The sequence below is a fragment of the Esox lucius genome, chromosome 1 (assembly GCF_011004845.1).
Source record: "Esox lucius isolate fEsoLuc1 chromosome 1, fEsoLuc1.pri, whole genome shotgun sequence".
In the NCBI taxonomy this organism is placed as follows: domain Eukaryota; kingdom Metazoa; phylum Chordata; class Actinopteri; order Esociformes; family Esocidae; genus Esox; species Esox lucius.
The window spans coordinates 39,282,859-39,354,947 of record NC_047569.1 but is presented as its reverse complement, the minus strand read 5'-3'; the positions used below and the strand labels follow the sequence as shown (position 1 = coordinate 39,354,947).

At 45.6% G+C, this 72,089-nt stretch overlaps 2 protein-coding genes across 7 annotated transcripts; both read right to left on the bottom strand.

Moving 5' to 3' along the window:
• Window positions 1–44,545: 44,545 nt before the first annotated feature.
• On the bottom strand, window positions 44,546–49,592 carry si:ch211-151h10.2 (uncharacterized protein LOC567699 homolog). Its single transcript, XM_029120629.1, has 8 exons — window positions 49,568–49,592; window positions 49,116–49,186; window positions 48,892–49,018; window positions 48,017–48,186; window positions 46,416–46,599; window positions 46,039–46,122; window positions 45,857–45,958; window positions 44,546–44,659 (listed from the first exon to the last, which is right to left on the bottom strand). Exons 3-8 carry the CDS (start codon window positions 49,009–49,011, stop codon window positions 44,546–44,548), a joined length of 774 nt encoding a protein of 257 aa, XP_028976462.1. The 5' UTR covers window positions 49,012–49,018; window positions 49,116–49,186; window positions 49,568–49,592.
• A 3,728-nt stretch (window positions 49,593–53,320) lies between these two features.
• On the bottom strand, window positions 53,321–70,411 carry prdm10 (PR domain containing 10). 6 transcript variants are annotated; one of them, XM_034294161.1, is made up of 24 exons: window positions 69,961–70,411; window positions 68,464–68,647; window positions 67,977–68,138; window positions 67,816–67,875; window positions 67,507–67,611; window positions 65,170–65,350; window positions 64,711–64,952; window positions 64,145–64,345; window positions 63,701–63,773; window positions 63,310–63,427; window positions 62,784–62,904; window positions 62,368–62,661; window positions 61,236–61,383; window positions 60,749–60,942; window positions 60,490–60,645; window positions 60,106–60,285; window positions 59,675–59,785; window positions 59,283–59,483; window positions 58,901–59,032; window positions 58,414–58,563; window positions 57,866–57,991; window positions 57,105–57,264; window positions 55,940–56,037; window positions 53,321–55,366 (listed from the first exon to the last, which is right to left on the bottom strand). In XM_034294161.1, the coding sequence occupies exons 2-24, from the start codon at window positions 68,533–68,535 to the stop codon at window positions 55,190–55,192; spliced, it is 3,462 nt and encodes a 1,153-aa protein (XP_034150052.1). In that variant the 5' UTR covers window positions 68,536–68,647; window positions 69,961–70,411; the 3' UTR covers window positions 53,321–55,189. The 6 variants fall into 6 exon arrangements, with proteins under 6 accessions (XP_034150052.1, XP_034150049.1, XP_034150056.1 ...); XM_034294158.1 differs by having other exon boundaries at window positions 68,464–68,621; XM_034294165.1 differs by lacking the exon at window positions 69,961–70,411 and adding an exon at window positions 69,869–69,944 and having other exon boundaries at window positions 68,464–68,621.
• Window positions 70,412–72,089: the final 1,678 nt, after the last annotated feature.

The window sequence follows — 72,089 nt, the reverse complement described above, 5'->3', positions numbered from 1 at the left end:
TCTCTCACCCATCTCGCCCTTCAGCAAGACTCTCATAGCCATCAATTGATCAGGTCTGAACCCATAATACAGGCTGAAAGGTGATCCAGGCTATAGTAAACCCATAATAAAAGCCGAAAGGTGATCCAGGCTATTCGGTGGGTCTTCCTGCACTCTGACAGGTGATCTCTGAGACCAGAAGGGACTCAGGTGTGTACTAAACACACAGATGGGCAGCCAGGGGACGAGAGAGGGGGGTGGGGCGTAGATACCCTCGGGGTGGGTCACAAGACCCTGACCTCTGACCCCAAACTCTGAAAGAAGGGAATGCAGGGGAGGGAGGAAGGGACATGTCTGAGCAGGAGAGAGAGGAGAGAGGGAGGAGAATGAAGAGCAAAAGGAGGAGGGAGGAGGGCAAAATGTGAAATACAAGCTGACACATATCCACTGAAATATAAATACAACATTAACATGAATGTATCTGAACGTATCTGTTCAAAAAACAAAGCTATTATCTCTCTTTGAGGAATTAAAGGGGAAATGCAACCCCAGAAACACAAATGAAGGAATTCCAACATAGAAATGTCAGAATTGGCTTAACGACCATGTTACCTTCTAAGTGGCCCGTCAGCGTTCTGTTGAATCCGTATCGTAACGTGTCATACCCACAGTATTCTGGCCCCTGGACGAGGGCGATAGCACACTAGCACACTTTAAAGCATTCAGCCGCACTCCAAATCGCCGGGCACAAGATGTTGCTTGAAGAACTCTGATGTCACGGGGCATCCAATCAACTGGCCCGGATGTCACTGTAAGCATCACGCTCTCTCACTGTCGTGGCCTCTCTGTCTCTGTCCTTCTGTCTCCCCCCCTCTCTCTCTCTCTCTTTCTCTCTCCCTTTGTCAGTCCATCTCTCACTTCAGTGTTTTTTTACTCTGAATTCTCTTTTCATCTCCCCAAGCAAACCGATTGGCTCTCCCTAAATACACCAGACAAATGACAACGCACCCAACTCACACCACACAAATTACAACACACACAACACACGTGCACACACACACACTCACACACACACAATGAAAAAGACCAGCGAGGGACAGGAAAATAAAGAGAGAGAGAGAAAAGGATGGAGAAAGACAAAGGGAGGGGGGTTGTTCTCCGTTGTTTCTGTCTTTCATCTATAATCTCCATTAAAAAAATCCATGTGACCTTTGACCCCATCCACATCTGTTTCCCATGCATGTGGCCTCCAGATGTGGACATACCTGACCGCATGGACAAGAACTACACTGCAACACACACTACAACACACACACACTAACACACACCACTAACACAAACTACAACACACACCACTGCACACAAACCTACACTTAGGACCAGAAATAATTGGACACTGGCACAGTTTCTATAATTTTGGCTTTGTACGCCACCACAATGGATTTGAAATGAAACAACCGAGATGCAATTGAAGTGCAGACTTTCAGCTTTAATTCAAGGGCTTGAACAAAAATGTTGTATGAAACATTTAGAATTGTTTTTACACCGTCATGAGTTAACATGAATAAAATGTTCATTTTTAATACTTTGTCGAGAATCCTGGAACGCATGGACATCACCCAACGCTGTGTTTCCTCCATAGTGATGCTTTGCCAGGCCTTTACTGCTGCTGTCTTCTATTGTTGTTTGTTCGTGGGTCTTTCTGTCTTAAGTTTTGTCATCAGCTAGTGAAATGCATGCTTGATCGGGTTGGGATCAGGTGATTGACCCAGCCATTGCCGAATATTACACTTTTTTGCCTTAAATGCTTTCGCATTATGTTTTGGGTCATCGTCCATCTGGTAAGTGAAGCCCCGTCCAATCAACTTCGCAGAATTTGGGTGAGTCTGAGCAATATATCCCTATACAATTCAGAATTCACCTGTCCAAAGAATGCTGTTACAGAACTGGGCAAAGTCTAATCTGGCCTTTCTATTCATAAAGCTTATGAATGGTTTGCACCTTGTGATGACCCCTCTGTATTTGCTCTTTATAGTAGACTTGGATCATGATATGCATACCTCCTGGAGGGTGTTCTTCACTTGGCTGGATGTTGTGAAGGGCTTTTCTGTACCATGGAAAGGGTCCTATCATCATCCACCACTGTTGTCTTCTGTGGACAGCCAGGCCTTTTTGTGTTGCAAAGCTCACAAGTGTGTTCTTTTTTCTCAGAATGTACAAACTGTTGATTGGGCCACTCCTAATGTTCCTGCTATCTCTCTGATGGATTTCTTTTGCAGCCTAAGGATGGCCTGTTTCACTCGCACTGAGAGCTCCTTTGACCGCATGTTGTGGGTTCACAGCAACAGCTTCCATTGTGAATACCACACCTGGAATCAACTCCAGACCTTTCACCTGCTAAATTGATAAAGAAATAACTAAGGAATAGCCCACACCTGTCCATGATACAGCTTTTGAGTCAATTGTACAATTACTTTTCAAACCCTTCCTCCAATTTGGATGAGAATACCCCCAAATTAAAGCTGAGAGACTGCACTTAAGTCGGCATTCTCATATTTAACTTTAACTTGAGTATATTTAGGTAAACAGCCAAAATAACAAAACTTGTGTCAGTGTCCAATAATTTCCAGACTGTACATTACCACACATGAACACACACACACACAGGGTTTACTAAGCAAAAATTTTTTTACTAATCCTAAACCTTAACCTAACCTTAACCTCAATATCCTAACCTGTATGCCAAAATGTCTCCATATCTCCAAACCCTTAACTTAGCCCAAAATACCTACATTTAACCCTATGCCCTGACCCTAACTGCTAAAGGCAACAAGACACCCATGCTTCATTTATGCATAACAACAGCTTTTCGAGGGGCCTACCACTTGTGGTTAAGGAAAACCTGTTATTTACGGAAGCAGCGTAAGTGCAAATGGAGCTAGCCACTCACATTCTTCACCATTTACTGCAACTGTTGCCCTTGTAGCTGTTGTCTTGTGAACATTAACCTTCAAACAATAAAATGTGGTAATGTTGACCCTAACTTTATGCAAATGTTCAGTATTGTCCCAAAAAACACCATAAATAAATAAAAAAAGTAATTTCAAGCAATTTGTTTACAATATACTAACAGCACATGTCACTATTCTCTATAACACCTCAGCATTTGATTGATACATACATTAATAACTACATTTTCCCCAGCCTGTTCTGCTAGTCTTACCTCCTGAATTTTGAGGTTTGCAGGCACACCAGTTCTGCGTCTGGTCTTTACAAATTGATAACCATCTAGAAATGTTTGTCTACAATTGGGATTTTGTATAAGAATTCAAATTAACTCTAAAATAATTTTGGATGTTAAAAGAAAGTCAGTTTAAAAGACAATGAAACATGTTCTCTACTCACCAAGAACGAAGGGACTCTTTAATTATGCTTACTGAGCAAATACAAACTGACTGTATGGAGAAGTTTGTGTTTTTAATTGCTAAATATGTTTCCATCAAATATTAAAGTGCATTCAGAAAGTCATCATTCTCCTTCCCATTCTCCACATTATGTTATGTTACAGCATCATTCTAAAATGGATTGAGTTGATTTGTTTACTCAAGTTATCATCAAGTTATATACAATACCCCATATGACCAAGCAAATACCACATTTACAGAAGGTCTCAGCCTTTGCTATGACACTCGAAATTTAGCTTGGGTGCATCCTATTTCCATTGATCATCCTTGAGAAGATTCAATAGATTTTACATGACTTGGAAAGGCTCATATCTGTCAATATAATGTCCAACAATGAACAATGTATGTCAGAGTAAAAACCAAGCCATGAGGAGAAAGGAATTGTCCTCAGAGCTCCAAGACAGGATTTGGTCGTGGCACAAATCTGGGGAAGGTACCAAACATCTGCAGCATTAGAGGTCCCCAGGAACACAGTGGCCTCAATTTTTTGTAAAAGGAAGAAGTTTGGAAACACAAAATCTTTTCCCAGAGCAATCAGGGGAGGATGTACTTGGTCAGGGAGGTGACCAAGAACCCAATGGTCACTCTGACAGAGCTCCTGTGTGGAAATGGGAGAACCTTCCTGAAGGACAACAATCTCTCCAGCACTCAATCATTCAGGCCATTATGGAATATTAATTCCGAAGACCGAAGCCATTCATAACCCTAAACCACTAACCCCTGACCACTAACCGCCTATCCCAAACCCTAAACCAATAACCCCTGACCACTAACCGCCTATCCCAAACCCTAACCCACTAACCCCTGACCACTAACCGCCTATCCCAAACCCTAAACCAATAACCCCTGACCACTAACCGCCTATCCCAAACCCTAACCCACTAACCCCTGACCACTAACCGCCTATCCCCAACCCTAAACCACTAACTCCTGACCACTAACCGCCTATCCCCAACCCTAACCCACTAACCCTGTAACCACTAACCCTAACCCCCTTAAAAATAACCCTGACAGTGGAAAACATGTTGTCTAAATAGAAAACAGGTCCAGTTATTATTATTAGTCTAACAGGACAGGAGCAATCAATCCTACATTACAAAATCTAAATTGCAATACAATCATAACATACATTATGGGGTCACAACTGAATTGTCATTTTCATATTTGGGTCCCGAAGCAAAACCAGTTGAGAACCACTGCTCTAGGTGACAACATGGTGTCAATTGCGCTTTAAAAAGTGAAATTGTGCATAGGGTTTTGCAAATAAGTTGAGAGAAAGAAAAAAACAAACAGGGGAGTACTGCTTATGTGTTGCAATAAATCCTTCCTTATGGAACTAATAATATTGTACAGAACCAGTTTTAGTGTGTGAGCAGTTGTGAAAAAATTTCATGTTGTTTTACAAGATTTATTTAACTGAGTTTTGTGTCTTTTTTGTGAGTTGTGTTTGTGGTTTTGCACAAATGTGGTCAACAATTGCATTGTGTATGAAAGCAATGACAAATGTTTTGCAGAAAAAATACTGCTGTGCTCATTATGTTATACTGAAGGTCAACACCCAGTGATCAGGACAAAAAATTTATCTCTGGATTTTGTATTTTACACATATTTTACACAGAGTGAATGGTATGTGTTAAGGCTGTATTTGGTTAGATTTAGAGAGTTTAAAGACCACAATGTTAATATTATGAACTAAGATAAAGGGATTAATCACTGAATCTCATGGTGTAATCTCATGTCTCGAAGGCCTGAGGGGAACTACTCTCTGAGGGGACAACCTTTGAGGGGAACCCACTGCTGAGCTGCTGGCTAGCTAGTAGCTAGCTGCCTAATGCTAGAGCAGAGCTGGTTATTTAAATCAGCTGTCAAGTTCAGGGGAAACACTGAGCCCCTTCAGCCTCTACACTCCCTGGGTAACTTAGCTCTGAGTTCCAGAACACAGTCTTTCCCTGTCACTCAGTTCCAGAACACAGTCTTTCCCTGTCACTCAGTTCCAGAACACTTGTTTCCTGTCCGATTAAGCGGGCTACCAGAAGGCTAACAGGCGTAGCCTCTCTGTGAAAGGCACATTTAGCACTACTCCGTACTGGTAATTATTAGCGCTGAAACAATCCTGTGTTTAAAACCTACTTACAGCTCTGTCACGGTCGGTCTCTCCTCTCTTCCCTCTACCTCTCCTGCTACTCCTCTCTCCTCTCTTCCCTCTACCTCTCCTGCTACTCCCCTCTCTTCCCTCTACCTCTCCTGCTACTCCTCTCTCCTCTCTTCCCTCTACCTCTCCTGCTACTCCCCTCTCCCCTCTACCTCTCCTGCTACTCCTCTCTCCTCTCTTCCCTCTACCTCTCCTGCTACTCCTCTCTCCTCTTGCTCTACGGTGACACCAATTTACCTCAGACTCTCCGATTCTAAGCAGAGCTAGGGAGCTAAAAGAGGTAGGGAGAGATAGGGAGGACTTAAGGAGGGAAGGAGAGAGAGAGTGGGGTGGAGAGAGGTGTAGGCAGGAGGATAGAGGGAGAGAAGAGAGAGAGACTTCTCGTCAGCGAGAGGAAAATGCTGAGAACAAGTTGGTGTGAGAAAGGGGTCCATTGTACAGGGCTGGCCTGTAGACAAACCTCCCATTCAGTGGTGGCCAGCCCTGTACAATGGCTAAACTAACATCATTGACATTTGGAGTTACCCAAGCTTTAGAGCGGGAGGGGAGGCTGGCGAGAGGAGCGGCGTTCTGGCTGGTTCAAACTGTTGATCAGAAATACAGGACAGAGGCCAGACCCAGAACCACAAGACCACAGTACCACAGAGCCGAAGGACCACACAACAACAAGGACACAGGACCAATGAACCGCAAGACCCCAGAACCAAAAGACCACACGACCACAAAATCACAGAACTACAGAACCCAAGAATCACAACACCACAGAACCACAAGACCACAGAACCCATAGGTACACACACATTTAAACCCATAGGAACACGATTCCAGATGGGTCCAGGTAAAACACATTGCTGTACAGGGAACAGGGTGTCTTCTGGGAAGCAGCCCTAACCTGTTTCGCCTGTGGAATAAACATGGCTTCACCACCTAGATTGAGCCTGCTTTTTTTCAGTTTCACCTACTCAGGCTCCTCTTCATCCTCCTCCAGTTTCTGCTCCCCCTCTATTGCCTCCTCCTCCTCCTCCAGGTTCTGATCCTCCTATTAAAATAAAATATCTGAAGTGATTAACAGATAACGTGTCTCAGACGAAGTGAAGCCTTGCTGAACTCCCTTCAGGACCCACCCTGCTGGGTACTGCCCCCTGGCCTACCCAGACAGACAGCTAGCAGGACCAACCCTGCTGGGTACTGCCCCCTGGCCTACCCAGACAGACAGCTAGCAGGACCAACCCTGCTGGGTACTGCCCCCTGGCCTACCCAGACAGACAGCTAGCAGGACCAACCCTGCTGGGTACTGCCCCCTGGCCTACCCAGACAGACAGCTAGCAGGACCAACCCTGCTGGGTACTGCCCCCTGGCCTACCCAGACAGACAGCTAGCAGGACCAACCCTGCTGGGTACTGCCCCCTGGCCTACCCAGACAGACAGCTAGCAGGACCAACCCTGCTGGGTACTGCCCCCTGGCCTACCCAGACAGACAGCTAGCAGGACTAATCCTTCTGGGCAGCACCAGCTGGCTTGCACCGTTGCCAGCTTACAGATCCATGGGGACCCTGGGTCCCACTGCCTCATTCCACCCTGAGCCGGGAGCCAAGACACGTTGGTGCTGGCCTGGCACTGGGCTGGCACTGGGTTGGCACTGGGTTGGCCTGTCTGCCCTGTTGTAGCCCTGGCACCGCCCCTCTCACATAGGAGTAAAATCAAGCTGTCCTGTATGCACTGATCTGAAGTCAGTATAGCATTGTTAAATGTACATCCTTGCCCTTTTTTGCCCTTTGTTTGCAGATTGGGACTCATCAAACCAAAGGACACATTTCCACTGGTCTTATGTCCATTTCTCATGTTTCTTGGCCCAAGCAAGTCTTTTCTTATTGGTGTCCTTCAGTAGTGGTTCCTCTGAACACTTGATCTTAAGATGTGTCTGTTACTTGAAATCGTTGAAGCGTTTTTTGGGCTGCAATCTGACATGCAGTTAATTGCTGATTTCTGAATATATTCTCCTTTGCACAGGTCATTCTGGGTCTTTCTTTCCTGTGGTGGTTCTGATGACGACCAGTTTCATCGTCGCTGTTAATGTATTTTGGAAGAAACTTCTTTCCCCAATTGACATTGTCTTGAAGTAATGTTTCTCTTGGTTGATTTGAGCTGCGCTTTCCGTAATATGGATTACGACATAATGATCAGTGTTGCCAGATGCAGCGGTTTCCCGCCCAACTGGCCTATTTTTAATGACAGTGTGTGGGCAAAAATGGGTTTGGGCAGGGTGAATTACAGATAGGGTTGTATAGTAAAAATAGCATAGGGTAAAATAGGGCAGGTTTTTTGTGGAGTTTTATACCAAAATTGATATCTGGGAACCCTGATTATGATGGTCTTCTGTATACCAACCATGTCACAACAAACTGATTGTCTCAAACGCATTGGGAGAGAAAGAAATTCCACAAACAAAGTTTTAAAAAGGCACACCTGTAAATCAAAATGCATTTCAGGTGACAAGAATCTGATTGATAGAATGCCAAGAGTGTGCAAAGCTCTCATCAAGGCGAAGGGTGGCTACTTAGAAAAATCTATACAATTTATTTTGATCTGTTTAACACTTTTTTGGTTACTATCTAATTCCATGTGTGTTATTTAATAGTTCTGATTTCTTCACTATCATTCTACAATGTGGAAAATAGTAAAAATAGACAAATACCCTTGATTGAGTGGGTATGTCGAAACATTTGACTGGTACTGTATGGGTTTTCTCGATGTATACACAGTGGTCCAGGCGGTAATATATCAGTAGACAGGCTAGGTGGATGTCTACAGGCAATAGACATAGATGACACTGTGCACATTTTAACGTGTATTGTTTTAATCCAGTTATACAGAAAATGGTGCTACTCTTACAGGAATTCTTAAAACTGAACAGAAGGTATACACAGGAAATGTCTGACTGTACTGGATTCGTTTGTCTACTTAGCTAGCTAGCGGCTGGTTAAACTAGCTAGCCACATTGATGTTGTTTTTTTTTTATATTGTTTTCACTGATCCTGGTGTTAATGTACAGTCGCTAGCTACTGTCAGTGCACAGCCAATAGGGCACCTGTCAAGTTGGTGTGCTTTCATGTAAAACAGTGGACTGTCATTGTTGTTCCTGTTGGGTTACAGAAGTCGTCCCGTTAGGGCATACAATATCCATCAACAATGCAATGGCGGCCTCCACTATTGCCTGCTAATATTGTTACTTGCTAGCCAGATGTCATACTGGAATGAGGGAGAGCTTGAATGGATACATTCCCTACAGACCTGCGCCCTGCACTGCATAGAATAAATAACTATACATGCGGATGTGCGTTCAGTCTGCTGAATGTCTTTAGTGGTTGACCTAGCGTGTATACTGAAGCTAGGCATATGCAGCAACATAAACGCCTACAAATAGTTGTATGTACAGTTGTTTACACATTTATATAGGCGGTTGTATACCCGTTAGTTATTTTATCTCTCTCTTTAAAGTTGTCTTTCATCTGCTATAAACTTACACACACACACACACACAGACATACAGACACAGACACACAAAAATACAGAAACATACACACAAATACACTTCTACACTCACATATATATATACAGACCTTCCCATACACACAGACAGAGACAAACACAAAACTACACAGAAGGAGAAAGAGACATACACACAAAAACACAGAGACATACACACACACACACACACTCAAACATAGTCTGTAAATCCCAGAGTGCTTAGTATCTTAAGTGTTAAAACAGCTGCTAAAATCAACAAACTATGAACTTGATATACACACAGGAAGACTGCCCTCTGCTATGATAAATGACACACACACGCTCATATACAGTGCAGACAGGAAACATCCACTGCATTGGTGTGTGACTGTTGTTTTAGCAAAGACACGTCTGGAGAGACATCTCAACAGCAAGGGAGTGTGTTGTTGGGCTGAGAACACTGAAAACACTGAGAACACTGACTCACTGGTATACTGAGAACAATGATTCACTGGTATACTGAGAACAATGATTCACTGACTCACTGGTATACTGAGAACAATGATTCACTGGTATACTGAGAACAATGATTCACTGGTATACTGAGAACAATGATTCACTGACTCACTGGTATACTGAGAACACTGACTCACTGGTATACTGAGAACACTAACTTGCTGGTACACTGAGAACACTGATTCAATGGTATACTGGGAACACTGATTCACTGGTATAATGAGAACAGTGACTCACTGGTATACTGAGAACACTGACTCACTGGTATACTGAGAACACTGACTCACTGGTATACTGAGAACACTGACTCGCTGGTATACTGAGAACACTGACTCGCTGGTATACTGAGAACACTGACTCGCTGGTATACTGAGAACACTGATTTGGTGGTATACTGAGAACACTGACTCACTGGTATACTGAGAACACTGACTCGCTGGTATACTGAGAACACTGATTTGCTGGTATACTGAGAACACTGACTCACTGGTATACTGAGAACACTGACTCGCTGGTATACTGAGAACACTGACTCGCTGGTATACTGAGAACACTGATTTGCTGGTATACTGAGAACACTGACTCACTGGTATACTGAGAACACTGACTCGCTGGTATACTGAGAACACTGATTTGCTGGTAGACTGAGAACACTGACTCACTGGTATACTGAGAACACTGACTCACTGGTATACTGAGAACAATGATTCACTGGTATACTGAGAATACTTGGGCCTATACATATTTGAATTCACTGCCTTGGGGTTGTACATATTCATTTGAATTCACTGCCTTGGGGTTGTACATATTCATTTGAATTCACTGCCTTTGGGTTGTACATATTCATTTGAATTCACTGCCTTTGGGTTGTACATATTCATTTGAATTCACTGCCTTTGGGTTGTACATATTCATTTGAATTCACTGCCTTTGGGTTGTACATATTCATTTGAATTCACTGCCTTTGGGTTGTACATATTCATGTGAATTCACTGCCTTGGGGTTGTACATATTCATTTTAATTCTGGATATCCTGCCTTCCTTCACATTGTTTACAGGCCAGCCATGTTTTGACTGAAAATTAATACCATCAGACTATTTCCAGGAACCTTTGAGGGAAACATTTGAGTTAAGACAAAATGGGTTCTGGAGAATCTTTTGTAAACCCGGTGCTTAGTTTCTGTGACCTGGACCATGAATGATTTACTGGTTTCCTGGGCATGGAGGAGAGAGGATGTAGGAGACGGGATTTGGGCCGGGTTCCTCAAACAGTCATCATGTCTGTTGAAAGAGGGGCATATTACAGAGGGAGCAGAAGGCCTTTGGCTCCAGCTAATCAACTCCTCCCAGTGTTCCCAATATATTTTGTTTGTTTTTCCATTCGTTCACTGGTTCATTCATTTGTTCGTGCGTTCAATGCTTTTCTTCATTTACTCATGATCTCATAATATCTTGTGTCTCACATAGTCTAACATAGTCTTCTGTCATGCGACAGAAAGACATTTCACATCCAAGAAACCCTTTTTAAGGTGGGTGCGGCCTTAGCAGTGCAGAAAACAAGATTAGCTCACTGCAGCTAATGAGTGTGTTTGTAGGACACTTAACAGACATGCCTGAACCTGACAGGAGTGGACCTTAAACACAGAGCAGCCATCTGGTCCATATGGGTCAGAACATTACCTTAAACACAGAGCTGCCATCTGGTACATACGGGTCAGAACATTACCTTAAACACAGAGCAGCCATCTGGTCCATATGGGTCAGAACATTACCTTAAACACAGAGCTGCCATCTGGTACATACGGGTCAGAACATTAACTTAAACACAGAGCTGCCATCTGGTACATACGGGTCAGAACATTACCTTAAAGACAGAGGTGCCATCTGGTACATATGGGTCAGAACATTACCTTAAACACAGAGCAGCCATCTGGTACATATGGGTCAGAACATTAACTTAAACATAGAGCAGCCACCTGGTCCATATGGGTCAGAACATTACCTCAGAGGTTTGGCTCCTTTTCCATTCTCTCTGTCTTTCTGGCTCCCTGACCTTCTCTCTCACATTCTCACAGCCCTAGCATTTAACCCCTGACCCTTGACCCTACTAGAGAAGATCTTTTGGCCCCTCACATTAAAGGCTGGCCTTGAATGCAGTTTGTGACTGCTTTAAGTCAGCTTATGACCTCTTTATGTCAGCTTATGTCCTCTTCCTCTCGTTCTCTACAAATGATAATAATTCTTAATAATTTGGGATGAATTTTCATGAGCTGCACCACTCACCGGCCAGGCTGCAGGTGAGAGGGTGAGACAGAGATGGATTACGACTGGGTGGAGACAGTCCAGATTGTCTCTTTGACGTGTAGTAATACACTTATCGACACGCTCATCCTGAACCCTCATCCTGTAGACACACACACGCGGTCATCCTGAATGCTCATCCTGTAGACACACAAACGCTCATCCTGAACGCTCATCCTGAACGCTCATCCTGAACGCTCATCCTGAACCCTCATCCTGTAGACACACACACGCGGCCATCCTGAACCCTCATCCTGTAGACACACACACGCGGTCATCCTGAATGCTCATCCTGTAGACACACACACGCGGTCATCCTGAATGCTCATCCTGTAGACACACACACGCGGTCATCCTGAATGCTCATCCTGTAGACACACAAACGCTCATCCTGAACGCTCATCCTGAACGCTCATCCTGAACCCTCATCCTGTAGACACACAAACGCTCATCCTGAACGCTCATCCTGAACGCTCATCCTGAACGCTCATCCTGTAGACACACACACACACGCTCATCCTGAATGCTCATCCTGAACGCTCATCCTGAACACTCATCCTGGACGCTCATCCTGTTGACACCCCACACACACACACGCGCTCATCCTGAATGCTCATCCTATAGACACACAAACGCTCATCCTGAACCCTCATCCTGAATGCTCATCCTGAACCCTCATCCTGTAGACACACACACGCGCTCATCCTGAATGCTCATCCTGTCGACAGACAAACGCCCATCCTGAACCCTCATCCTGAACGCTCATCCTGTAGACACACATGCTCATCCTGAACGGGGTGCTTTGGGGAAGACCTGCCCCCACTCCCTGGAGAAGGAAGAGGAAGGAGAGTTCTTTGACTGGTCTCTCTTAACTTGACAGGTGATCTATCTTTTATATTTTTAAAGCACACATTTAGTGATACTCTGATTAGATATAGACAAATGTATTTTCCTTTCTAATGAATAGCTCTAATCTGCAAAAGGTGAGACTATTATGTAGATTTACATTTACCGGGGTGACAGAAAAGCCCTAATATTGGGGTGTGCCCCTGCCCCCTACCCTGATACCCAGACACTCCCTGTGGGTACAGACAGTGTCTGGTTTTAATGGGAAGGCACAGAGACCCACACGTTGCTGGCTCCAATTGATGTCCACGTGTGGGATTTTTATTTGACCCACATTGTTGTAGCAAAATAATTCTGCAGCAAACCGAGTTGAATGTTCATGACAACCGTTTTTACGCTCGGTGTGCAGTTAGTCTGTTAGATTTTTACGCTCGGTGTGCAGTTAGTCTGTTAGATTTTTACGCTCGGTGTGCAGTTAGTCTGTTAGATTTTTACGCTCGGTGTGCAGTTAGTCTGTTAGATTTTCACGCTCGGTGTGCAGTTAGTCTGTTAGATAAACAGTGGGCTGGAATACTGATATTATTTAAAAATGTTTTCCATGTCTGGAGATATTAAGCTAATGTGTCTCGAGTACAATGAACAATCCCCTAAAATCATGAGGTAAAAAACATAGATAAAGATGGAGAGAGACAGTGAAAGACAGATGGAATGAGAAAAGAGTGAGAGAGAGAGAGACAGAGGGAGAAAGAGAGAGACAGAGGGAGAGAGAGAGACAGAGGAGATACAGAACCGTTATGACCTCAGTTCTTGGCAGGAGTTCTAATTAAAACCAAACTTGTTTCCTTCAGTGAACAAACATGACAGGCTCTGAGCGGAGGACACAACCCCCCCCTCCCAAACTGCATTAAGTGACTGCAGGTGCCTGAGGAATGTCTGAGGAAGGGGCAGTGAGGAGTGGACCGTCCGCTCATGCAATAGGGCATGTGTGTGTGTGTGTGTGTGTGTTTGTGTAAGCGAGTGCAGAGAAGCACATCGAGTAGTTTGTCTTAGCACCCTTCCATATACAAACAAACACCCTCACACACTCACACACACACACACACACCATGCACATGTGACTGTGCACACATGTAATCCCTTAACAGAACCTGGAGCAAAAGCTAATTATTGTATAGTTATTCTGGAGAGGGAGGCTGGGCGCTACGTGGTCAGGGAGCGGGGGGCTGGGGGGGGGGGCAGGTGGCTGGGGGGGGCTGGGGGGGGCAGGTGGCTGGGGAGGGGGGGGGGCTGGGTGGGGGGGGTTACTGTATATATTTCTGCTCCCTCCCCACTCCCCTCATGTCCTCCCCTCTTCTCCCATCCCTTCTCCCTGTCGAATCTCCTTCCTGCTCCTCTGCTTTCGTGTGTTCTCCTCTCTCCTCTCTCCTCTCTCCTCTCATCTGTTCTCTTTTCTCTGCGATGTAGACCTCACCCTGGAAAACACTCACAGACACACATTGACACGCGGAATCAGTCCGCTGAGGTAGAATAGAGTTTTCCTGGGAACGACTCACTGAACAATACTTCCATAATTCATATGTGTCGATGATAATAACTGTCAAACAGCCGACCGGAGCCTTTCAACCATTAACTGACTACAGACCATCTGCAGCTGTGTGAGCTACATGCCTCTGGTCCCGGCTCAGAGCTCCGAGGCCATTTTCCTCCGGTCGGCTGGTTGGTCCTCTAGGTGAGGATACACAGGACTACCTCTGTCTGCCTGCCTGTCTGTCTGTCGTTCTGGCTGTCACTCTGTCACTCTGTCACTCTGTCTGTCTGTCTGTCGTTCTGTCTGTCTGTCACTCTGTCTACCTGCTTGCCTGTCTGTCTGTCTGTCACTCTGTCTACCTGCCTGTCTGTCTGTCTGTCACTCTGTCATTCATATTAAAATAGTTCATATGTTTACCAGTCCTAATTATTAAATTACTTGCTAAAAATGTTGATGCTTCTTCATGAAAATGTTGGCTGGAATTTTTGTGTGGACAAGAATCATGGAGTCTCCTGAGCTTATTAAAGTTTCTGCAGTATGGATACACTGTCAGTGGGGAATTACTTTGTAATGTATTTGCAGGTAGTAATTTCTTTGAGCAAAACAATGTGCAATTATGTGCAAAATCAGGAAAGCAAATGTCTGTTTCACCACTGCAATTTGAATCCCTTAGTTCACCATAGAAACCCTTTCAATAGAGAGTGATTCATTCACAACCAACCCATTAATAAATCACAGACACAACAGTGAAATGTGTCATGACCTGATTTCTGCCACCTGAGGCTCTGTATTAGATCCACTAAATATCCTGTAGTCGGATTACACCCTCACACACATACACCTCTTCCTTGCTTTTTGTCTGCAGGGAAAATCACACCTTTTTTCAGAAGTATTTTTTCGTTGCACATAATGGTGTTTGTCGTTGGCTTGTCATGTCGGTTTAAAAATGATCCTTCCTCTTTCGTACTCAGCTTGCGCGTGTGCGCCAATCTGTCAACGCCATGTCGTGAGAGGTCGTCCGGTTTAAAATGAAAGACACACTGATTCTGGCTCTCAATGTTGGTCTCATGATTTATTTTACCAGAACTAAGGACCCCAAAACCAGGCTGTACCAGAATTAATGGACCAACACTAGACTTTACCAGAACTAAATTCCCAAAACCTGACTGTACCAGAAAAGAAGTCCCTAAACCAGACTTAAAAGAAATAGGGCAAATAACTAGATCAAAACTGTTCTTTCATTGCACTTTAAACTCTACTTCAATCTGTAGAAATGAGTAGGTGGAGGAGGGGTATATGATGAGGAGCTGGTGGAGGTCGGGGAGTGTATAAGAAAGGGGAGGAGGTGGACTGTGTAAGGAGGAGGAAATGGAGGAGTGTATAAGTAGGGGGAGGTGGAGAGTGTATAAGGAGGAGGAGGTGGTGGTGAGTGTATAAGGAGGAGGAGGGGAGTGTATAAATAGCAGGAGGAGGTCAGGGAGTATATAAGAAGGGGGAGGAGTTGGAGTGTGTAAGGAGGAGGAGGTGGAGGAATGTATAAGCAGGGGGAGGTGGAGAGTGCATAAAGAGCGGGAGGTGGAGAGTGTATAAGAAGGGGGAGCTGGGGATTGTATAAGGAGGAGGAGGGGGAGTACATAAGGAGGAGGTGGGGAGGGTATAAAGAGCGGGAGGTGGAGAGTGTATAAGAAGGAGGATGGGGAGTGTATAAGGAGCAGGAGGTGGGGGGTGTATAAGAAATAGGAGGTGTTGGGGAGTGTATAACGAGGAGGTGGAGAGTGTATAAGGAGCAGGAAGTGTTGGGGAGTGTATAAGGAGCGGGAGGAGGTGGAGAGTGTATAAAAAGTATTTCCGGGGGCTGAAAGGGCCAATCCAAGCTGAGTCATTAGAGACAGGCCCTTCTGCTCTGAGCCCAGCTCTCCTCATTCAGACAACAGCTCAACCAGCTCAACCAACGCATTAACACAGTTACCTTCACATCGCAGTTGTTCCTATTGGTACACACACACACACACACACACACACGCGTATTAGCACACAGCGTTCCTTGTTGACAAGCATCTTCCCCTGCCTTAGAATGGCTTAAAGGGGCTGAGTGAAGCAGCAGCTGGGTGCTATTTGAGTCCAAGTGTCCTTGGTGAAAGCCTTGATGCTCAGGCTTTGAGGAGGTTTTTAAAGCCCAAAGGCATGTGGCACTATCAATGACGGCATAGCCACAGCATAGCCACGGCATAGCCACGCACCTGGAAATGTTTCAGCTTCTCCTGCGTACGAGGCAAGTCAACTGCAACTCCAAAAAGACACCAGAAATATGTGTCCTTTCCAATGTTGGCACTGACTGGCACCGACTGGTACTGACTTAGTCACTCTGAAGTGAATACCCCCTCCACCTCAGCTCCCTCCTCTGTGGAAACCTACTGTCTATTTAATGGCAACCTGCGATCTGGAAGCAACCTCACATGGGTCACTCCGAAATGACTTCCTCTGGCCGTCATTCATTTCAGCTCTTCACCATCAGCGCCTGGAATCTTTCGCAAAAGACTTTAGAACATGACTCGTTGATCACCTTTCACTGCTTAAAAGAAATATAGACACAAAGCTGCTGTCTGATCCATGTTCTTGCTCAACCCTGTTTGTGTATAGATGTGTATTGATGTGTATTGATGTGTATTGATGTGTATGTTGTAGCGACGGTTTATATACTTTAACTGCTTGTGTGGCTTTGTGGTGTCCTGTCTTGTAACTGAATGCCCTTGGCCCTGTCGTCACTGTAAATGAACAAGTTCAAACAGGTGCAGTTAATACAGGTAATGAGTAGAGAACAGGAGGGCTTCTTAAAGAAAAACTAACAGGTCTGTGAGAGCCGGAATTCTTACTGGTTGGTAGGTGATCAAATACTTATGTCACGCAATAAAAGGCAAATTAATTATTTAAAAATCATCCAATGTGCTTTTCTGGATTTTTGTTTTAGATTCCGTCTCTCACAGTTGAAGTGTACCTATGATAAAAATGACAGACCTCTACATGCTTTGTAAGTAGGAAAACCTGCAAAATCGGCAGTGTATCAAATACTTGTTCTCCCCACTGTAGTTCTCAATTAACATGCTTAAATTAAGGGGAAATAAAAACCAACACAGGAACAAATGCAGTGTCCTCCAGGTGACTCCCCTCAAGCAGCATGGGGCCTGGTGAGGTCTAGCGAAGCTTAGCATGCCTGCACAGTGCGTGGAAAGCCCTCGTCCCTAAGCAGGCCCCAGCAGACCCGATGAGCCCCATACACAACTGAAACACCACCGAAGGCCCAGCGCTATGGGTTCAGAACGCTTGTCAGAGCTAAGTACAGTTTGACCTGATGAGATTATTCCCATGTCGAGACAGAAGATTTGGCCCAGCCCCCAGTGGACACTGGCCGTCCCCCCGGCTGTACCCCGCTAGGCCGCAATGAGGCCCCCTGGTGGTGGGGTAATTAAAGCACCACAGCTGCCCCCGGCTCCACGAATCCCCAGGCCACCGGCCCCCAGCCTCAGACAGGACCAGCTTCGCTCCCAAATCCCCCGAGAATGGCCCTGGAGCCACGGGAGAGCCTAATCCTGTTTGAAACCATCGGGAGCCGCTCCGGTCGCGGCCGGAAGGTGGAGGGAAGGAGGGGACGGAGGACAATAGCCCAGCAGAGAGCGAGGGAGAAGAGGGAGAGGGGTAGGGAGAGGGGGACAGGGGGAGGGAGGGGGGGGGTGAAGCTCAGGGTTCCAGTATTCACCATTTCTCTAGGCCTGTTTCTCTCACTCCCCTTGTCGCTGTTTTTGTGGGAAAATCTACAGAAACCACCCTGTTCACAGAGTCCATATTATGGCACCACACCTATCTACAAAAAATTATTTATACCTCTTTTCTATTTTCTTTCTTTACTTATTGTATTTTTGCAGAGTTGTATTTAGTTTCTGGCAGTGGGGCAGTTTCTGATTACAGTAATCCATGAAGCATTGATAATAACTCAAACGAAAGTCAAGAATTGATAATCAATTAAAAAAAAATATTTGTGGCGACAAGTAATGTTTGGGGGTTTTAAAATCTTAATACATGTCTGAGTTATCATTATACATCCATTTAAGTGAATCGACAATTTTATTTATGATGTCAGGCATGTAATTACCTAAGACTAATGCTTGAATTCCCTTTCCCATCCTGTGTATGAAACGAGGACAGACGTTACACAACTCATGTAATGTAAGTAAATAATGTCACAGTAAACCAAGGATTTTGAGGAATTTAAACCGGTAAGGTTCTTGTTAAATGGTAAGGTTCTGGTTAAATGGTAAGGTTCTGGTTAAATGGTAAGGTTCTGGTTCTGGTTAAATGGTAAGGTTCTGGTTAAATGGTAAGGTTCTGGTTCTGGTTAAATGGTAAGGTTCTGGTTAAATGGTAAGGTTCTGGTTCTGGTTAAATGGTAAGGTTCTGGTTAAATGATTAGGTTCTGGTTCTGGTTAAATGGTAAGGTTCTGGTTAAATTGTAAGATTCTGAAGTATTGCTAGCTAGGAGCGCATACTCCTGTCCCAAATGACACACTAATCTGTAGATTGCACACTATATCTAAGGAATAGTTTGTAGTGCACTACTAATAAGGCAATAAGGTGTCATTTGAGAAAATAGTGTGAGTTCCTCTGGCCGGGGTACAACAGACACAGAGGGCCTAGTGGCTGTGGGTTTTTGGAACAGGTGTCCAGTTAAGACTTGTTCCACATGGGTCATATAACCCTGCTCAGTGAAAACAAAGCACCGGCCCGGTAAACAATGTACGACCCGAGAAAACGGAACACGGCCCATGAAAAGCACTCGTTGGCTCTCTTGGCGTACGTGTTCCTTGACACAGATGCGTTATCGTCAGCTCCAAGACAAGCAGGCGTCTTCAGTCTGTCGAGCGTGTGGATATACAAACATCAGAGCGAAACAACATTTGAAATCTATTTTTGGAATTGGATTAAAAGACCCAAGGCTGCTCCACAACGACCTCGGTGCTGGAGGCCCGGAAGTACCAAACCCAATGACGCCAATAATCTAAAGCAATCATTATGCCCAACTGCTGAAAATGTCATTGAGCAGGAGTCTGTACGGACATGTTTCCTCTGCCCTGACGAGACCAAACCTGACCCAACCTCCCTGCACAAACACACACACACATTTGTCTTAAACTAAAGTCAAACATCCTTGTTCCCTATTCCCAACCCCACATCCTAACCCAAATTATTATCCAAACCACAGTAACCATTATGTCCAAATTCAGTCCAGCCATAACACCTCACTCAAAACCAGTAATGCTTTAACCTGGAAGTCATTCTAATGCTCTGCCTAGTTGTCCGTTATTCCCTAGATCTAACCCCACAGCCGGAGCCACATTTCCCATATTTAGGGTCTGCCAAATAACCTTGTGAGGACAGATTCTTTCAAGTTTTACCATCTTTGTGGGAAATTCAGGTCCCCACATGCACATATAGACCTGGATCTCACACACACTAACACATGTGCACACAGACACACACACGGACACACACGTGCACGCACAGCCACACTAATTCCCTATCTCAGGGGAACAGAATGGTAACCAGGACAACCCAATGGCTTGTCTCCCTCGTCTCTATGCACATAGGGGGTTCTGCCGGGCCCAGCCCACCTCATGACACACACACACAGACACTCACACACACACTTCCCAAGCCTGGGCACCTGCACAGTGTCCCATACTGTGAGGTGCAGACACAGCGGGGGGGCGGGGAGGGGGGGGGGCAAGGGAGGGGACAGAGAAAGGGGAGAGGATCATTTTTGTCTCACTGTGAGAACGTGTTGCCCAAGTGTGTTTAGCAACCGGGCCTGGCTGACTCCAAAATGGATGAATTCCATTGGGTGAACATCGTAGTTTCTGTCAGTAGGCCTGTCTGTGCTCAGTCCTATTGTAACATAATGTCTTTTAAAGGGGAACGGACTCTTTTCCACGTATTCAGCGTTGCCCCCTCCAGCTCATTGTAAAATGCTTTTGTGACAGCTCAGAGGCTGGACCCCAATTCAGAACCGGACTCAGGTAGCTCCAAAATAAGGCCCCTGGAGGCATGCAGGACGCAAGAAACTCAAGGGCGCCTGGGAAAAACACAGGACACACAGGAAAACAACAGGATAATCACCAACCAATTAAAGTTATCTCCACCTGCATCGTGCCGTGGCAGAGCCCTACGACCCGTCCTGCACCAGTCCCACCCGTCCTGCACCAGTCCCACCCGTCCCGCACCAGTCCCACCCGTCCCGCACCAGTCCCACCCGTCCTGCACCAGTCCCACCCGTCCTGCACCAGTCCCACCCGACTGCACCAGTCCCACCCGTCCTGCACCAGTCCCACCCGTCCCGCACCAGTCCCACCCGACTGCACCAGTCCCACCCCTCCCGCACCAGTCCCACCCGACTGCACCAGTCCCACCCCTCCCGCACCAGTCCCACCCGACTGCATCAGTCCCACCCGACTGCACCAGTCCCACCCGTCCTGCACCAGTCCCACCCGACTGCACCAGTCCCACCCGACTGCACCAGTCCCACCCGTCCCGCACCAGTCCCACCCGACTGCACCAGTCCCACCCGACTGCACCAGTCCCACCCGACTGCACCAGTCCCACCCGTCCTGCACCAGTCCCACCCGACTGCACCAGTCCCACCCGTCCCGCACCAGTCCCACCCGTCCCGCACCAGTCCCACCCGACTGCACCAGTCCCACCCGTCCTGCACCAGTCCCACCCGACTGCACCAGTCCCACCCGACTGCACCAGTCCCACCCGACTGCACCAGTCCCACCTGACTGCATCAGCTGGGAGGCAGCAGTGCAGAGCGTCTGGGGTACCAACACCCCCAAGGGAGAAAGCTGGCAGGTTCTGGCCCATCCGGAGGCCAGTCCAGTCCCGCCACTGACCTGCCACCTCCCATTAGGAGAGGCATATAAAGGCCCTGGTAAAGCAGACTGGGGGGGAGCTGGAGGGAACAGACGGGGAGTGAATAACGACTAACTAATTCAGACGCTTTGGTCTCACTGTTGCTAAGGTAACGCCCGGTCTTAAAAAAGATTAATGTGAGTGGAATTCTCATTGGCCATCTCATTATTTTCTAGACCTATGATTGGTCATCTACATCATATTTTATGAGAGTTGTTAAACTGCTTGTTTGAGATGTTTAAAAAGTTGGATGTGTTTTTTGTTAAAGTGTTTTGTTTCCAGTTCAGGATTTGGGCATAAATGCAAGAATATTATGAGTCAAGAAAATGTTTTGGGTATGATTTAACAGAAAGTAAGGCTTGGGGGGTTACAGTTGAGGTTGTGCTGTGTTTGGTGAGGTGGCAGGGTTGCTGTTTGACAAAATTACAGCTTGGTGTTGGCCAGGATAAACAACACATCACCAGGCAGCCCCCCCACACACGCACACACACCATACTCCACCACTCCCTTCTCTAGCACACACATCCCAGACACCCAGCTATTCTATGTCACACATCTAGCTGACACTCCAAACAGAAATGGAAAACGTGTGCATACAGACTTTTCCCACAGCCACCCTAAAGACCAGTCATCCTGTCACCCAACCCACACACACACCTACGCACATACACACACACACACACACACTTACACACACACCTACACACCTACACACCTACACCCACCCACACACACACACACTTACACACACACATCTACACGCCTACACACACTCACAAACACACATACACACCTACACACCCACACACACGCACACACACACCTACACACCTACACACCTACACCCACCCACACACACACACACTTACACACACACATCTACACGCCTACACACACTCACAAACACACATACACACCTACACACCCACACACACGCACACACACACAGCCATCCACCAACACAGCAACACTTTCTGATGTCCCCCTGATTAATGGAGGAATCACTGATGGAGCTTAGCCCATGTTACAGATAGAGGCCAGGTCTATTACTGGCTGTAAACGACAAGGGGAGAGAAATGGAAAAGAAAGGGAGAGGCGAGAGAGAAGAGGTGAGGAGGAGAGCAGAAACGAGAAAGGAGAGGAGAAGCGAGAAGGTGGAGAGTAAAGGAGAGAAGAATGGAGTGGAGGGGAAGGGAGAGGTGAGGAGGGAACAGGACGGGTGAGGACAGGAGTGGCGGGGAGAGGAGGAAAGAGGTGAGGAGGGTAGGAGAGAGCAGGGGAGAGGTGAGGAGCGTATGGGAGGAGAAAGGAGGGTAGGGGTGATTAGGGGAGGTAGGAGAAAAGAGCAGAGGGGAGAGGTAAAGAGGCTAGGGGAGGAGAGGGGGGGAGGAGAGGGGGGGAGGAGAGCGTGCAGTGAGCCACATTCCAGGAGGAACAGACGAATCAACAGGCATGAAATTCATTTCTTCCATGGCTGCATCTGTCTCCCCTAATCAGAACCTGGACTGACAATTCAGTCACCCACTCTCTGTCTTCTCTCATTCTGCCTCCTTCACTCCCACTCTCCCACCCATCCCCCCTTTCTTCCTTTCCCTTCCTCTCCTCCTCCTTCTCTTCCTCTCCTCCTCTTTCTCATTACCCTCCGTCTTCCTTTCTCCTCATCCTCCACTCTGTCTGTGGGCCTGGCCTCCACCTCATCAGCCTGAGCAGAAAACAATTAACAGCACTAAGATTACTGTGGTGGTCATGAGGGAGCTAATGACCTGGTTACCCCACATCGCCACACAACACACACTCTAAATCACACACACACAAACACACTTTAAATCACACACAACACTCACTCAAACCCAAGAAAAAGAGGGAAACCAGGTGTCACAAATGTACAACAAAATCAGAGTTAGGTATTAATTCCCACTCGATATGTTTAGGTTACGGTTAGGGAATAATTCACACTTGTTATGTTATGGGTTAGGAAATAATTCACACCTGTTATGTTATGGGTTAGGGTTAGGGAATAATTCACACTTGTTATGTTATGGGTTAGGGTTAGGGAATAATTCACACCTGTTATGTTATGGGTTAGGGTTAGGGAATAATTCACACTTGTTATGTTATGGGTTAGGAAATAATTCACACCTGTTATGTTATGGGTTAGGGTTAGGGAATAATTCACACTTGTTATGTTATGGGTTAGGGTTAGGGAATAATTCACACCTGTTATGTTATGGGTTAGGGTTAGGGAATAATTCACACTTGTTATGTTATGGGTTAGGAAATAATTCACACCTGTTATGTTATGGGTTAGGGTTAGGGAATAATTCACACTTGTTATGTTATGGGTTAGGGTTAGGGAATAATTCACACCTGTTATGTTATGGGTTAGGGTTAGGGAATAATTCACACTTGTTATGTTATGGGTTAGGGTTAGGGAATAATTCACACCTGTCATGTTATGGGTCAGGGTTAGGGAATAATTCATACTTGTTATGTTATGAATCAGGATTTGGGTTAGGGTTAGGTATTAATTGTGACTCCTTATGTTTAGGATTAAGGATTAGGAAACGCTTAATACCAAAATAGGTGTTGTCTCAAAGGATCAGAACTTTTGGGTCCAGTGTTTTTGGCCTCCACCACTCCCCCCCACCATCCCTGATCACAACTCCCTCCCACCATCCCTGATCACAACTCCCCCCCACCATCCCTGATCACAACTCCCTCCGACCATCCCTGATCACAACTCCTCCCACCATCCCTGATCACAACTCCCTCCGACCATCCCTGATCACAACTCCCCCCCACCATCCCTGATCACAACTCCCCCCCACCATCCCTGATCACAACTCCCCCCCACCATCCCTGATCACAACTCCCCCAGACCATGTCTGATCACAACTCCCCCAGACCATCCCTGATCACAACTCCCCCCCACCATCCCTGATCACAACTCCCCCAGACCATCCCTGATCACAACTCCCCCAGACCATCCCTGATCACAACTCCCTCCCACCATCCCTGATCACAACTCCCTCCGACCATGTCTGATCACAACTCCCTCCCACCATCCCTGATCACAACTCCCCCAGACCATGTCTGATCACAACTCCCTCCCACCATCCCTGATCACAACTCCCCCAGACCATGTCTGATCACAACTCCCCCCCACCATCCCTGATCACAACTCCCCAGCAGACTATTGTCTATTTAAATCTAGAATGGTCACTATTGCCCCTAGTGGCTGGTTTTTAAGTGATATTATATGGGTCCTGAGCAACTCATATGGGTGTGTGTGTGTGTGTGTGTGTGTGTGTGTGTGTGTGTGTGTGTGTGTGTGTGTACTGTGTGTGCCTGAATCTAGCATGCAGGTGATGAATGTGTGATGTCAGAAGGTAAATGGCTGAATTATAATAATGGTAATAATTACTGCAATTTAGGGTGAACCCTGCCAGGACGAGTATTCATTACTCTGGAGAAACGCACACATTCATATGCACGCACACACACAGTACAACTACTGTATTTTCAACTGAGGATAAAAGGAGAAACAGAAGAGACCCCTAAACCCCATCCCACAGAAGTAATCCTAGGTCAGGATAGTTAGGGTATTAACTGGGTCAGGGTAGTTAGGGTATTAACTGGGTCAGGATAGTTAGGGTATTAACTGGGTCAGGGTAGTTAGGGTATTAACTGGGTCAGGGTAGTTAGGGTATTAACTGGGTCAGGATAGTTAGGGTATTAACTGGGTCAGGGTAGTTAGGGTATTAACTGGGTCAGGGTAGTTATTGTATTTATTACGTCCGTGTAGTTAGAGAATTTATACTGAGAGTTTAAAGAGATAGTTCTAGTTATAATAAATTATAAAATTGGTTGAACTGAAAGGTTCAACATTTATTGAGAAGGAGAGACAGTCAGTCTCTTGGTAAACATTTAAAAAACCTGAAAGCTTCAAAAATGATTCAGAGGATCTATATTTGATTCAAATTGAATGAACATAAATGATAATAACAGTTGGGTCTGATAGTGTAGCGTTGGTGGCAAAAATACCATCCAATCAGTATTAATAGTTTGAACGTATCATGTTCAAATCAGCTTTAAGTTACTTTGTTAGGACTATTACATTTGGAAACAATGTCAGGGTGATTAAACCAAAACATGGTTTCCTCTCAGAATGGTGTGTGTGCATGTGTGTGTTTATGTGAGTGCATGTGTGTGTTTTTGTGCGGGCAAGTGTGTGTTCGTGCGTGTGCATGTGTGTGTGTGCATTTGTGTGTTTGTGTGCGGGCATGTGTGTGTTTGTGTGTGTGCATGTGTGTGTTTGTGTGCATGTGTGTGTGTGCGTGTGTGTTTGTCTGTGTGTGTGTGTGTGTGTGTGTGTGTGTGTGTGTGTGCTAGATGACTGTAAGTGCAGCTGGAGCATGAGTGTGTAAGCCAACGGAGGGGCCCCATTTCTGGCAGTGGTGCTCTCTCTCTCTCTCTCTGTTTCTCTGTCTCTCTCTCTCTCTCTCTCTCTCTCTGTCTCTCTCTCTGTCTCTCTCTTTCTCTCTCTCCACTCATCTCTTCCCCCAGTCTTTTAATGTGATCGTTTGGTAGCTTCAGACCACACAAGGAGAGAGGAGAACCTGGGAACAAGGGAAAGCAGATTTTACTTCTTTTGTCTCTCCCTCTATTCCTCTTAAACTAATTTTATTCTCTTTGTCTCCTCTATCTCTTCATTTGTCTATCTCTGTACCCCTCTCTCTTTCTCTGTTTTGTCATTTACTCAGTGTAAACCAATGAGCAGCTCTTGTGCCTCTGTTCCCTTGGTCAATATAAAATGATGTGCATGTGAGTGAGTGAGTGAGTGGGGGGGCGGCTTGAGGGGTTTAGTTTGCGGGAGGTCTGGAACACAGTGTGAGGAGGAGGTCGCAGAGAGACAAATACCAAGAAGAAAACAATCAGAAACAAAAACAGAAACATTCTGATTACATCAAGACTTACGCCAGACAAACACACACAGTGTTCTTATTCAGGGCATCCTCAGTGGATGTCTTTGGTCCAGAGCATCATGGGTTAATGTCGTTACAATGGCCGCTGCTCTGTGGGAACTCAAACAAGCACTCATTCTGCAGTGTCATCCCTCCAAACGGATGAGTCAAGCTTCCCCTCATCATCATGCAGTCATATTCTGCAGTGTCATCCCTCCAAACGGATGAGTCAAGCTCCCGCACATCACTGAACAACAAAGACATGTTGTCAGGGCAACAGTGAGAGACAGGTTGACTGATAGTGAGAGAGTTTGACCGAGAGACAGAAAGACAGGTTGACTGACAGACAGAGACATTGACTGACAGAAAGAGAGAGACAGGCTGACTGATAGAGAGAGAGAGACAAGTTGACTGACAGAGAGAGAGAGAGAGAGAGATGTTGACTGACAGAGAGAGAGAGACAGGTTGACTGACAGAAAGAGAGAGAGACAGGCTGACTGACAATCAATCAATCAAATCAATCAAATGTATTTATAAAGCCCTTTTTACATCAGCAGTTGTCACAAAGTGCTTTTACAAAACACCCGGCCTTAAACCCCAAGGAGCAAACAACAGTAGTGTTGAATTTCAGTGGCAAGGAAAAACTCCTTAAGAAGGCCGAAATGTAAGAAGAAACCTAGAGAGGAACCAGGCTGGTTCACCAGGGGTGACCAGTCCTTTTCTGGCTGTACCGGGTGAACATATTAAGAGTAATTAATTGTAATTATTAATAAATGTATGTGGGCTGAGTCTATTTAAACCTATTCCAGGTTGGAAGCATGACCAGATGGACAAGGACTGGGGGGGGGGGGGGGGGGGGGGTCAGCACTGTGGCAGTTGAAATCGTCAGGTATCATCTTGATCTGCAACACAACCAGGAGGACTTTGGACAGGGACAGCAATGGGTGTTTCAAGCCAGGTACTCCTCAGGTGTGGGCCAGGTCCTCATGTCCTCCTATGTTTAAAACGGCAGGAGTCAAAATTTTGAAAATGCATTCCTTAGATCTACAAGGATTTATAGTGGAGAAGGAGAACTGACCCTACTCCCCCAGCACAATAATATAGCAGCCTAAGACCTTGGGGCTGAGACGGGGGGGTCCTGACAGACTGAGGAGTGGTGGAGGGCCTTCTGGCGTCTGACTTGAATAGACCTTCTATTTCTCCCTCTCTGTAGTCTTCTCCTCTCTCTCCCATTGCTTCGTTTCTTCTCCCCTCCTCTGGCAGGTCTAAGCAGCGGTGATGTCGAGGCCTCCAAGGGGAGGTCCTGGCCGGGCTACGGCTGCAGTGCTGGAGCCCATCTCCCCTGCAGCATGGAGCGCAGCACATACCCCTCGGCACCGCCACTTGGACGTGTTTATTTAATATTCAGTCAGCTGTGTGGAGTGGGGTTAGCCACAGCTTATAAAACGCACTCAGCATGACCAAGATAAACACCCTTCCTCACACACACCCACTGACACACTCCTCACACACACACACACTCCTCACACACACACACACACACACACCGACACACACACACCCCTGTATCTCTTCCCTTCATGAACAGATGTCGTAACTCGAAGGGGTAACTCTGCCCAATTACATCCTTCGCCTAACACCTCCATATTACAAGAAATGCATTAAAGTTAAAAGACGTGGATGTTGGGACTATTTCTAAATATTCAATTTGGGGGCATGTGAACCGTTCGGGAGCGTGGCAGGGCTGGGCGTTCGTGACAGGAAGAGGACTAGCAGTGTAACCGTCTTCCTGCTGAAGACCTTCCCCTGGGACAGGAGCCTCTGTGGCCTGTCAATGACAGGGGTACCGCATCAGGGGCACAAAGAGCCAGATTTACTACTGCAATGGTAGAACGATGACGACCAGGGGTCAAGTCCATCACTGTAACAGCTTAAAACATCTGGTTTCTTTCCCTGAAAAATGTGATTCATAGCAATGGTCACTTTCATATTGAGCCATTTCGCTACATCGGGAAAAACTATTGAGTAAATTGAAGGGAAAACAAGATATCCCTAATGCAGAGGTATTGAACTGATCCCATATGAAAACTGGAGCCTGCTGGTTTTCTGTTCTACTCCATCATTAATGTCTCCCACCTGGTTTTTAGTCCATGCCATTGTTTAGCGGAGTGGACTGAACAGGTACCTGTCCACACGTCTCGGGAGCCCTTGGCTCAGTGCTTAATTTTTTCTCCCAGCTGTAGTTTTGTGCCGAGGTCGAGGGTTAAATCTGTCCTGTCTCAGTCCAAATGTTTACAATCCAATAGATCATGAGACAGTGGACTGAATTATGAGAAGGGTGAGTCTGAATGATATGCCAAGGTATTCTTTTAGATCCAAGGAATGCTCTCCGATGATTCCTGCTCTCATAACCCACAGCCCACCTGGTCCTCCCTGTCCTCGCCCATCTGGTTCTCCCTGTCCTTGTCCACCTGGTCCTCCCTGTCCTCGCCCACCTGGTCCTCCCTGTCCTTGTCCACCTGGTACTCCCTGTCTTTGTCCACCTGGTTGTCCCCTGTCCTTGTCCACCTGGTCCTCCCTGTCTTTGTCCACCTGGTCATCCCTGTCCTTGTCCACCTGGTCCTCCCTGTCCTCGCCCACCTGGTCCTCCCTGTCCTTGTCCACCTGGTACTCCCTGTCTTTGTCCACCTGGTTGTCCCCTGTTGTTGTCCACCTGGTCATCCTTGTCCAGCTGCTTATGCATCTGACTTGTATTCTGCCTGAGGACTCTGGAAACAGCCCACCAGCATTCCTCAACTCGCAAAAACAATGATCCAGCACATCCAGAAGGGGAGTGGTCTCCCCTCAGAGTCTGACTCCTCTCTTGGTTCCGACACAACTAGGAACCTAATAGTCAGTTCCAGTTCTGACATTCTGACGAGTCAGTTCTAGTTGTGACATTCCGACGAGTCAGTTCTAGTTCTGACATTCTGACGAGTCAGTTCTAGTTCTGACATTCTGACGAGTCAGTTCTAGTTGTAACATTTTGATGAGTCAAATTCTAGTTCTGACATTCTGACGAGTCAGTTCTAGTTGTAACATTTTGATGAGTCAAATTCTAGTTCTGACATTCTGACCAGTCAATTCTAGTTGTGACATTCTGATATTCTGACAAATCAGTTCTAGTTGTGACATTCTGATGAGTCAGTTCTAGTTGTGACATTCTGATGAGTCAGTTCTAGTTGTGACATTCTGACGAGTCAGTTCTAGTTGTGACATTCTGAAGAGTCAAATTCTAGTTCTGACATTCTGACGAGTCAGTTCTAGTTGTGACATTCTGACGAGTCAGTTCTAGTTGTGACATTCTGACGAGTCAGTTCTAGTTGTGACATTCTGACGAGTCAGTTCTAGTTCTGACATTCTGACGAGTCAGTTCTAGTTGTTGCTTGCTCTGTCGGCTCGGTATCTGTACAAGCACATTCTGACGAGTGCAGATGAAAATTGATTTTATAAAATATATTTGATTGCTTGATTGATACTTACTCCCAAAATGAATATTAATGAACAATACCCAGACACAGGATTTTACCAGCTTTATGTCAAGGGGTTATAATTGAGTTAGTTGATTAGGACATTTTTCGTAAGTTGAATCATTTTTAAAAGTTGAATCCTCAAATCCACTAAGCACTTAATGTAGTTCACATTTCTTTCTGTGCAACGACAGTATGGTCAAATGATTCTGTATCAGCAATCCTACTTGTCATCCTTTCATACAGATGGTACCTTTGATTATAACAAAATATGTTTATAGTAAATACCTCAAAGTATAGTATCCAGAACATCAGTCTTCAGACACACTAACACAAAAGGATTACATTTTGATGAGCAATAAATCAACTGTGTAATAATCCTTCTTTTTTGTCCTTAAGTAAACTTTCACACTGCTCCTTCTGGACACATGAAAGGTCCACGCGGATTTCAACCAGATTACCTTTCTGACTGACATTAAGATTATTAAACAGAAACAAAGCTGAACAGAGAAGAGGGTAGAGGTGGGCTAGAAAGAGAGGGGGAGGAATGAAGAAGGGAGTAGGGGGAGATAAAATGTGTGTAGAGAGAGATAGAAAAGGCAGATGGAAAAAAGGGAGAACGAGAGAGAGAGAGAGAGAGAGAGACTGAGAAGATGAACTGAGAGCAAGACACTGAGAGCGTGGACCGTCTCTTTGAGTTTTAGCATGACTTCAATACTGAATGTATGTGTTTGTGTGGGAGATAGAGAGTTTAGGTCGGGGGGAAGGGTGTGGGGGAGACACTAGGTGAGAGGGGAACGACACAGGGTGAGGAGGCGTGCTTAATAACTCTCCTAGCAGCCCCATATTCATTCCGCCCTGCGGAGCTCTTTCCCAGCATGTCCAGCCAGGCTGGGACAGGCAGACTCCATGGCAACTTCAGGGGTCGGAGGTCAGGGGGAAAGGTTGCTTTTATCTGCTAATGAGGCCAATACCTGCGGCGGTGGTGCTCTCATGATCTCCTGGTTTCTCCTGCACCCCTCTGTCTCCCCTCTGTCTCCCCTCTGTCTCCCCCATCTCCATATCACGGGATAGACAGGGGGCAGCAAACAGGACTCTCAGGAGACAGACAGACAGGACTCTCAGCAGACAGACAGACAGGACTATCAGCAGACAGACAGACAGACAGACAGGACTCTCAGCAGACAGACAGGACTATCAGCAGACAGACAGACAGACAGACAGGACTCTCAGCAGACAGAAGGCAGAAAGACAGACAGGACTATCAGCTGACAGACAGACAGGACACTCAGCAGACAGACAGGACTGTGTGTGTGTTTGTGGATGGTGTGTGTGTGTGTCTGTGTGTGTGTGTATGTCTCTGTGTGTGTGTGTGTGTGTGTGTGTGTCCATGTCTCTGAGTGTGTGTGTGTGTCCTGATGGTGATCAGTGTTGACACATGTCTCTATCACCCCATTTGACTGGCCGGTCTGATCACACCGTTTAAGAACCAGACTGTTCATAGATCACTAATGATCCAACAGGGTCTCTGTCTGTGTGTCTGTGTGTGTGTGTCTATGTGTGTGTGTGTGTGTGTGTGTTTGTCTGTGTGTATTTGTGTGGAGTGTGTGTGTGTCTGTGTGTGTGTCTATGTCTCTGTGTCTGTGTGTGGCTTCTGTGTGCCTCATGGCACTAAACATTTTAATGCATACTACATACTTACTCCATCAAATTTACATACAAACATACATAGTCAACCAATATTACATCCTAAAAACATACTCCATCAATATTACATCCTAAAAACATACTCCATCAATATTACATCCTACAAACATAATCCATCAATATTACATCCTAAAAACATACTCCATCAATATTACATCTTAAAAACATACTCCATCAATATTACATCCTACAAACATACTCCATCAATATTACATCCTACAAACATAATCCATCAATATTACATCCTAAAAACATACTCCATCAATATTACATCCTAAAAACATACTCCATCAATATTACATCCTAAAAACATACTCCATTAATATTACATCCTAAAAACATACTCCATCAATATTACATCCTAAAAACATACTCCATCATTATTACATGTTACATACATGTGCCAGTCATATTACATAAATACTACACCAATAGGACATAATACATATTAAATACATACTCCATCAACACTATATATTACATAGTACATACATCAACAAAACATATTACATATGACATATCACAACGCACACATACTGTGCCAATATCACATACTACATAATACATGCACGCTATGTCAACATTAAATACATTCTATGCACATCACTGTCAGAAACTACATATTACTCACAAACGTCATAAATATTACATACACACTACATGCATACAACATCATAAATCACACACTACACATTTCTGTGTTTGGTTTAGGTCTCGGGTCCCCGCAAAGACAGAAAGACAAGCCTTTGAGTGTCTGCTGAGTGCTGAACAACATGTCCCTGCTCATCACACACGCCTCACGTCCCCGCCCCCCCCGATTCTCCCGGTCCTGGTGGACACGCCCCCTGTCATGTCAGCTGGCTGAGAAAGTCGTCCATTAGGTGTGATGTAGTGCCAGTGTCATGCAGTCACCTTTGTAAGGCGGTGACAGTCACAGAATGGGGATCAGAATAAACCTCACTCCCTCCTTCATCCACGCTCCCCCTCCCTGCCCCCCTTGGCTCCGGCCTGGGCTGTGGGAGGTTTGGTCTGCTGGGAGACAGAGAGACCGGGGAGTTTAACTGGGGGTGGGGGCGAACGCTGGCAGGTTGGGGTCTGTGTGGCCGGGGGAGTTGGCTGGAGTCCGAGGGGGCCGGTTTGATTGAGGGGGTTTTTCTGCGAGTGGCAGAGGCTGTGTGCCGAGTTGCCTGTTTGTTTAGCACGTTCTCACAGGGACCGCCTCACAGGGACCCGCCTAACATGGACCGCCTCACTGGGACCGCCTCACAGGGACCGCCTCACAGGGACCCGCCTCACAGGGACCCGCCTCACATGGAGCGAATGTCACACTAGGGTGTTCCGTCAGTCACTAGGGTGTTCTGTCAGTCACTAGGGGGTTCCTTCAATCACTAGGGTGTTCTGTCAGTCACTAGGGTGTTCCTTCAGTCATTAGGGTGTCCCTTCAGTCACTAGGGTGTTCCTTCAGTCACTTGGGTGTTGTGTCAATCACTAGGGTGTTCTGTCTGTCACTAGGGTGTTCCTTCAGTCACTAGGGTGTTCTGTCAGTCACTAGGGTGTTCCTTCAGTCACTAGGGTGTTCTGTCAGTCACTAGGTTGTTCATTTAGTCACTAGGGTGTTCTGTCAGTCACTAGGGTGTTCCTTCAGTCACTAGGGTGTCCCTTCAGTCACTAGGGTGTTCCTTCAGTCACTTGGGTGTTGTGTCAATCACTAGGGTGTTCTGTCTGTCACTAGGGTGTTCCTTCAGTCACTAGGGTGTTCTGTCAGTCACTAGGGTGTTCCTTCAGTCACTAGGGTGTTCTGTCAGTCACTAGGTTGTTCATTTAGTCACTAGGGTGTTCTGTCAGTCACTAGGGTGTTCCTTCAGTCACTAGGGTGTTCTGTCAGTCACTAGGTTGTTCATTTAGTCACTAGGGTGTTCTGTCAGTCACTAGGGTGTTCATTCAATCCTTAAGGTGTTTTAACAGCTTATTAGCCATTAATATTTCGCATTGTGTTAAACTTAGTAACGTTTCTTATTAAGTTTACCTCCACCACAAATAGTATCTATGAACTGTATGGCTTATGCCACTGGCTGTTTTAAAAGCTTATTAGCCATTCGTGAATGACATTGATACAATAACTACTGTATCAATATAGGTGACGATAACTTCTTTTTCGTCAAGTTAAAAGACAAGAGAATCGTGTAGCCAGCGAAGTGTTTCAATATCCTGAATAAATCCTAAAACATAATTTGAAAATCCGCCAGAAATAGTCGTAATATAAAAGGAAAATTGGTATGATCGTAAAAAGGTCATGCACAAAACATATAACATACGCGTGAAATTAGATCTGTGAACGTACAAACACCCTGTTACAAATATGTTTTGCTTGTACTAAATATAGTATCTAAAATACAGCATCACGATCTGGAGTTTTGGCAGTTTAATCTCATCCTGCCAAAAAACCTAACCGAAACTTTCCAGGATGAGTGCTAATATAACAAGCAGAGGCAGACTGGCCAACAGGAAATCAGGGAACCTGGACAGAGGTATCCTACAAGGTTTTAATTTAAAAGTCTCATCTTTCTTCATGCATGCTTAGTGAATGGTGATTTTCATGTGCGTAACTGCTCTTTTTGCATAGGTTTCATATATAATAAAAATCACTCAAACTTATAGAAATGTTATTATTGTGAAGGCCTACAAGCTTGTTGTGGTCCCAAATACTCAAACAGCATTGTTTTATGGGTCTTTGTTTTTTCCCCCTGGGTTGTTTCTGAAAATTGAGAATTTGTTAAAATACTGAATAACTAAAACAAAACGTTAAGCAATTATTACAGAAGTTCCTGGCCACATACAGCCATCATAAATAGTATAGACAGAACAGAGCAATTAAATAGCACATGCCAGACTAATATTTAAAGAATATCTTGACCTAAATCACTTCATTATATTTTGAAGTTCAGAAGGATATTCTATGCAATAGTATATAAATCAATCAATCAAATGTATTTATAAAGTCCTTTTTACATCAGCAGTTGTCACAAAAGTACTTTTACAAAACACCCGGCCTTAAACCACAAGGAGCAAACAGTAGTGTTGAATTTCAGTGGCTAGGAAAAACTCCTTAGAAGGCTGAAATTTAGGAAGAAACCTAGAGAGGAACCAGGCTCAGAGGGGTGACCAGTCCTCTTCTGGCTGTGCCGGGTGAACATAATAAGAGTACAAATTCAAATAATTAATAAATGCATGTGGGCTGAGTCCAGAGTCTATTTAAACTTAGTCCAGGTGGGAAGCATGACCAGATGGGGACAGGGACAACACAGGGGAGGGGGTCAGCACAGTGGCAGCTGAAATCGTCAGGTATCGTCTTGATCTGCAACACAACCAGGAGGACTTTGGACAGGGAGAGCAATGGGTCTTTCAAGCCTGGTATTCCTCAGGTGTGGGCCAAGACCTCATGTCCTCCTAAGTTTAAAACGGCAGGAGACAGGGAACATTTTGAAAATGCATTCCTTAGATCTACAAGGATTTATAGTGGAGAAGGAGAACTGACCCTACTCCCCCAGCACAATAATATAGCAGCGTAAGACCTTGGGGCTGAGACGGGGGGGTCCAGTGACACTGTGGCCCTATTTGGGGGAGGCCCCAGACAGGGCCCAACAGGCAGGAAATCAATCCATCCACATTGCCAAGCATCAACCAAAGGCACCCCCACCAACCGCAACCACTCTGAATGAGGGCAGAGTATTGCCAGCAGAGTACAGCCCGATTGCACAAGTGTGCAACAGAGAGACAACAACAAGCCAGTGACCAAATGGTATTGGAGGGAGGGCATCCCAGTGGTGACGAGAGCCCACCTGGCAAGACAGCAAGGGTGGACAGTATCAAGCCTTTCTGGTCACCTTCACACCCCTGGGCCAGACTACAATTAATCATAGACCATGCTGTAGAGATGAGTCTGAGTTTGCATTTCTTACCTTAATTGGCAGATCATTCCACAGTAGTGGAGCTCTATGAGAGAAGGCCCTGCCTCTGGCTGTTTGTTTAGAAATTTTAGGTACAATTAAAAGGCCTGCATTTTGTAATCTACGGTTACGTGTAGGTATGTATGGCTGGATCATTTCAGCGAGGTAAGTAGGAGCAAGTCCATGTATTGATTTATAGGTTAACATTAAAACCTTAAAATCAGCACTAACCCTAACAGGCAGCCAGTGTAAAGAAGCTAGTACAGGAGTAATGTGTTCAATTTATTTTGTTCTAGTTAGGATTTTAGCAGCTGTGTGCAGCACTAACTGAAGTTTATTTATAGATTTGTCAGGGTAAACGGAAAGAAGAGCATTGCAGTAATCTAATTTAGAAGTAACAAATGCATGGAATAGTTTTTCTGCATCAGTTTTTGATAAGAATTTCAGATTCTTTACATGTTTCGAAGATGAAAATATGCAACTCTCTAGACTTATTTTATATGTTCAACAAAGGAGAGGTCAGGGTCAAGGGTAACGCCAAGGTTTCTTACAGTTTTTGGGATACAACCATGCAGCCGTCGAGGTTCACAGTGAGATCTGCCAACAAAGCTCTTTTTTTCTTGGGTCCTAAAATTTTTGCATTTAAGTTTTTCTTGAGTTTAAAAGCAAGAAGTTCTTTGTCATCCACTTCCTAATATCTGAAACACATACTTCCAAAGTAGCACATTTTTGGGCTTCTCCATGCTTCATTGAAAAATATAACTGTGTGTCATCAGCATAACACTACAAATTAACATTGTGATTCCGGATTACATCACCCAGAGGCAGCAATAATGGGCCCAGAACCGAGCCTTGAGGAAAACCAAAGCATACCTTTGATTTGACAGATATTTTTGTCAAGTGAAAAGACGAGAGAATCGTGTAGCCAGCAAAGTGTTTGTCTTTCCTGAACAAATCCTAATATCCACCAGAACTGTTTTATTTTAGGCTTCCTATTACGTAGCTTCAGAAGGTTATACAGACAGCAAAGTTTTCGTCTGTCCTGAGCCTCAGGCATAGTGCATTTTGACTGTTAAGGGAGTCAAACGCAGGAGCTGTTGTTCCAGAGCCTGTGTCTCTAACCAGTACACTGTTTAACAAGGGTCAGTCAGTCAGTCAGCAAATCAGTAAGAGACATTCGCTCTTCTAGGCCGGCTCCGCTCACGCGGCCCGGCAAAAAGTGCTATGGAATCATTGTTGTTAATCAGCTTAATGTTACACTCTAATATTTCAATCAGTTATTTCAACCTAATATTTCAATGAGTTAAAATTGCTCAAAATAACAATTATTATTTTTTAGTGATATTTTATCAGTTTGACCAGGCTACCTCTGTACCTCTTTAACCAGGCTATATCCGTATCTCTGTATACTATACGATATCATCTATATTTCATTTGTCATTCAGCTGAGTCTTTTCAACAACTTTTTCAGTAATAATTCCCATATTAACTCCAGTCTGATAGTGTGGCCCTTTTTGCAACCGGGGGGGGGGGGCAGTGCACCGTCTGTATGCTGAGATAGAAATCAGGTACAGCATACGTATAAATGGAATCCAAGTAGAGGTCTGTGATTGGTTAGTTAGTCAGTTACGGCCAGGAGGAGTCAGAAGGTCAGGGATGATTATTTTAGCCCGCTTCTTAAAAAACTAAATAAGAAAATATTTTGACAAACAGGAACCTGCACATTTTCTAATGATTGGAACCACATTGAGCCTGTTGCTCTGAGCACACCAACCCCCTCTCCCTGCCCGAAAGACATGTGCTGTAGGCAACACACACACACACCCACACGCATACACACACACACACACACATATACACACACACACACACACACACAGGCTTGGAGGTGATAGAGAGCAGTATTAAACTACATTATATCACAGACAGCAGAGATTCTTCAGCTAGATGGTCTCGCTCCTACGCGCTGTGGAAGACCAGTGTTCCTCCATAATATATGAATAAGGGAACAGCTGGTTGTGGTCTTATTGCCCCCAGTCCCTCTCACCTTGTACTCTGCTAGCTGTTCCTCCATCTAGTTAGTCCCCTATTGAGCTGCAACCTTTCCTCCTTCTCTGCCAACGGCCATCTTAGATCTATCAGAACCATCAATTATAGACTGTTGTTTTATTAATGTCTCTGTGTTTCCATGTTGTAGACCTCTGTGCTTTCATGTTGTAGACCTCTGTGTTTCCATGTTGCAGACCTTTGTGTTTTCATGTTGTAGGCCTCAGTGTTTCCATGTTGTAGACCTCAGGGTTTCCATGTTGTAGACCTCCGTGTTTCCATATTGTAGACCTCAGTGTTTTCATGTTGTAGACCTCAGTGTTTCCATGTTGTAGACCTCAGTGTTTCCATGTTGTAGACCTCAGTGTTTCCATGTTGTAGACCTCAGTGTTTCCATGTTGTAGACCTCAGTGTTTCCATATTGTAGACCTCAGTGTTTCCATGTTGTAGACTTCTGTGTTTCCATGTTGTAGACCTCAGTGTTTTCATGTTGTAGACCTCAGTGTTTCCATGTTGTAGACCTCAGTGTTTCCATGTTGTAGACCTCAGTGTTTCCATGTTGTAGACCTCAGGGTTTCCATGTTGTAGACCTCAGTGTTTCCATATTGTAGACCTCAGTGTTTCCATGTTGTAGACTTCTGTGTTTCCATGTTGTAGACCTCAGTGTTTCCATGTTGTAGACCTCAGTGTTTCCATGTTGTAGACCTCAGTGTTTCCATGTTGTAGACCTCAGTGTTTCCATGTTGTAGACCTCAGTGTTTCCATGTTGTAGACCTCAGTGTTTCCATGTTGTAGACCTCAGTGTTTCCATATTGTAGACCTCAGTGTTTCCATGTTGTAGACCTCAGTGTTTCCATGTTGTAGACCTCTGTGTTTCCAGGTTGTAGACCTCAGTGTTTCCATGTTGTAGACCTCTGTGTTTCCATGTTGTAGACCTCAGTGTTTCCATGTTGTAGACCTCAGTGTTTCCATGTTGTAGACTTCTGTGTTTCCATGTTGTAGACCTCAGTGTTTCCATGTTGTAGACCTCAGTGTTTCCATGTTGTAGACCTCAGTGTTTCCATGTTGTAGACCTCAGTGTTTCCATGTTGTAGACCTCTGTGTTTCCATGTTGTAGACCTCTGTGTTTCCATGTTGCAGGCCTCTGTGTGCTAATGTTTTTAAGTTTGTCCGTCAACACACAGCTGTCCTTGGGGCACTAAAAGCATTACATCTTGAGCACCACGGACCCCTAATCTTATCAAGGTCTGTCCAGACGGAAACAGTCTAGATAGATCTGCTCTGCTCCGTAGCCAGCAACTATTTAGATACAATGCTTGCTCCGGAGATACAACTATGCAGATACCGTAGCGACGTCTTTTGAAGTTACAGATGACCGACAATCTAGGTCATCTAGTTCTACTGTTCATTTCACAGATCCATGTGCCGTCAGATGTCTGGGGCTCCATTATCCAAACAACAATAAAACCTGATTCATTCAGACTGTTGAATGAGAGGATGATGTTCAACTACAGAAATATCCCATCATGCCCTGGCGCGGTCGGTCGGCCATGCCAGTGGGACTCCCGTCCACTCTCCCTCAGTCAGAGCACTGGCATCTGTTTCTCATCATCATTGCCCTCACTTGTGTTCCTGATAGCTGTCCCTATTTTGGTTTCTCCTTCCCTTATGTGTTTTTATCATGTTCTGTGGTTACATTTGTTCCTGTGTCTTGTTTTGTTCCTTTGAACTTCTTTAGTCGAGTCTTTGCTGGAATATCATAGTGGAGACGGTGAAAGCCCCTTTGACCTTGTACCACTCAGATTGAAGCTGACTTTCAGACACAGAGAACGTTTTCAATCTCAAACCAGTGTCAGAAAGCTGGGTCTCCGTCAATGGTCATGGGACTAGCAAGACAATGCCCCAAAACACCAGTGGAGAGATCTGAAAACAGCGCCCTTCAAATATGGGAGAACAGGAGCGGTTTCCATGAGGAGAGTGGGCCAAACTGCCAGTACAGGGGAGCCGGAAGCTCATCAGAGGCTCCAGGAAGGGCTTGATTGCAGTTATTCTGCACAGAAAAAGGCTGTGCTACCAAATGTTGAGTCTAGGTTGTCAATACTTCTGTATAGTCTAGGTTGTCAATACTTCCTGTAAAGGGATGTATTTGTGTCTGAATCGAAAAGAAAGAGTTTGTAATATTACTCATTAAACAGAGAGTTTGTAATATTACTCATTAAACAGAGAGTTTGTAATATTACTCATTAAACAGAGAGTTTGTAATTTTACTCCTTAAACAGAGAGTTTGTAATATTACTCATTAAACAGAGAGTTGTGGAGACCTTGTTTGTTAAGAAACCCCACAACATGATCATTGTTGCTCTTTCTTTTCATTAACGATTGTTGTTATGACAAATTGTGTGTGTCTGAGTGACAGAGGGAGAGAGACTAAAACTCAGATCAACACTAGCTAAGCGGTTATTGGGGCTGGTTTGATACTTGAGTTATTCCGCTGTGCACAGACCCTCAGCACAGTCTGACATATGTTATTGTGAGGTTGCACGGTTCAGTCGTTATATTGTCTAATTCATGGAGACGATGACCTGTTCATGTCACAGCAGGGTTAGGATTCTACAGGGACACTGTGACCAGTTATAAACTAGATGAGCTCACACACAGTGTTCACGCCACCTCCCTCCATCCCTCTACCCCCACCTCCCTCCCTCTACCCCCACCTCCTCTCTCTCTGTCCCCCTCTCTCTCCCTGTCAGTCATGGGGTGTTTGTGTCATTGGTGTTGTGACAGTTTAGATCCAGCAGCATTCTGAAAACATTCCATTCAAACCACGCCCCCATGGATAGAGCGCCCCACCCCCTCCATCAAGGGCTAATACTTGAGGGGATTAAACAGGTGCCATCCAACACGACCACAGGCCCAATCATATCACAACACTCAACACTGTTTCAACTAACAAGCAAGCCTATAAATAGGCACCGAAATACCACAACACTCAACACTGTTTCAAAAACAAACTAGGCTATGAATAGGCATGAAAATATCACAACACTCAACACTATTTCAAGAAACAATCTAGTCTTTAAATAGGCCTAACCATATCACATCACTCAACACTTTCAACCAACAAGCTAGTCTATAAATAGGCACAGAAATATCACAACACTCAACACTGTTGCAATTAACAAGGAAGTCAATAGATTGGCACAGTCACATCACCACGCTCCCTGTCTAAACAGCATTTGTGCATGTCTGCATGTTTCCATTCTGGCGTGTGATGTCGGCCGAGGCGAGGACTTGCGACATGCATCAACAGTTCAATCTTTCTCCAGCTCCAGAGCTCCCCACCCTGTTCCCAGTTAGTATGTCCCAGAAACATTTTCATACTCCCCCAAACACACACCCACACCCACACAAACACACTCTAACACAGGCACATCCACACTAACACTCCCGACCCTAACACACTCTAACACCGGTACATCCACACTAACACTCCCGACCCTAACACACTCTAACACCAGCACATCCACACTAGCACTCCCGACCCTAACACACTCTAACACCGGCACATCCACACTAACACTCCCGACCCTAACACACTCTAACACCGGCACATCCACACTAACACTCCAGACCCAAACACACTCTAACACAGGCACATCCACACTAACACTCCAGACCCAAACACACTCTAACACAGGCACATTCACACTAACACTCCAGACACAAACACACTCACGCATGCACACCAATTCACACCACACACACAGGGCACGGAGCATGGAAACATCTGCCGAGCAGGCTTTGCAGTAACCGCAATGCTTCATGGTCCAGGGTGAAAGGAGTTTGAGGGGTGAGAGAGAGAGGGGCGGGGTTATGAGGGAAGGAATATGAATAGCACAAAGTAAAACCAGAGAGTTGAACACACACACACACACACTCTATCATTCTATTGTAGCCAGACTACACATATTGGAACTGTAAGTTCGAAAGTGGTGAAGCAGTACAATGTCTTTATTTATGAAAAACATAAGGGTAAACAATCATCATTAAAGATTCATTTTAAAAGCATTTATGGACAAATCCAATGTACTTTTATTGTAAATAAATTCTCTGAGGAATTTAATATATCATGTCACAAAGGGGAGAAACGAGGGGAGAAAAAGAGAGATGGGGGAGAGGGAGGAGTGAAATAAAGAGGCTAGAGAGGAAAGAGAGGAAGAGGTAAGTAGAGAGAGAGGGGGAAAAGAGAGTGGGAGAGACAAGGATGGAAAGAAATGGAGGGAGATCAAGAAAGAGAGAGAGATAATTGAATTTGGATCAAAGAGTTTCCGTCTCTCTGAGACGTCCAGGGGGTTGCTCAATCTTTAGAAATAACAGAAACGCTTCCAGCCCTGACCTTCAATGACCCCGCTCTCCATCCAACTCCTGTTCCTCTCCACCTGAAACAAGCTTCACTAACTTCAATCCATCTGAAGCTGAGTCACCGATTCAGGTTGACAGATACTGGGCAGAATTCCCATGCAGACAGAGTGAAAGACTTTCATAAAATATCAACTCAGAAAGCACCTCAGTGTGTTTATTCTTATAAACTTTATTTATGAAATTATTGAAAATACGCAGAGGACATTACACTTAATTTGTATTAAGACATTTTGATGGTCAAACCGTGAATAATGTAACATGTTTAGTTAAAGGGTTTATGTGGGAATTCAAAAATATTTTCAAAACTCATTCGAAATCATGATGGAGTTTATCATTTTTCCTATGGCTATTTAAAAATCTGTAAGAAGTTTGTTTTAAAGTATACAATTATATGAATAATTGTTTTTATCATTGTTTTAGAGCTTTCTACAAAGATGGCACATCTTTCCTTTAGACGGATCCCAAAGCTTGTGGGAATTATACAGCAAATCGTGTATGAAACCGTTCTGGTGCAGATTAATGCGTATATACACAGATATATTCGATATATAAAACAACTTCAGTAAAGACACATGATTGGCAGGACTTTGACTAAACCTGGGTAAAATTGAGGCCCAAACATTTGAACTTTAAAAATCACACCGTTCAAATAAAACAGCCCTTTAAAAAAATCTTAGAAATGTGAAAAGTTTTCATAACATTTGTTTGTTTTCAATGCAGACAATCTCAAATAAATAAATAAATGATGTGCTTTTCACTGAGATGCAGCATTTAAAACCCTGGTAGAATTAGCCCAGGGGAAAGTGTTTCATATGTGGACAGTGACATGTTGAAAATTACAATTAGTTCTGAATTGACTTGCTTTGTTAAAAAATAACATTTAAATAAATACATGTTTTTTGCTGTTTTAATCTCCTACAGAGCAGGAAAATTGCCAGTGACAACCTAGTGATGAATTTAAGATCCCGCACTGAGGTGTAGGATCTAAGATTTAGGATTTAGTGTGTAAGGTGTAGGGTCTAAGAATTAGGGTGTAGTGTGTAAGGTGTAGGGTCTAAGAATTAGGGTGTAGTGTGTAAGGTGTAGGGTCTAAGAATTAGGGTTTAGTGTGTAAGGTGTAGGGTCTAAGAATTAGGGTGTAGTGTGTAAGGTGTAGGGTCTAAGAATTAGGGTGCAGTGTGTAAGGTCTACAAATTAGGGTTTAGTGTGTAAGGTGTAGGGTCTAAGAATTAGGGTTTAGTGTGTAAGGTGTAGGGTCTAAGAATTAGGGTTTAGTGTGTAAGGTGTAGGGTCTAAGAATTAGGGTTTAGTGTGTAAGGTGTAGGGTCTAAGAATTAGGGTGTAGTGTGTAAGGTGTAGGGTCTAAGAATTAGGATTTAGTGTGTAAGGTGTAGGGTCTAAGAATTAGGGTGTAGTGTGTAAGGTGTAGGACATGCAGAGTATAGTATAGTACGTTGTAAACTTCCAAAGTAGAAGACGATCATTATTACCCGATTTGACTTTGTCGAATATCACGTGACAGTAAACTGACCGACTGACAGTAACCTTGACTGACTGACAGTAAACTGACCAACTGACAGTAACCTTGACTGACTGACAGTAAACTGACCGACTGACAGTAACCTTGACTGACTGACAGTAAACTGACCGACTGACAGTAACCTTGACTGACTGAGTGTACATGGAAACCGGTTGTAACACATTATAACCCGGGCTGAAAACAGTTATCAGGCCTTGTGGAGATGTGGTGGAGTCCATCACTGAAAACTGGTAGAATGCCTCCCCCTTGTGGTCTAGATTATCAGTTCAGGGAAGAAAAAGACATCTCGGGTACAACATGCTTACACCACACAGGTTATTCATGAACTTTAAAACTGAGTTTGCTGGCAATGAAACAATCATATTTGCAATAAAAACGCAATAAATAACATATCTGCACAAAGTGAAATGGTCCACATTTGAACCGTTCTGTTTTTCTTCAGAGGACGGTTTAAGAGGGGTTAAGGAGACAGAGGGTTAGAGAAACAGAAGTTAGTTCTGATTGTAGTTTCTTAGTTTCTCCAAGTGAGGTCAGTATCTCCAGGTGAAGTTAATATCTCCCGGTTAGGTCAGTATCTCCAGGTGAAGTTAATACCCACAGGTGAGAGCAGTACCTTAAGGTGAGGTCAATATCTCTAGATGAATTCAATTTCTCCAGGTGAGGTCAGTATCTCCAGGTGAAGTCAATATCTCCAGGTGAAGTCAGTATCTCCAGGTGAGGTCAGAATCTCCAGGTGAAGTCAGTATCTCCAGGTGAGGTCAGTATCTCCAGGTGAGGTCAGTATCTCCAGGTGAAGTCAGTATCTCCAGGTGAAGTCAGTATCTCCAGGTGAGGTCAGTATCTCCAGGTGAGGTCAGTATCTCCAGGTGAAGTCAGTATCTCCAGGTGAAGTCAGTATCTCCAGGTGAGGTCAGTATCTCCAGGTGAAGTCAGTATCTCCTGGTGAGGTCAGTATCTCCAGGTGAAGTCAGTATCTCCAGGTGAAATCAGTATCTCCTGGTGAGGTCAGTATCTCTAGGTGAAGTCAGTATCTCCAGGTGAAGTCAGTATCTCCAGGTGAAGTCAGTATCTCCTGGTGAGGTCAGTATCTCCAGGTGAAGTCAGTATCTCCAGGTGAAGTCAGTATCTCTTGGTGAGGTCAGTATCTCTAGGTGAAGTCAGTATCTCCAGGTGAAGTCAGTATCTCCAGGTGAAGTCAGTCCCTCCAGGTGAATCTGGAAGTTGGTCGTCTGCTGCTCCAGAGATTGGAACTTCCCCTGGACCTCATCAAACTTGGTGTAGAGAGACAGAGGGGGTAGAGAGACAGAGGGGGTAGAGAGACAGAGGGGGTAGCGAGACAGAGGGGGTAGAGAGACAGAGGGGGTAGAGAGACAGAGGGGGTAGAGAGACAGAGGGGTAGAGAGACAGAGGGGGTAGAGAGACAGAGGGGGTAGAGAGACAGAGGGGGTAAAGAGATAGAGGGGGTTTAGAGAGACAGAGGGGGTAGAGAGAGATTAAATGGATTGAACAAAGGTCCTGAGCGATTCAGAGTTTTTCCAGAATCACTGAGTAAACCGTACCTCAGTAATTCCCCAGAAGGGACATAGAAACTTTGAATCCCAGGTTTAAAGGATGTACATGACAACCAATTATGTCTGATCAGGATATTACTGTTTTTCTCAAATGCTTTGGCTCAATTATAAAATGAGAATAACTTTTTTCAAAATAGTTCCAAATCTCTGAACAATAAGTTTCTTGTTCACACCAGATTCGAATTTCTTATTCATTTAAGCAAATTGCATGCGTTTTGTGCAAAAGAGTTCAATTGTCTATGATAGGCACAATACCTACTGTACATGCACATGGTTTACTGATCAAAACTGATGATTTGATTCTCAATGAAATTGTCATACTATTCACAACTTCTAAACATTCTTTCATCGTGTGAGCCATCACATGTAAAGTTATCCAAATCTGTACATTTATATTCCATAAATAAATACGGTGCATCACAAGGGAAAACATCAGATATGAAAGTTGACGAAAATCTCTGTCCAGACCAACAAGAGCGACAAGATATCCACCAAGAAGATGGGAACTTGTAAAAACCCAGCTAGACAAAACTGACATTCTTGTGTAGTACAGTAAGCAGTGTGTCAACAAAAAAGCAGAACAAAACAGAAATGTGCATAGCAAACGTCTGCCACAGTGAGACAACATCCAAACATTTTGACCTGGATGGCTCACACGATGATACAAAACATTTCATTTTGGTGGCATTAGCCAATTTACTGACACAATAACTATATTTCGAAGCACAAATTAAATGTTCTGGGTGAGGTATTACATTTCACAGACATGCCATAGCGTTGTGATGTCCCATGAAGTTGGGACAATTGTTCTTACAGTTTAGAGAATGTTAAAACTGTTTAAGAAAATGAGCCAAAGTGATGGAGAATAATTTTTGTTTAAGGCGGAGCGGAACAGACCTGCTCCATGTTGGACTGCAGCAGTAGTTCAGTCCAAACGGACTCTATGGAGAGACTGGTACTGACACTGCGGCTTAGAGAAAAGTGAGCCCTCGACAAGTCCTAGCGGAGAGAGCACAGGGGTCAGAGGTCAGTAGCTGTTGGTCATGACAACACACCATCCATCCTTTGACTTAATCTACCTGTATGATGGCCGCGCTGTCAATGAGGAGCATCTGACAACGCTTGAGCCTGCTCCGACACACTCCTATTTCTGTACACACACACTGTAACACACACACACACACATACACGATTAGACACACTCCAAGCTCTGTACACACACTGCAACACACACACATAAATAGATACACTCCTAGCTCTGTACACACACTGTAACACACATGATTAGATCAAGTCCTTGCCCTGTACACACGCAGTGTAACACACACATAATAAGAAACACTCCTAGCTGTGTACACACATGCTGTCATACACACACACGATTAGATACACTCCTAGCTCTGTACATACACACACTTCAAAAAACACACTTACTGACAGACACACAGACACTGACCTGTATGTCTCTGTGGACAGTGTGGAGTTCTCCACGAGTGTTGGTCCCCAGGGGCTTGGTGATGGTCACCCTGACATGGAGCTCCTCTAGCAGGGACCACAGCTGCTCCAGATGCCCCTCAGTCTCCCTCACACTCCCCCCAAATTGGTGCTGAACCTCCTGCAGAGCACACAACCTCTCTGTCCTGAGAGGAGAGGGGAGGAGAGGAGGGTGCAGAGATGATTGAAGTGAAATGATGCGTGGATGTGAAAGTAAGGATGTGTAGGGGTGGATGTGAGAGGTGTTTAGTAGAGGATGTGTAGGGGTGGAGGTGAGAGGTGTTTAGGAGAGGATGTGTAGGGCTGGAGGTGAGAGGTGTTAGGAGAGGATGTGTAGGGGTGGAGGTGAGAGGTGTTTAGGAGAGGATGTGTAGGGGTGGAGGTGAGAGGTGTTTAGGAGAGGATGTGTAGGGGTGGATGTGAGAGGTGTTAGGAGAGGATGTGTAGGGGTGGTGGTGAGAGGTGTTTAGGAGAGGATGTGTAGGGGTGGTGGTGAGAGATGTTTAGGAGAGGATGTGTAGGGGTGGAGGTGAGAGGTGTTTAGGAGAGGATGTGTAGGGGTGGATGTGAGAGGTGTTTAGGAGAGGATGTGTAGGGGTGGAGGTGAGAGGTGTTTAGGAGAGGATGTGTAGGGGTGGAGGTGAGAGGTGTTTAGGAGAGGATGTGTAGGGGTGGAGGTGAGAGGTGTTAGGAGAGGATGTGTAGGGGTGGAGGTGAGAGGTGTTTAGGAGAGGATGTGTAGGGGTGGAGGTGAGAGATGTTTAGGAGAGGATGTGTAGGGGTGGAGGTGAGAGGTGTTTAGGAGAGGATGTGTAGGGGTGGAGGTGAGAGGTGTTTAGGAGAGGATGTGTAGGGGTGGATGTGAGAGGTTTTTAGGAGAGGATGTGTAGGGGTGGAGGTGAGAGGTGTTTAGGAGAGGATGTGTAGGGGTGGAGGTGAGAGATGTTTAGGAGAGGATGTGTAGGGGTGGAGGTGAGAGGTGTTTAGGAGAGGATGTGTAGGGGTGGAGGTGAGAGGTGTTTAGGAGAGGATGTGTAGGGGTGGAGGTGAGAGATGTTTAGGAGAGGATGTGTAGGGGTGGAGGTGAGAGGTGTTTAGGAGAGGATGTGTAGGGGTGGAGGTGAGAGGTGTTTAGGAGAGGATGTGTAGGGGTGGATGTGAGAGGTGTTTAGTAGAGGATGTGTAGGGGTGGAGGTAAGAGGTGTTTAGGAGAGGATGTGTAGGGGTGGAGGTGAGAGATGTTTAGGAGAGGATGTGTAGGGGTGGAGGTGAGAGGTGTTAGGGGAGGGTGAGTAGGGGTGGAGATGGGAGGTGTTAGGAGAGGAGAGATGGTTTTGGTATAGGAGGTGTAGGGGAGAAGATGTGAGGGGGTGTTTAAAGAGGGTAGGAGGTGTTAGGAGAGGAGTTTATAGGAGAGGAGAAAAGAGCTGTGAAAGCCTGTATCAGGAAATGAGTCAAAAGAAAGTGGCTTGTATTCCTGTAAAGCCACAGGTTTTTAATTCAAATCATTTCATACATGGTTAGGAAACACCACTGTACTCATGAAAGGCAGTGACCCCTGACCTCTGTTTCAGGTAGTAGGTGATGTGCTTCACTCTAAGGGTCTGGGAGAGGTTAGAGTCGGTCTGCTGAGTGGCTGGGTGGCGTCTTCTCCACAGACAGATGGCTACACCTTCCCTACGAGACTTCGTCTCCGACTGAACATCTGTCTTCTGGAGAACCTCACACACTGACTGGAGAAAAAAAGACAGATAGAGAGATGCAGTAAAGTCCTTTATATTGACATTTATATTGAAGATGTGAGGTCAGAGATTCCTGTACTAGAGATGCAAATGGCAGTAAAGTCATTTATATTGACATTTACATTGAAGATGTGGTGAGGTCAGAGTTTCCTGTCCTGTGCAAAATGATAGGGCCACCTCACAAAAATCTGATGGTGATTATTTCAGTCTAGGGTCACATAAATCAGATACTTTCCTCAAAAGTTTCCCAGAAAACCTCAGATGGACGATAGCTATAATCAGGGGGGAATAAATACTTAATACAGAACCATAATTTAATCGTTTGTATCAATTCAAATATTCTTGAAAAAAATAAAAAGGTTCTTAGAGGATCTTGTTTTTAGGGGACCCCCTTCCCCTTAATAGAGAAAAATGTCAAAGGTTATTTTAAAGTGGGGTTTTCCAAAACCTGAGTAAATGTGCAGGTGTGCTACTTTCTTTTTTTAACATATATCGTTTTTATCTCCAGGTGACTGTAGCCTGTCAATCAAGGTCTGGATGTAGGTTGGGCTGACTGACCTGTAGCCTGTCAATCAAGGTCTGGATGTGGGGTGGGCTGACTGACCTGTAGCCTGTCTATCAGGGCCTGGATGTAGGTTGGGCTGACTGACCTGTAGCCTGTCAATCAAGGTCTGGATGTGGGGTGGGCTGACTGACCTGTAGCCTGTCAATCAAGGTCTGGATGTGGGGAGGAGTGGGATCAACCATGGGCTCCATGAGCACACAGAGAATCAGGCTTTCTGTCAGGACCTGGACAATGGCTCTTCCACTCTCCATGGCTGGACTGAAAACACATCAGGAACAACTATTACACACCACTGGCAACAACAGAAAATATTCACAAAAAAATGAAAAGAAATAACAGGGCTGGGTGGTCTTACCTTGAACATAGTCCTCTGGAGCACCTTGGTACCTTAACCACCTCATCCACTGTCTCCTGACATAGCGCCTCCTGCAGACAAAACACACACACAAACACACATACTATCACAAATCAAAAATCTAATACAAAAATAAAATACTATGAAATGTATTGATTTAAAAAAACAGTAGAAGTAGTCGCAGAGATTAATCTGCTCTGTTCACTGATTGGGGCATTAGGATGTGATCCCTGCATGGGGCATTAGGTGTGTTCCCTGCATGGGGCATTAGGTGTGTTCCCTGCATGGGGCATTAGGATGTGATCCCTGCATGGGGCATTAGGATGTGATCCCTGCATGGGGCATTAGGTGTGTTCCCTGCATGGGGCATTAGGTGTGTTCCCTGCATGGGGCATTAGGTGTGTTCCCTGCATGGGGCGTTAGGTGGAACTAGTGTTCCATTGGGGACTCACACGCGTGTGCCTGCGCTGGAGGCAGTAGGACCGTAGCGTGAGGAGGCAGACACCCAGCCCCAGGGACACCACACCAGCCAGCAACAGCCTGGACCACACCTGAGCCAGGCACAGCGACGGGTACATTGGCGCCTCCTTCTGGCTAAAACACCACAATACACAAACCGCAGCAACACTGGGCCAGCCTTGACATGGGGACAGGCCTAGAGTGGGGGGGGGGTGGGGGTGGGGGTGGAGAGAAGGAGGGCAGAACAGAGAGGCAAGGTCAGGGTCAGAGGTCAGGGGTCAGGGTTAGAGGGATCTAAATAACACAGTATGTACCTATTTATACAACATTTCCACAAGTTTTTATCCATTTGAAATGTTTTCGTGTAGCATTTGACAATAGAGCATAACATTTCCTTTTGTGTACTTGTCAAATAGTCCATCCAGTCGATGACGCTGAACATGAATTGATATTAGAACAGAATAGATTTGCGATTGACACTGCTAATGTAACATGTAGTTAAGTGATGACTCTGTGACAGATGTGTAGTTAAGTGATGACTCTGTGACAGATGTGTAGTTAAGTGATGAATATGTGACAGATGTGTAGTTAAGTGATGAATATGTGACAGATGTGTAGTAACGTGATGACTCTGTGACAGATGTGTAGTTAAGTGATGAATATGTGACCTTGTCTAATGGAGCTAGAAACCAAGATCTAAGCACTGCACCAAGACATCTGTCTCCATATCTCGTCAGACCTATTTAAGAGTTATCCATCAAAGTCCTCTCTGCTCCTCCCAAAATCTAAATGTAATTCCTTGCTCTGTTTTAACCCTACAACAAAACCTGCAGCCACACATAATTAATGCAGTCCAAAACAGGTCAGAGAGACAAACAGACAGACAGATAAATAAATAAATATGCAGGCGGTACTTTACTCAGCATTACTGACCGACTGTCCTCACTGTTTTCTTTTGTCTCATCTCCTTCTATTTTATTGTCCATTAATCTGTCCTTCCCCGAAATCCATCTTGGAATTCCAGGTCCGGGGAAAACTGGGATCACTTTAACCCTGATGCACATTCTCTCAGTCCCACATCGGGTTGTGTTCTGTGAAAGTGAGCTGAACAGGTGAAGCGAGTCAGACTAGTCTGGTGGTTAATGTTTCTCCTGTTAATGTTTCAGTCTGTTTCAGGAATGCGGTTAAACATGTTGTGTGTAATCCTGTCAAAAAAAACGGACAAAAAACCCAACAGGTCGGGAAACACATACGATTTCATCTTTAAATCGGGAAGTGACACGAGAGCAGCTCACTGGTTTCCACTGGAAATGAGAAAGCAGAAAGATTAAAATAGAGAAATGTATAGAAAGAAAAATGTTCAGGAATTCAACATAAGTCACTGGCTTCCAGTAACAATATAACTGCGGCACCCTTCCTTCAGGCTCAAACCCGAGAAGCTCCCGTTTTGCCACAAAACTCCCATCCAGAATAACAGTCACATCTATATATAGTGAGATGGGACAACCACACAACCCAGTGAGATGTTGTGAGGATGTAGGATTTGAGCCTGAAGAAAGGGAGCCACGGAGTGTTTAGAGAAGAAAAGTGGCATGAGGCATTAGGAGAGTGTGTGGAGGAGCAGGTTGGAGACCTTTGGATGGTTGAAGACCAGGAGGGAGCATTCTGGTTTCATTAGTGGGGGTTAAACTTCTGAAGCCGGTAGCCCAGCCAACAACGAGACAATTTATATCTCTGATGGAAAATGACTGAACCAAGACCTGTGCAGTCTCCTTTGAGAGGTCAAGGACTCACTGTTGTAGAGCAGGGGTTTTCAAATTTTAGCGCTGGAGTATTCAAATCTTTACTGGTCCACCTCATCATTGAGGTCACCCACATGGTGTCCCAAGTCTAAATCAGCCCCTGATAAGAGGGTTGGAATAAAGACGTGGAGAGGAATGTGGCTCCGAGGTCCAGATTTGAGTACCCATGATGTAGAGCATGAACCGGCACGAGTCACCCTTTAATGTAGGGATCATCAACTCTTACCCTACGAGGGCCGGAGCCTGCTGGTTTTCTGTTCTACCTCATCATCAATTGGACCCTGGTGTCTCAGGTCTAAACACATCCCTGATTTGAGGGTTGCAATGAAAACATGGAGTGGAAGTGACTTGGAGAGCCAGAGTTGATAACCCCCGCTTTAATGTCTGAGAACAACAGGTTGCTGACCAGGATCCCCCCAAGGTTCAGTTAGTGTTGTCAACTGTCATTTTAATTCACACTTGTTTTATTAACTAAAAGTGGACCATGAGGGGCATCATTCAAGACAAGCATGTCCCAAAATTAACACGTCATCAAGCCCATCGCCACTCCATGGAAGTTCCGCTCAGAGTTTTGTCAGCAACAAGGACTGGAGTGCCCTCCGAGCAAGTGTTTAGGGGGACAGGGGTTGGATTAGGACGCACTAATTTATTCACAGCCATCATCCCAGAACCACTCAACCAACCTTCATCCCACTCCACGTCCCCCCTACTGTAGCATCACGTGATCTATCACTTAGAGCACTACTTTGGATCTACTGGTAGTGCACTACTTTGGATCTACTGGTAGTGCACTACTTTGGATCTACTGGTAGTCCACTACTTTGGATCTACTGGTAGTGCACTACTTTGGATCTGCTGGTAGTCCACTACTTTGGATCTACTGGTAGTGCACTAAATAGGAGCCATTGGGGACAACACTTCTCTGACCATCTCCAACCATTAGCCAGGTGGGTTCAATACTGCCGGCTCCTAAATCAAAGAAACAGAAACCCCTCAACATTGATGTACGGCTGCCTGAAGTGCCCATTACTTTAATGACATGAATATGGAAAAATAAAATAACTACATTGCCATACAGTAGCTGATTCTGATTGACATTGCTTATTTTTGTATAAGGAAATTATATATATATATATGCATGTATATATATGTATACACACACACACGCACGCACGCAGCTGAAATGAATTAAGGGAACACAAGCATCACAGTGTAACACCAAGACAGTTCAATTTCAGGGATTTCAATCTGTCCAGTTAGGAATCATAAACGACTGTGAATCAATGTCACCTGTTTTGGTGGAAATGGAAGTGACTACAGGGGCACTGGAGAGGCGACAGTACAACCCCCAAAAAGAGAATGGTTTTGCAGATGGTGGCCATTCAGGTTGCACAGGTAGTCCAACCCCTCCAGGATGGCACATCCACATGTGCCATCGCTATGAAGGTTTGTTGTGTCTTCCAGTAGTCTCAAGAGCATGGAGGAAATACCAGGAGACGGGCCGTTACATGAGGAGAGCTGGACAGGGCCATAGAAGGTCAACAACCCAGCAGCAGGACCAGTATCTGCTCCTTTGTGCAAGGAGGAACAAGAAGAGCACTGCCAGAGCCCCACAAAATGACCTCCAGCAAGCTACTGGTGTGCATTTTTCTGACCAAAAAGTCAGAAACTGACTCCATGAGGGTGGCATGAGGGCCAGATGTCCTCTAGTGGGACCTGTACTCACAGCCCAGCACCGTGCACCTCGAATGGCATTCGCCAGAGAACACCAGAACTGGCATATCTGCCATTTGCCCTGTGTGTGCGCCCGCTACCTGAACATTGCCTTTGGTGCAGAACAATATATCATAAAGGTATTCTGATCATGTAAATATTTTTCTCAAACATGCATCTATACAGAGCTACAGCTTGCAACAAAGACACGAATGACAGCCAGGCCACATCCCAGATATAAAAGGATTTAATTCTTCAACAAACAGAATTTACAGACATCACTTCACCAGTAACATAAGGGGTCCTCACTGTACACAAAGACACACAACACTTCTCTTCCATATTACAGCAATCATTTTACAAGTAGAGAAGTAAACAGAATATTCTCTGCAATATTACAGCCATATCTTACATTGTACAAGACAGTCCACCTATCAGCTCATCTGGTGCTGCTGCATATAAATAACGAAATGATGACAGAAATAACCTTTTCCTTCCTGGGGTTGAAATGTCATGAGAAACAGCACCCCCTTCTGGTCAACAGACAGGGTTACAGCACTGGAGAGACGTAGCAGTGGTCAGGGGCGGGCACACTGCTAAACACAGAAAAAAGTTCTGCATTGAAAAGGGGAAAACAAAGATTTCCAGGCGCATTCATTCTACTAAATAAATTGTTATGCTGTGAAACATTTTGTCAGACAGAACAAAAAACAGTGAAGTGATCAACCTGAATTATGTCTGGTAGTAAATCTAAAAAGTCAGTTTTTTTTGGTCAAACGTTTTAATTGTCATAATGAATACACTTCAGGCACTCCAGTGTCTGTTGAAGTGAACAGGGCCCAGTCTGTGTGGATCACTTCAGGTACTCCAGTGTGAACAGGGCCCAGTCTTTATGGATCACTTCAGGTACTCCAGTGTGAACGGGGCCCAGTCTGTGTGGATCACTTCAGGTACTCCTGTGTGAACGGGGCCCAGTCTGTGTGGATCTGGCAGCCTGGGTTCAGGTTCTCTCTATAAACATTTACAAATTAAACTGACTTAATGTTATTAATATGTTCAGTTCTGATTGGTTCTTCAGGTTCTAAAGGAGAATCGGATTACAGATCAGGGAGTGATGGGAAAAAACCCTGATGTGTTGAGGTGGGGTGATACCAGGGGTGTGTTGAGGAGGGGTGATACCAGTGTTGTGTTGAGGTGGGGTGATACCAGGGGTGTGTTGAGGAGGGGTGATACCAGTGTTGTGTTGAGGTGGGGTGATACCAGGGGTTAATGGGTTAGCAGTACACCAGTCTCTCACTACCTGCCCCCATCTGACTTACAGACTGTCTAAAGAGACCTTCACAAAGGTACGTTGAAAAGACATCCTGTGTTTTCCTGTTCATCTTTTGTTCATATGTAGCAGATACCTGTTCTCATACTTTTGTTGACTTCCAAAAAAATACATATTTTTTTCTGGTCTCGAATGACCTATTTTGTTTTGTCTTCTAGATAACTCTGGCAGCTAGTCCAGTTCATCAGGCTCAGCTTGTTCAGTGCCACCAACTCTGCTGAAAACGAATACGTTCTCAACAGACATCCAACAATTGTGCTGTTCTAAACCATGTTACTCAGACGCAGGGACCGGATCTTATCGTGTCTGAGGGAGAGCCGGATCAGGGCGCATGCAAGCAGGTCTGGGACCTGTCTTCAGATCTCTCAAGGTAGTTCAACTCTGTACAGCTGTTCCTAGAACAGTCGTTAGGTTTTTGGGAATATGCTGAGCCTCGTGTAGGTCAGACCCAAAGATACGTCCCTCTCCAGGTCAGAGGTCATCAGGTCTTAGTGAGGTGTGCTTCACCGATCTCCACAGGCAGGGATTAGGGCTGTGAGGGGTTAAGTTAGATTGTATAACAGCGGTTCCCAGATTTTCCTAGGTCAGAGGTCGGGACCTGTTTATTCTGAGCTCACGAGCACGGGTGAGGCGTGCTGTTCCTGGACCAGTCCACAGGGGCGGGACACAAAGACAGACAGTACAACAGCTGCTCCCAGGGGTCAGAGGTGAGGGTTAGCCCACGTTGACCTCTGCACCAGTTGGTGCCGGTCCTGTTCTCAGGTCGGGGGTCAGGGTTTGGAGATGTGCACCTCGCTGGTGCCGGTACTGTTGGTGGTGGTGGTGATGATGTACTGGGTGGACGTCTGAGAGTCCAGGTGGTCCGGGTGGGTCTGGGCTGAGCTCTGGGGAATGCTGGCCCCCTTGGAGTCCAACTCAGCCTGGCCCTCTGAAATCACATAGTGGGTCTGGAACAAAGTTACGACAGGTTAGAACACAAGTCCAGGCACGCACGCCCACACGCCCACACGCCCACACGCCCACACGCCCACACGCCCACACGCCCACACGCCCACACTCCGTTCAGCTGGAGGACGACTGAATAGTTTGTCAACACAGCAGCACAGGTCACCGTGGGGGGGGGGGGCTATATAAAAGCACACTCGCTGGGAAAACCACACAGTTCACTGACAAAGCCTTCATTTACAAAGACGCAGGCCTCCTTTCAACCAAGTCCTAAGTCCATTTACTTAACAACAGGCACATCTCAATAGGGGGTCCAAGTATGGTCTGACCACACACCAGTGGGGGGGGGGGGGCGCTTCCTGTTCTGTAATGAATTGTTCCCGCGAACAAAGGACAAGGGTGATGACATCAGAGAAAACGCTTCAAAAACATCTCCTTTCACAGTCAACTCCAGAGCAGTATATGCAGTTGTCTTGAAAAACAAAGTGTTGTTTCACTTTCAACAGTAAAATGGGGAGTAAAAACAAGCAGTTATGACTTTAAAAAAAAGAGAACTAGTTTGTAGATGAACTCACCGTCTTCACCCCACCACTGTTGATTCCAGCGACGGGGGTGCCAGCCTCAGCAATCACATACTGAGCATGGGGGAGTGCCATCATCTGGATCTCTGAGGCTGTAGACCAGGGATGGGGGGGGTGTGGGGGGGTGACAAGGATGAAAGGGGCAGAGGACAGAAGGAGAGGAAGAGATGAGTAGAGGAAGGATGAGATCAAGAGAAGATATTGAGGAGGACAAGGAGTGGTAATTATGTCATCAATTAGCTAACTTGGCTTTGGTGCCTGAATGCCGTCATGAGGTCTGAACTCTCAGATGAACGTGAAGTTGTTAAAGGGAAACACCACGAATCTACCAACAAACAACCTGACGACACTCTGATTCCAATAAAGGGACGGTCTATAATAACCCAGGCCCAGCCCGACTCACGGTAGCCTCTGTAAAAGGGACGGTCTGTAATAACCCAGGCCCAGCCCGACTCACAGTAGCCTCTGTAAAAGGGACGGTCTATAATAACCCAGGCCCAGCCCGACTCACAGTAGCCTCTGTAAAAGGGACGGTCTATAATAACCCAGGCCCAGCCCGACTCACAGTAGCCTCTGTAAAAGGGACGGTCTATAATAACCCAGGCCCAACCCGACTCACAGTAGCCTCTGTAAAAGGGACGGTCTATAATAACCCAGGCCCAGCCCGACTCACGGTAGCCTCTGTAAAAGGGACGGTCTATAATAACCCAGGCCCAGCCCGACTCACGGTAGCCTCTGTAAAAGGGACGGTCTATAATAACCCAGGCCCAGCCCGACTCACGGTAGCCTCTGTAAAAGGGACGGTCTATAATAACCCAGGCCCAGCCCGACTCACGGTAGCCTCTGTAAAAGGGACGGTCTATAATAACCCAGGCCCAGCCCGACTCACGGTAGCCTCTGTAAAAGGGACGGTCTATAATAACCCAGGCCCAGCCCGACTCACGGTAGCCTCTGTAAAAGGGACGGTCTATAATAACCCAGGCCCAGCCCGACTCACGGTAGCCTCTGTAAAAGGGACGGTCTATAATAACCCAGGCCCAGCCCGACTCACGGTAGCCTCTGTAAAAGGGACGGTCTATAATAACCCAGGCCCAACCCGACTCACGGTAGCCTCTGTAAAAGGGACGGTCTATAATAACCCAGGCCCAGCCCGACTCACGGTAGCCTCTGTAGTTCCAGTTGCCAGGTATGTAGGCGTGCTGCACGGAGCCCTGCTGATTGGACGTCTGGAGGGCTTGGCTCTGGGCCAGGGTCACGGGGGTCAGCTGGGCAGGGCTTAACTCCTGGGTTGCCTGGGAGGAGGGGCTTAGAGGCTGACCCTGCAGGAAGGCCAGAGAATGATTGGTTGGTGGATTAATGGGTTCATTGCAAATGGCTGGCAGTGTATGGTAAAGGTTTGGATTCAATTTCACCCTACTGCCATTTCACCCTACTGCCATTTCAGACTACTCTATCCTGGGTTTTTGAACCTGTAAATGTTTCATCCTAGACCTTAATCCTTACCTACCTGGAGTGAATGTATAAACTTAAGGGTTTCAGGGTTTCAACTATGTTTCTGAAAACATGGTACACACAGGACAGATCACTCAGGTACACACAATAACATCTCAGTTCACCAACAGTCTTTCACAGGTTGACTGGAGTGTTTTTACGATGCTTAAGTTCCAGGATTGTTTCCTCAACTCTGTTACAACCAGCATTATAGATTACCTGTGTAATCTGTCCTGTGTGTAATAAGGTGTGTGTGTGTGTGTGTGTGTGTGTGTGTGTACCTGTGTAATCTGTCCTGTGTGTAATAAGGTGTGTGTGTGTGTGTGTGTGTGTGTGTACCTGTGTAATCTGTCCTGTGTGTAATAAGGTGTGTGTGTGTGTACCTGTGTAATCTGTCCTGTGTGTAATAAGGTGTGTGTGTGTGTGTACCTGTGTAATCTGTCCCGTCTCTGACACCTGGATGTGTTGCACCTGGATGGCGTGTTGGCTGTAACCATGGGTGTCGTGGAGCTGGGAGACGTCCAGGGTGGAGTGCTGGGAGTGAGGGGACCCCGCCTGATGGAGGAAGATGGCCACAGTTCAAGCCTTCACCATGGTTTAGGGGTTCTTACTGGCTGTACTTCACCATGGTTTAGGGGGTTTTACCGGCTGTACTTCACCATGGTTTAGGGGGTTTTACCGGCTGTACTTCACCATGGTTTAGGGGGTTTTACTGGCTGTACTTCACCATGGTTTAGGGGGTTTTACCGGCTGTACTTCACCATGGTTTAGGGGGTTTTACCGGCTGTACTTCACCATGGTTTAGGGGGTTTTACCGGCTGTACTTCACCATGGTTTAGGGGGTTTTACCGGCTGTACTTCACCATGGTTTAGGGGGTTTTACCGGCTGTACTTCACCATGGTTGGGGTCTAGGTTTATTTTTTTTTTATTGGCTGTACTTCACCAAGGTTTAGAGTCTAGGGTTAGGGGTTCTTACCGGCTGTACTTGGACCACCTGCAGCTGTATGTGTTGAGGCTGATTGATGCCTCCTCCTGATTGGCTGACAGGTATATACTGGATCCTCTGGTAGTCGGTGGTCAGGGTATGGGACAGCTCCGTCATGGCCTGGGTCAACAGGTCTGTGGTCTGGGGAGAAACAAGGCAAGTGGCGTTTACTGGTTAATTCAGTAATTAACTGGTTGATGAACTGACTTTTTGATTTATATACAAAGAAAAACAACCAATCACTGAATCAGTTAATCAACAAAACGACTGATTAACTGATCACGTAATTGGCTGTTTTTTTAGATAATTTATTAACTGAGTCACTAATTAGTTCATTTATTAACTGACCAAGTGAATTGACCAGTCTGTCTGACAGACTGCCATAGTGACTGGTTGTTTTGAGCGACAGACTGACTAAGCTGACTTGAGATGTCAACTCAGTAGTTTCCCATGTATATCTGTGTGTGTAGGTCCTTACCACAACAGTTTCAGAGGTGGTGCCATCAGCAGGAGTGGAGCTGATTACGGCAGTGGCGAGAGGAGCCTGAATGGTGTTGGCTAGCTGGGCGTATTCAGGGTGTTTCTTACGGATGTGCTGAACCATTTTAGTCTGGGGGCACAGAGACAGACAGGCAGACAGAGAATGGAGAAAGGAATAAAAAGACAAAGAAAGAAGAGGAAGAAGAGATGACACACAAAGATGACAAGATTAAGTCCCTGAGAAAAACTTCAATGAATTGACTTAGAAGACCTCCCCAAAAACACCCAACCAGGATGTCACTTCTTGTATACGCCCCGCCCCATAGCTAGTCGTCAGGGACACAAGGCTTTGGTTCCGACCCGACGCCCTGTTATAGTACCTTGCTGCTGTACTGCTTGGCACAGTGTGGGCAGCAGACGGGCGCCGTGGCGATGGTGCCCGTCAACTGAGTGTGTGTGGACAGCATGGGGTCGGGTTCCCCCGGGACAGCAGGGCGGAGCTTCCTGATGCTGGGGGGTAACTCCGCCCCCGGGTGGTTCTTCAGAATGTGGGCCTTCCTCTTGCTGGCACTCTTGTATACCTGGGGGGGGATACATTAGTCTGTCTGTGGTTGGCATGGAGACGTGCAGCTTAGAGGCTGTTAGTGTGTAAGTGGAACAGGGAACACCGTCTGGTTTATATAATTAGCATGGCTTAGGGCACAGTGCAGACAGACAGGCAGACAGATGGGCAGGTGGGCAGACAGACGGGAAGACAGGCAGACAGTTGTACCTTGTCACAGTACTGGCAGAAGTAGTCTCTGTTGGGTTTGATGATGGGCAGCGTGAGCTCCGGAACCTCCTCTATTCGCATCTCAGGGTGGCGCTTAGACAGGTGATTTACCTGGGGACAGCGGGAACAGGGTCAGCACGCACACACGCGCCTTCTCACACGCACACGCTCCCTCTCACACGCACACGCTGAGCATCGCCACTCACCAGCATCCCTCTCCGTCTGAAGCCCATCATACACACGCGCCCTCTCACACGCACACGCTGAGCATCGCCACTCACCAGCATCCCTCTCCGTCTGAAGCCCATCATACACACGCGCCCTCTCACACGCACACGCTGAGCATCGCCACTCACCAGCATCCCTCTCCGTCTGAAGCCCATCATACACACGCGCCCTCTCACACGCACACGCTGAGCATCGCCACTCACCAGCATCCCTCTCCGTCTGAAGCCCATCATACACATGCGGCATTTGAAAACGAAGCTCTCGAAGTCTGTGGTGGGGACCTTCTGCTTCAGGACCTTGGTGCGATGGATCCGGTCGGCCTTCTTAGCCTCACGCTCGGGGTTGTGCATCCGCTGCATGTGTTCCCTCAGCTTGTCCTTACGCTGGGGAGGAGAGAGGCAAGGGGGGAGGACAGAGGAGGCGAGGGGTGAGGACAGAGGAGGGAGGAGGCGAGGGGTGAGAGAAAGAGGAGAGTGTGTGGATGTCTACAGTGTGGATTCTACTCCGAAGGGCCTTGAGTGTCCCCAGGTCAGGAGGAGCCTGTGGCCCGTGGTGATGACCCCCCCCCGTCCCCCGTCCCCCCTCACCTTGAACTGCTTTCCACAGGTGGAGCAGAGGAAGTCTTTGCGGTCGCTGTGTCTCAACATGTGGAGCCGCAACTTGTCGGGCCGGCAGAAGGCCTTGTCACAGTCGGAACACTGGAAGATCTTCTCAGAGTGGAAGCTGCGCACATGTTTCTTCACCTGGCGGAGTGACGAGATGGGAGTCGGACGTTAACGTCTTCGCGGGGGGGGGGGGGCTGTCCAGCCGATCGCCAACCGTCTGTGTGTGAGTGCCATCACTAACCTGCTTGAAGTCGGTGAAGATCTTCTTGCAGGAGGGGCATGAGAAGCAGCCATCCACAGCATGGACGCCCACGTGCTCCTTCAGGAGGTCCAGACGGTCGAAGGTGCTGGTGCAGAACAGGCAGGAGTAGGCCCGGTGTTCGGAGTGGAGTAGGAGGTGATCCTCCAGGGCCCCGTGGGACAGGAAGCCCTTATCTTAGCAGGGGAAATGAAAAGACACCACAAGACTCCACATTGAAACGTCAAGCAACGATGAACCTCGGAAAGAATGGGACTTCTCCACTGGATCGGGGAGCAGGAAGTAGAGGCTACAGGACAGAGGGTTTAAAACAGGAAGTAGAGGCTACAGGACAGAGGGTTTAAAACAGGAAGTAGAGGCTACAGGACAGAGGGTTTAAAACAGGAAGTAGAGGCTACAGGACAGAGGGTTTAAAACAGGAAGTAGAGGCTACAGGACAGAGGGTTTAAAACAGGAAGTAGTCGCTTACTGCAGTGGTTGCAGGAGAGATAGGCATCGCGGCCGTGGACCCTCAGGTGGATCTCCAGCTTGTCTTTGTCCCGGAAGGCCTTGCCACAGTGGGTGCATTTAAAGGGCCGGAATGACTTCCTGATGAACAGATGCTGCAGAGCAGCGTTCTGGAAGGGGACAGGTTAAGCATTGTATAATGGACCACTGAGAACTAGACTTGGTATTCTAGCTCTGGACCAGATGAAATACATGGAACGGCAGGAGAACCCCGAGCAGCATTTAAGAACCACTGATCTGAGGTCGATCCAGTGGGCTCCCAGGGACACCGGTCCCAAAACGAACAAGACTGTGAACTAAACAACATGCCTGTCCAGGGCTCAAAGTTAACATGCTTTAGTGGGTTTGAAACCTACTGGCCCCAAAAAGATTTTACTGTCCCTCCTTCCAAAAGTTGTAATTTATCAGTGTTACAAACCAAATACTTTTGTTACTTAACAAGTTTAATCCTTTATGAAATGCATTCCTGATATATAAAACTTAAAAATAAATCTCACTTTTCTAATTATAAAAATGTATTAAAAGATAACAGTCAACAAAACATTTGTTTTGTTGACGCCCAGCCCGTCTTAGTTAGGTATGTGGTGGTTATAAGTCGTGCGATCCCCCAATGGACATTCCATCAAAGTGGAAACGGGTACATTCTTTTTTGCACTGAGGTAAAAATGAGTGCTTTCGTTTGAGCTCCTAGATATCCTTCACTGCCTTCTTCACTTGAGTGACTCGCACACGTTTTCAAATGTTTTATTGAAAAACCACACCAGACACCCACGCCTCACTGTGAAAGGAGCTGCAAGGTGGTTATGGGAGTCACTGACAGATTACCAAACAACGGGAGGATGTCGGGTTTATAATGCCTTGATTATTATTTTTGCAGTGGCCCAAGCAGGACGCTGACTTGCTAGTTTAATTAGTCTCGACTTGACTTTTTACTGGCCCAGGGCCATCGTTATTGTCCAGCCCTGTTGTCTGTCGGTCTATAGACCTAACTAAGGTAGCCATTGTCTATCGGTGTAGACCTTGCTAACATACCCCAACATCTGTTTTTATGTAGACCTTAAAACTGCCCGGAGATTCCCTCACTCTCCTCTTACCCGTATCCTCTTGGCTCTGCGCATGTCCTGGGGGGTGAGGTTGAGGTGTGGGTCTGCCGGGGGGACAGGGCTACTCTGGGACCCGTCCTCTTTGTTTGTGGGCAAGGGGGTGTCGGTTGTCAGGGGTGGGATGTCTGCCTCGGGGGTAGGCGTGTCCCCTCCAGGGGGGTCAAGCTGCCCCTCAGTCGCCAACCCTGCCCCTTCCTCCGCCTCCAGCTCCACCACCTTGAGACCGTTGGCGGCCCCGTCAGCCCTCTCCTCGTACGGCAGCTTCACGGCCAATCCCAGCGGCTCCTGTAGGTCAGACGGACAGGCTCATTAGGACTGAGGCTTGGAGGTGGGCTCGAAGGGAGCCCTGCGCCCGACATGGTGGTGCATCTCGGAGACCAGGGCCTGAGCCAGAGAGGAGGTCCTACCGGTGTCTTGTCCAGTGGCGTGTCGACTGGGGGGTCCAGGCGGATGAACTTGGGGGGGCGACCGGGCCTCCTGCCTGTCCCGAACCTCTTCCTGCCACGCCCCCGAGCACGCCCCTTTGGTCTGCAGAGACAGGATTAAATAAATCAAGGTGCCATTTCATTAGATGTACATCTCTATCTTTGGTAATGTTTTACATATAGTTGGACACGGGAATCAAACTCATTCTCAGTGTCACCTTGACATCTCATATAGACTCATTGAGTTGTTCTCAGTCTACTGTAACTTGGGACAACAGCCTTACTGTAGATGGACAAGGCTTTCTCAATGTGCACATGGAGGTAAGAAATAAACTACAACTTACTACATTACAGAAACATTTGCAATAAATAAAATGAATTTAATGTATATAATACTAGTAATTGTATTTTTTGTGTCCGCGCATCTGTGTGTGTGAGTGTGCGTGTGTGTGTTTGAGTGTGCGTATGTGTGTGTGTGAGTGTGTGTATGTCTGCCTGTGTGTGTTACCTGGTGACATATTCCAGCTTGTCATCATGCATATTGAGGTGCTGCTGTAGCTGTTCTGAACTCATGAAACGGCGGTTACACTCGTAGCAGGGCCAGTTCTTCTCCTGCTCACGAAGCACTGAAACACACCAGACGACGGCGTATGAAGGAGACTGACAATCACAGCGTGAAGACGTTGCTTTTAAAGGGAAGTTACATTTGCCAAGTTCAGTTTCTTCGTGTTGCTTAACCGTAATCGTTTCTTGAGGAAAATTGTTAATCACAACCACCGAGACAACTGACAATTTTCTACACAACAAAACTTAAGGGAATCAAGTACAAGAATGTGAATGTTAGAAATAAAGGAACATGTAAACTGTAGTCAAACATGGAATGAAGCACAGCGTATCACCTTTCCGCTCCTCCTCCGTGACGTCGTGGACTTTCTGACTGACAAACTCGGCGTAGGAAGCAGCGTACCACACCTGGGGAGAAGGAGGAACACGGTCAAGACAGTCCTGTCCCGGGAAGAAGACCACCATGTGTCTTCAATGGCCACGGTCAAGACAGTCCTGTCCCTGGGAGAAGACCACCATGTGTCTTCAATGGCCACGGTCAAGACAGTCCTTCCCAATTGGGAGAGTAAATATATTGATTGCAGATTGACTCATCTACAAATCACCTTCAACAGGGTAGTTTCGAATCGCGGGTCGTGGTAAACCATTTATTTCTAAATAAACCCTGCATATACCTTAAATGCTTTCTTCCACAAAAGGGGTCAAATAAAAAACAAATTAATTAATTATGGTTTATTAATTAGTCTGTCTCGTTTAGTCAGTATTCCTCCAATACTTGCCTTGAGTTCTTGCTTGGGCTGGATGTTCTTGATGGTTGTGTAAAAGATCTCAGAACCGTACTGGTAAGCTACCAGGTTCTGTTCCAGGTGGTTCTGAGCGGGCCTAACAAACATCATCCAATTACAGCTGTCCTCGTCAGAGAGGTCCAGCCACATGTCGTCGGACTTCTCCACGTCCTTGTCGGCATCCAGCATGCACAGCTGTGGAGAGGGCGAGCGAGGGAGACAGCGGGAGAGAGGAAGAGAAAGACATGTTAGAGAGAGATCTGTGTTTTTCTTCATGGTCCTTTGAGCTGGATCGATCACTGTCACTACGGCCAACAGGAAGACCCAGCAGGGAAACATATTCCCAGGTTTAACAGAGATACTTTTTGCAATAATTAGGGAATCGGGATATCTGCCAAGTTACCATAAGACAGGATAAACATGCAGTCAGGAAAAACTGGTCTTGATTATTATTTTCCCGAAGGGAAACTGATGAAGCAATGAGGACTACAGATTACAGCTTCACCTGTTGACACTACAGCTGGTAGAGGCTGATTTGGGAAACAGAGAAGTTCACTCGCCTTCAGGTGAATATAGTGGTCCTGTAACTCCGTCTGTCTGACCAGGGGTCCTTCCACAGGGCCAAATTGGGTCCTCTTGGGAATCCGTCTCTTGGAGAAAACCCCCCCCAGGAAGCGGTCTATGTAAAGAACAAGAGGAAGACTGGCTCGAGCCCGGGAGACCACAGGGCGATTGGGGATTGGGTGGAGGGCACCGTGCTTCTCACACACAGAGGGGTTGGAGAAATTACACTCCTCACACCCTGAGAGAAAGGAGACAGACAGAAGAGAGAGGGAGAGACAGAGAGAGAGGGGGAGACAGGAGAGAGGGGGAGACAGAGAGAGAGGGGGAGACAGGAGAGGTACACAGAGACACAAAAAAAGAACCAGAACAGAGAGAGACTATTGAATATTTCTTTGTTTTGATGCACATATCTTGGAGTCAGTGAAATCAGGCCACAGCCGTTACAAGACTCTCACAGAGGTTGTGTGGTGTGAAGGACTGTGGCGGCCCAGGCTCCCAGTCATCTAGGTCAGAGTCGTCTTCGTCATCATCATCCTCCTCGTCAGAATCATCAGTGGAAGTGGCCCCTAGCGGACTGGAGGAGGGGTCAACCATTCCTGCCAAAGATGGGGGGGGGCCTGACACAGGCAGCTGACCCTGGAGACACAAAGAATTACCCTTTAAAGAGCCATGACAGGTGGCAGGGTCTGGACCTGTTCACTGCATCTGTCTACCAGGACCACTGCATTTCAATATAACCAGGATCACTGCATTACAGTCTACCAAGACCACTGCATTAGAGTCTACCTGGAACACTGAATTACAGTCTAACTGCCTGGAACACTGCATTACAGTCTACCAAGACCACTGCATTACTCTACCTGGACCACTGTAATAAGGTTAAACCAGGACCACTGCATCACAGTCTACCAAGACCACTGCATACAGCATTACATTTCGATAGGATCTGAGCATTATTTACATTTTTGTAATAGAATTTTTTGTATCTACATACATGTTCAAACTGTTTGAGTATACTGTTATTCAAAAAAAAATGCTAATATGAGAATCTAGATTCAAAGTGCTTATTAGCCCCGGAATAGCTTTAAATTGGGTGAGGAAAGCTGATGTTATGCTGTGATGTTTCTGACTGCACTAGTCTCCTAGGCAACAGTGACTATGGCCCTCATATTCTACTCCTGTCTTCAATGCCAGGTCCACCCTTTTAAACAGTGTCTTCAGGATGTATTCAGGTCCCTTCACTTCCTCCACATTTTGTTGCGACTGAATTCATAACTGCTTCAAATAAAATGACCATCAATCTATACACAATATCCCATAACGGCAAACACGGTTTTAAAATGACTGCCCATTTACTGAAAATTAAAGAACTGAAATATCTCATGTACTGAAGCATTCAGACCCTTTGTCATGACACGCCAAATTGAGCTCAGATGCATCCTGCGTCCTTGGATCATATTTGAGATTTGTCTTTCAAACTTGATGTCCACCTAGGGCAAATGTAAATGTATTGGATATGATTTAGAAATGCACACATCACTCTATATAAGGTCCCACAATTCACAGTGCATGTCCGAACAAAAACCAAGACATGACATGCAAGGAACCTCCAAGACCTCCAAGATCCACAAAAAAACAAACTGCTATTCTAAAAGAGCTTCAGAGTTTCTCTGAAGAGATGGCAGAACCTGCCAAAAGGACAACCATCTCTGCAGCACTCCATCAGTCGGGCCATTTTGGTAGCGAATAGAAGTAAGCCTCTTCTGTGTAAAAAGCATATGACATGGTGCCTGAAGTTTGGAGTTCCTGACTCTCAGATCATGAGGAAAAGGTTTATTCCATCTGATGTGACCAAAATGTTACTATTAAGTCTGAAGACGCTATGTCTGACGAAAACAAGGTAGCGCTCATCACATGGCTAATACCATCCCTATGGTGATGCACGGTGGCGTCAGCATCATGCTATGGGGATGCTTTTTAGCAGCAGGAACTGGGAGACTGGTCAGGATTGATGGAAAAGTGTTTGGAGGAGACCTTGAAGAAAAATTCAGATCACACAGGACCTCAAACTAAAGCGAGGATTAATCTATCAGCACAACAACAACCCGAAGGAGACAGCCAAGACAACACTGGACTGGCTACGTTACAAGTCTGTGTATGTCCTCTGGTGGCCCAGCCAAAGCAGGGACTTGAACACCACTGAACATCTGTGGGGTGACCTGAAGATCACAGTTCACCAACACTTCCCATCCAGTCTGAAAGGGCTTGAGAGGATCTGCATAGAAAAATGGGAGAAACTGCCCAAATCTAGGTGGGCAAAGCTGGTAGAGCCAATACCCAAGGAAGACTCAAGTTGTGATTGCTGCCTAAAGAGCTTCCACAAAGTACTGAGTAAAGGGACTGAAAACTTATGTACATGAGAGAAAAGTTGTCAATAGCTGTCATTTTTCAAGAAACTGGCACAAATGTCAAAAAACATGTTTTTGCTTTACTATGATGCCTATCCTGTGTAAATAATATGGCAAAACAACAATGTCACAAATTATAAAGTCTATAACATAGCAACATGTTGATAAAGTGAAATAGTCTGAATACTTTGTTTTAACTGCCACTAAACGACCCACTTGTGAAGACGAACCCCTTAAAATGAACTGGTTTTCTCCATCTGGCTAGCTAATATTTTGTATTATTCAAGAAGATAAAGCAGCGACATAGAACGTTGTGTCATATTACACACAGAGGCGTTGAACCGAAGGATTTGAACGTTCTAAGAGGCAACTCTAAGTGCTCACCTCGGTCACCGGCTCCATCAGACCTTGGGGGGCCTCAGCAACGTTGCTAAGGACATGGAGGTTGGTCGCATTCATGTTCTGGCCACTGGGCAGCAACACTGTCACCTGGGGGGAGGGAGGATGAATAACACACAACATTTTGCCTACTCAAGAGTTTTGCCTAACCTGATGAGGAAACCTCAGGGGCCCTTTATCAACATTAAGCAGTTATTTATTTTTTTCCTGGTCAAGTTATATGAGCCGTAATACAATTACACTTTGCAATTAAATTCTCTTTTGTTCTAACAAAAATTGGCAAATGGACCTTACCTGCTGTGTAGTACCATCCTGTTGGATGTAGGCCACCTGTGGCTGGTCCGAAAACACACCCTGAGAAAAAAAATATAAACCTCAATACAACGAGTTACCGCAGAACAGCGGAGTGTCATTTTTCTTCACAAACTGAAACAGGAAAAGGCGCGGTGTCTGACCGTGGCCCCGTCCGCCGGGTGGATATACACCAGCGTGTGCTCCGCCGACTCCACGGCGGCATAGGGGTTACCGTGGGGGGCGTACACCACCTGTTGTTGACCCCTGTCCTGCTGGTCTCCACTGTAAACCACCTGGGTCACCGCGCCCCCCTCAAAATGCACCTGCGGCACACAACGACCAGGGTGGTTCGTGATTTGAAAAGAAACGTCCCCTGAATGGACCTTCCTAACAATACAGGGACCTGAGCATTGGGATTAAGATGAGGTACAGATCGAGGATCAGTTTCACCTAAGTACAGATTTAGCATAAGTCACCCATAAGTACTGATATAGGATCAGTCTTCTTTGGCTACAGATCCAGGCTCCACTTGTTCTAAGTAGAGGTCCAAAATCAGTTCAGGGAAAAATACAACTCTGACCCAAGATCAGCTTCTAAGGTCCAATAAATTCTACGACAACACAAGTGACTACAGAAAGAGCATAAGACCTGAGTGCCGTTTCCTGATTCGCTGTTCCCTGCCTGGTTCCACACAGGAGATGATTCCTGCTTGGTCTCCATGGCTGCGGCTGGAACCCCTTACCCGGCGGGTCACCTGATCACCCTGACCACACCTCACGCTGCTGTTTGCCTCTCCAGGACGAACACTGGTGATCACATGACAACCACAGCACTGGGAGTTAGGAGACAAACATTGAAGTTGTCAAACGTTTTGTCAAGCAGAACCCAACTGGGAGGAGCCTTAATGAATTTTGTCCATGATATTCTGTCAACAGAAACATTTCGTTTGGTGGAATGAAGAGCTGTTAACCACCTCAGCTGAAAAAAAGCAAAACCCTGTGACGAAGTGACTTGACATTCACGTGGGATATATTCACACATTTCTGATGGGGAAATTACATTGTTCATTCAAGACGTGCAAAACGCCTGAAAGCAAATATACTGTACCTGTACATTACTTTATGGTGTGTGTTGATTAGCAACATTATATCTAATGATTTCATTTTCAGAAATGCATTCAGAGCACCAATTGTCGTTCAGACATTGCGTACTGAGCTTTCAGATTGTGCTGTTTGCGGCTTCATGAATACGCCACTGACAGTGTACGGGCAATGCAGGCAACATACGTTAGTCTAGATGTGCAAGAATTCATCAGTCACCTATGTTTGCAGAGCATAAGACCGTGACATGTATGTTTTGAAATAATTATATTGCTTCGTAGCTCACTAGCAACCATTCAATTGACAGGGCAAGCTAACCAAAATAAACCAGCATGCAGTGGTTTCTCGCAAAGAGCGGTCAAACTAATCACTGTATGGGGGTACGAGAGAAACGCAGCCGAATATGCATCGGTGAACGCGCGAGGGAAATGGAGTCAAATCTACACCAGTTCGACTCGATAACGCGCAATGTCTAACATTGTGTCGTTTTCGTGGCTTTTAACACAAAACGGCCATATTGTGTATATTCTGCGAATCCCCCCCTGCTTTTAGCCTTCAAGTCGTCAGTTCCAACCGGACCATACCACAAAAATCTGCGCTAAAGAAACCCGGGCATTTGCGGCGACGCGGCACCCGCATTAGCACATTTAAAGCCAATGTATGGCGGACCTTGGAAATGTACCTGGCAAATTGGATACATAACAAAATTAATGATTTGATGTACTTGCAAAACGGTCTGTAATTTATCCGGTCCCCAAATATTTGGGCTAGACCCACCCGTCCCCCCTTCTAGTTGAGCCTAGCCTGAAGCCGCCGGAGAACAAGGAAGAAGAGGCTCCATTTTGGGTGGGACTAAACAACAACAGCCACATTTGAAGCGACCCAACTAAAATATGTATATTTCTATCGATAGAAATGAGTAACCCAGTAACGACATTTTGATTGATACTTACAAGGAGGTAATCGAGAAATTAAACTTTTGGAATAAGGCAGAAATTCTCCCGAGTTTTGATATTTTTAACGAAAACGTTCAAGTTGTTCTTACCTCAGAATGGTAGCTGCAGAGATGGCTGCATTGCATATATTACCATATTCTTCCTGGCAACTCACTGAGGCCTGTGTGGCGATTGGTGGGATGTTATTGAGTGGTAAAATAAAAGCAATTCCTTTTTATGAACACATTTTATTTTCATGATATTAATGTAAAAATGCAATTTTGAGAAACACACGGTATACGAGGCCTTGGTGGTTAGTAGATTTCTCGCCTCATGCTTATTTAATGCTAACAGGGACCAATAAATTAATTCCACCGGCCAGCTTTCGACCAATGAAAGAAATAATACAAATGAAAGCTGCCCAATAACAATAAAGCATTGTCCTACCCGTTTTAGACATTTTTTATAAACCGAGTGATCAGAGATGCACTAACGTGCATATAGAGTATGTTTGCACCCATGTAAAAAAGTATTTCCGATGTGATGATGGCTACAAAGTGGTTAATCTGGACAATTGCATTTAGCGTTACAAATGACGGGGTTTTTTTGGAGTTGGAAAACACGTGGATTACTTGAAGTTATACAATTATTGTACAACCAAGTCAATGGTTACTAGATGTAAAAGTGGTTATTGGTATGTATTTGTCAATATGATGAATGATTTATAACAATTAAGGCAAAACACAGGGTGATGTAAATCTGTTTATTTGTCTCGTCAGTAAATTGTTCAGATTTATTTATTTAAATGTTTTTGTACTGGATAGTCCCTATAGGTGAAATGTGATGTAGGGGTGGTTCATCTTTTGGGATAGGGTCTATTGTTATCTGTCTTGTTTACGTTCTTATAAATAATAAATTAAGTTTAAACCACCCAGTCTGTTCACATTTGTATTATTTTATGTATTACGTGTCTTCTAATGGAGCGTGTCTGAAACAGCAGTGTCCTGGGGTAGGCAGTGTTTTAGGTTATGTAACAGTTGAGTCCTGTAAAGTTGTTTTAAAATAGATTTTACTTGAGGTCTTGACAAAAGGCCACCAAATATTAACTTGTTTTCTTCGTTTTCTGTGGCTCTGGTTTATGTATCTAAATATTTTAAAATTAGACTGTAATACAGTCAATAAATGGAGCTACCACTCCACACATTTTCTACTTGTTAGTGTACCGGCAACCAAAACTATTTTATACCACTAGAGTGACGTAACTAAAATCAATCAACGAAATAAAGCTTAAACTCCAAAGGAACAAGAAATAGAAGGGGTCTTGTGTAGCTTAGGATGGCACTTACAAAGCCAAGGTTATGGCACTGCTTTAAGTTGGTCTGGATGAGAGCATTTGCAAAATTACAAAAATAAAAAATGAAGAATAGTGGTTGTGAAACTCCCTAGGATGGTCTTAACCAAGGAAGAAACCTTGAGTGGAGCCAATCCCCAGGGAAAAGCCAATCCTCTTCTGGGTTTGCCAGGAGCATATTATAAGATTACAGGAGTGCAATACCTTTAAAGGCCACATCTTTCATCATATTAAATTAAGTATATGTTTCAAATGTTCAATAAAGTTGATGATCTATGACTCAGGATCTTGATTTTCATAATCGGTGTTGTTACTGGTGAGGCACTGGGGGACTTTTGCTTACTCATCGTGTTAACTTACACAACTGCACCGAGGATTTAATGTGGTGACATTTTAATTTCCATTGGTAGTCAGTGACCTGGATTAAAATGTTTTATCCACGAAATGGATTGATCGTATAATAACAGGACCCGCTTCATCTACTCCAGAGGTTAAACCCATTCCCCGGATAATGCACGATGGCATTGGAGGCTGGCAAATGGCACTGATGGGTGGTGCCCGCTGCAAGACTGATCCTGCCGAAGGGTGGGCGGGCGGGCGGGCGTGCGTGCGTGTGTGTTTTCCACAGGTATGTCCTCAACTCCTCTCATCACTATTCGTCACAGAAAACGTCCAGGTACACTCATGACCCTGTTTTTATACACAGCCACGCCCCAGGATGTTGGGTTGAACAAAGACTAGTTAATTCTCCTGTATAAAGTTAAATAAAAGATTCAGTAGTGTGTTTATACAGTGTGTGTATATATAAAGCAGTGTTACTATTGGAAATAAGATTAAAACTATTTTCCTACGTGTAGCCTATAATGTTTGACATCTAATCCCTGTAGA

What these genes read in the sequence shown, in the direction of transcription:
- si:ch211-151h10.2 (XM_029120629.1), bottom strand. Translation starts at nt 49,011, where the DNA reads ATGGAGAGTGGAAGAGCCATTGTCCAGGTCCTGACAGAAAGCCTGATT. An exon ending in ACAGCGCGGCCATCATACAG is followed by an intron (nt 45,959 to 46,038) that starts GTAGATTAAGTC and finishes TCTCTCCGCTAG; the next exon opens with GACTTGTCGAGGGCTCACTT. An exon ending in TGCAGTCCAACATGGAGCAG is followed by an intron (nt 44,660 to 45,856) that starts GTCTGTTCCGCT and finishes CTCTACACCAAG; the next exon opens with TTTGATGAGGTCCAGGGGAA.
- prdm10 (XM_034294161.1), bottom strand. Translation starts at nt 68,535, where the DNA reads ATGGAGACCAAGCAGGAATCATCTCCTGTGTGGAACCAGGCAGGGAAC. An exon ending in TCTTCACCGACTTCAAGCAG is followed by an intron (nt 60,646 to 60,748) that starts GTTAGTGATGGC and finishes TCACTCCGCCAG; the next exon opens with GTGAAGAAACATGTGCGCAG. An exon ending in TCTGCCAGTACTGTGACAAG is followed by an intron (nt 59,484 to 59,674) that starts GTACAACTGTCT and finishes ATCCCCCCCCAG; the next exon opens with GTATACAAGAGTGCCAGCAA.